The sequence below is a fragment of the Girardinichthys multiradiatus genome, chromosome 19 (genome assembly GCF_021462225.1).
Source record: "Girardinichthys multiradiatus isolate DD_20200921_A chromosome 19, DD_fGirMul_XY1, whole genome shotgun sequence".
NCBI lineage: Eukaryota > Metazoa > Chordata > Actinopteri > Cyprinodontiformes > Goodeidae > Girardinichthys > Girardinichthys multiradiatus.
The window spans coordinates 32,539,639-32,595,635 of record NC_061811.1 but is presented as its reverse complement, the minus strand read 5'-3'; the positions used below and the strand labels follow the sequence as shown (position 1 = coordinate 32,595,635).

The window sequence follows — 55,997 nt, the reverse complement described above, 5'->3', positions numbered from 1 at the left end:
AGTCCCCTGCAGAGAAGGAAACACAGATTTAAAACCAGCTGCATAGAAAAAAGCACAACTTTGCTGCTTCTTCTGACCTCAACCAAGTTGTCAGCTAAACGGCACCGTAAAGAAATCAGAAACATAACTGATTGAAACAGGCGTAATACCACGCAAAAAGTATTCACACCCTACCACATCCCTCACATTTTGTCACCACTCAACCTCAACGTACACAAAGCAGTGAATAATGATGAAAGTAAAAAAATTTAGGTATACAAATCTGAAATGTGTTTGTATTCATCCTCCCAGAGGCAATATTTTGTAGAACCACATTTTGCTTCAGTTAGAACTACTATTCTTTTTAGGTATGGCTCTCAGCTTTATACATCTAGGGACTGGAAAGTTTTCTAACTTTTTATCAATTCAAGTCAGATTGGATGGAGAGCAACTGTGAACATTATTTTTCAAGTCTCACCAGTTTCTTACTTTGCTTTACGTCTGGACTTTGATTGGGCCACTGAAATACATTTAGCTTTGATCTAAGCTACTCCATTGTAGCAAAGAATCCTAAGACTAAAAGTAACTCCTAGTGACATCATTTTAAGAAAAATCTTAGAATTACTCAAATTCTAAGATTTTTCGTAGAATTTTGCCTCGTTAAGATAAAAGTTATTCACAAAGCACCTTGGGCCTTAAGAGAGCTCCAACATTAGGAACTGTTAAGAGTAGTGAGAAGGACTTTTAGTGAGCATACGAATATCTTAAACAGAGATGATGGAGGAAAGACCGAGAGAAAGGAGAGATATTCTCCGAACAATGAACAGTGAATTGATAAATGTTACAGGCTTGATCGTGCAGGGATCCTCCCCCTATAACAATAATATAATAATTAATATAGAGATATGACCGGTGACAAAGGGCAGCCCTGCCAGAGACCAACATGCACCAGGAACAGGTTCGACTTAATGCCGGCAATGCAAACCGAACTTGTTTTTGTACCAAGATCGGATGACCCCTAATAAAGGGCCCCCGGTAGAGTGTGTTCCACTCTACTGGGGGATACAAAAATAAATTTTACCATCCCGTCTGACCAACTTTTCCTGTCCCGGAAGAAAAGCATTCTTACGGCATGATGCTGCCACCAGCTTGCACCTTGAACATAGGACGTGTAGGGTGATGTGAAGTGTCAGATTTCCACCAAGCATAAAGCACGCAGTCTAGAAAGTTCAGTTTTGGTTTCATCTGACTACAGCATCTTCTTTCACATGTTGACATGCTGTATCCAATACATGGCTATGTGACAAACTGGACTTGACAACAATGGCTTTCTTCTTGTCAACCTTCCACAAAGGTCAGATTTGTGGAGAGCCCCGCTAACAATTGTCCTGTACACAGATTCTCCCACAGCTCAGGTGGGAGATCTCTGCAGTTCCTTCTGAGTTAGCATGGACCTCTTGGTTGCTTGTGTTGCCTGGCCTGTCACTTTGGGTGGACGACCATGTTTGTTTTCAGATGATGGACTGAACAGTATTCTTATTCACTAACTGGGGGATGTCTGATGGCAATTGGGTGCGCTGGATTTTATTTACAGGTAATGGAGGAAAGAGGGCTGAAATCAAATGCACGGCACACTGTTTATATTTCTATTTGGGGAAAAAGAACACCGAAAACCATGCATCATTTTTCTTGGGATATGAATATTCATGCAATGTGCTGTGGAGGAGAGGGGTAAAGTGGCTCAATCAGAGATCTTTTATAATTTGATTAGAATTTAAGATGTTAATTTTGGGCTGTAGTTAACAGAAGGAGTCCTTAATACCCTGCCTTCATGAGTTCTCACAGTCAGTATCACTCACCCAGCTCATGGGGAAACTCCTCACAGAAGATGGCGGTGGACGTACTGAACCCTGTCAGAACGGATACGGTGAACGAAGCGCCGATGGCCAGACCGTCGATGAAGTTGTGCAAAGCATCACTCAGAGATATCATCCAGGCCACTGTCTTGATGCTGGTGATGCGCTTCCCACGCAGCCAGTGGCACATCGAATCAGACACCTGGGCGTCCTGGAGCAGTGATATGCAGGTTAAGGACATGCAGGCAATGCTTGTGTTTGGTTATGTCAAAGCAAACATATGGAATCAGTGAAAAAGCTAACATGCTAAAGTTCACTTTAACCAGTAAAATAAAGAACACAGTCAAACAATGCCTTTCAATGACCTGACCACTGCCTGTTGTTGTAGATTTTCTGCCACTATAACAAGTTAGAGGGAAAAAAAAGTGATTCCTTGAGTGGCACCTACTGATTATTCTAAACTATACAATAATGCAGAAGGCACATTTGCAACAGATCTTTTTCATTAGAAAAATAATGGCTCGAGTGTTGATTGCAGGAAGTCAGAGAATGCACAGACACAAACAGAATTTTTGGCATTTGGTTGGAGTCCCTCTGAAGGGATAATAAGGAGATTATACTAGCCATGGGCAAACAAAGGCTCTTTGTGTAAAAGTCACACAATGGTCCCCTTTACCATGACGGGGGGATTGGGTTCCTACAGTTTTTCTCCTTGATCATTTTTGTCATTAGCGCTCATGTTTATTCAGCCTTTAGATGCTTTTAGAAACCACAAACCATGTGATCACAGAGAAATCACTGTTACACATTAACCTCATCTCTATCTGCAGTTATCAGTGAGAACAGCTCAATAAATGACTCCCTCTTAGAAATGGCCCAGTTACTGTTATCAAGGTGTAACAAGGCTAAAGTTCTGCAATGTCAGGAATAAGGAGAGAATAACCACAGTTTTCACTGACCATTGAAACTCAGAGTAGCGTAATGCTGCCCCTCTCACACCTGTTTCTGACAGCTTCAACATTTTTCCCTTTTCTTACAAGACAGAAAAAGTTGGCTATCTTGCAACACAGTATGTGGATAAAAGTAATAGGTCACCCAAAAAAATCATTGAATTCAGGTGTTCTAATCACTTCCATGACCACAGCTTTATAAAATCCACCACCCAGGCATGCATAAAGCTTCTACAAACTTTTTATAAGAAAGAAAGGGTCACTGAGGAGCTCAGTGAGTTAAAGAAGTCCAGTCGTGAAATTTCCTCAAAACGAAATTGTCCAGGGTGAACTCTTAGTGATATTGTACCTAATCTGAACCAAAAGCTTCATCCAAGCCTTACATCACCAAGTAAAGTGCAAACCATTGGAAGCAGTGGTGTAATGAACAGAACTCTTTATGCTGCAGCATACCCAGACATTTTTGAGCATGGCCCCTTCCTCTTCCAACATAATTGTACACTTTTGCACCAACAAGTCGATTGAGACATGAATGAGCAAGTTTAGTGTAAAAGAACTTGAGTGGGGAGCACACAGTCCTCAGCTCAAGCCGACAGAACACGATTGGAATGAATTAGAGCAGAGACTGTGCACCAGAACTTCTTGTCTAACATCAGTGTTGGACCTCACAAATGAACTCCCCAACATCATACTAACCCCAACCCATTAATAATGGGTTATGTCTCTGAGTTCATCTGTGTGAAGGCGGATGAGCAAATATACCTTTGGCAATACGGAGCATCTCTGGTCATAACCTACATGCAGATGACATAGTAATTAATTTACATGCAAAAACCAGGCAATAGGCTGCAGAGAAGCTGCCATCAGTAATAGTGTCAGTTTGCCATTGGCTAAAAAATTCAAGTCTACATCTTTATGTTAGTAAAACAGTCTGCATGTTCTTTTTAAATTGTGCAAGTAAAGAGCACTGCTCTTTACTTGCACACTTGGCTCCGTCTTTCAGTGTTTAACCCAGGATGAGTAAATGCTGCCAGTCATTGACATGATGCAGTCTGCTGGATTTCCTTAGATGGAAAACAATTTAACCAAAATGATGAATAAAGTGAATTTAACTGCATTGTTTGATAAATAGGATCAACTGGAATGTATGCACTTGACTTGGAATGTGGATGATTTGATTAAATTGACCTTGTGAAGTGAGATGACGTGTTATGAATAGGTGCTATATAAATAAACTGAATTGAGCTGAACAAAGTGAATCATTCTTTTTAATATAACATGTTTACACTAAAGCTGACAAGCTACAAATGAGATATCTGAGTAGCTGACTGCAGCCTGGGTTCCTGGGCAGGAAGTCTGACTAATAAACAGGTCACTCACAGCTTTTTCTAATTAATCAGTATAACAAATAAATGTTGCAAATAATATCATAACTGTAAAAACTAAGACATTCTTCTGACAACACTGAAGCTAAGGAATCTGTACTTCAGAGAATTTCATGTCTGCTTATTTCCACTTAACATTTACAAATCCTGTTTGTCACCTGTGAAGCTGTTTATTATTGCTTTTTAAATAAAAATGACATGAATGTAAGATGGTACCTGAGAGGGTGTCACATTTGTATGCGGATGCTCAATGGCCGGGCTGCTCTTATCTGTAGCTACAGTGGTAATGTTGGTCAAAACGACAGAGTCCTTTTTCCCCCAAGCATCTCCATTCTGTACACGGTTTTCCTGAGGTGGGTCTGCAGGAGTGAAGTGGCTGTGGCCGTGCTTAAAAAACAGAAAAACGCATCAGATGAGACAGACTCGGTTCCAATACAAATAATTACAAGATCTGTACTCAAAACAGACAACCACGACTTCTGTCATTGATAATTCCCTAAATGACACTAAGAAAAAAACAATCATATTAGCTCAGTGTGCAAATCCAGTTAAAAACGACTACTATCTGATTGTATTCTAAATATTGATGTTATGTGGAGAATATAAAAAAGGGACCTAAAAATTTTTTTTTATCTTTTGTAGCGCAAGTGGTCAAATTGCCACTGCAGTCGCTCCTGCTCTAGTTTATATTGGTCTTTCCTGTTTATTTGGATAACACAAACAACCTAATATCAGTGATTAAATCCTGTCAGTTGTGATAGTAGAATGTCTTTGACAGCAGCTTTCTATCAGGCACGAGATACCTGCAACTAAACGAACTGTGTTTATGATCTTATCTCAGGAGTGAGCTACTCAAGAGATACTGTAGAACTGAGCACAAGACTTTTGTTTTCTAGGTTAATCTGCCATGAGCAGAAATAATTATTTAGGAGTAAAGTCCTTGTCCTTAACTTTACAACCGTCCATGCAACGCTAAGTTGCATGGACGGTTGTAAAGTTAAGGACAAGCCAGTTAGTTTGTAGGTTCTGGTCTTTAAAACAAATTAAGTGGCGAGGATTTTTCTGGGAGGTGGAAAGTTACAAATGCATCAAATAAAGAAGAAAAATAAGTCATATTTTACCAGTAAAAAAAAATGTTATCATGTACAATTACATAATGCTTTTACATGACAACATACAAAATGGTTTTTGAGCAGAAAAACATTCATACTTGAAAACATGACCAAAAATGTACCTTCTAGGTTTTAAAGTGCAACAATTTAGGCCTGGTAAGCGCTTTAAAAGATTTTGTAAAGTCCTCACTCTTGAGCAGCACCATAGACTTTATATAACAAATTAATCTAACTATTAGGCCAAAAATGAAATAACTTGTAAAGCAGTACAGGTATGAGAAAACATCCGGCTGCCAAGCAACAGGCTGCATGTTTGTTGAGTAGCTGACTGCAGTGTGGCTACCTGAGCATATAGCCCAACCAATTAACCTTCAGCTTGTTACACTTGTGTTACACAATAAAAAGAAAAAAGGAATAATATTATGTGCAACTCTGTTTTGCTAACTATTATGCACCAACATCTAGCAATTATTGTGTTATTGTAATGTGCTTTGCATTCACATGCAGTACTCACAAAAAGGATATTTGGTTTTCGGGTGGAATCTTTGGAAAACTTAAAAAATTCACACTACAGTGATATTATTTCATGAAAGTAAGTAGAAGTAGAAGCATGCAATGGTGATTTCCTCATCCCAAACAACATGTTGAAACAAAAGCCAACAACAGTGGTGGGTATACCACAACAGAAAATGTCACTGTCTTAATAAAATGTCATGTGTCCTTGATCATCAATTACAGCTTGACAATGACGTCTCATGCGGTTAACAATTGTTACAGAAAACAATTACTTGTTGTTTGCTGAGGCATGGCATCCCACTCTTCTTAAAGGGCAGCCCTCAGGTCATTGAGGTTCTGGGGTACTGGGTTATGAGCCTCTAGACGGGGACTCAGTTGATCCCATAGTTTTGCTAAGGGATTCGGGTCTGGAGAAAGTGCAGCGTACTCCATTCGACGTACCCCTGTCTCCAGCAGCAGATGAAATTAGGCCTCTGTTGTTCATGCAGGGTCACAATGACTGGATTAAATAATTAACTTAAAACTTTTTATCTTCCTTCAGAACCAGAAGTGACCATATTTGGTAAAGAAGGTGGCACTGAAGATCGGCAGCCTAACAACCATGGAAACCGATGAGCTAGCAAACAACACCAGAGTTACTGCGTCTTAACTGAGATATATATGTGTCTATTAAGCATAGGAAGCTAATATTTTAATAAAAATGTACAGAAGGCAGAGACAAATCAATGTACGAACATTATAAGTAGTTTTCATATAACTACATATAGTTTTGAGCTTGATTACAATTAGTTAGTTTGGTTTACATGCTAACATTTGCTTATTAGCACTAAAATAAAACTCATCAAAACATTCAAAGTTTTGTCAAAATATAAATTTTGCATTGAAATGTATGTATCAGTTACCAAAAAAGATGACTGAACAGATCACATTGTGACATATTAGACCTTGTCTTTAATTTTAAAATGGTTCTGTGAGTTTAGCTTTATTCTCTTTCTAAGATTCAAATCTAGCCCAAAAAATAGTGTAAAATCCTTATCCGGTAATACTATTATTATTATTTACAGAAAAGAAATAAAAAACACTACAATTCAAACATAAAACCATAACTATTAACTGTGGGACCATTTGGGAGTCTTAATAAAGAGCATTACCCCTCTGGAACAAATAAGAAGCATTTTGACCTGAAAAATTTTAATTTCTTTATAGCTTACCTCATGGTCAGTCCTGAGAAACATTTTCAGTATCTTTTCCACAAAAAATAAAAGGTAAAATCCGCCAAATATGCCAACTGCCTTTGCCACATAGTTGTCTGCTTTAGGATCAAAACCCAGAGCCTGTGAATGAAAAAAGAGCATTTTAGTAGTTAATAAACCACATGTTCCTGCCTTTATTAATGATTTGTATTCAGTTATATTACAAAGCCAGAAATATCTATTTAAATTTTGAGTTTCTTGACCTAGTAAATAAAGTACAACTCTAGATCTTAACTGACCTCTGGTATAAGCTGAAGTACAGCATTGGAGAAGAGAGTCCCAATGGCCAGGCCAATAAAGTAAGTCAGCACTTTGGGAAAATATGACTTCTTAGTGAAAGGGATCAGCAGCAGACCAAGAAGAGATGCCAAGTTGATTATGGTTACAGCCAGAAATCCATAACCCCACACTGTCACAAGAGAAAGAGCGGTTAAAAACATCAATGTGACAGAATTATTTTATTAATGTGATATATTTAGTTATGTAGTCCAGTAGTATAGGTAGTAGTTCACTGTGCTTGCAGCTAATGTTGAGTTAGTTACCATTCAGCTGTATGCATGCAATTTTCTGGTTTGTCTTTTTATCGCTTGTTACCAGTTACAAGTGGTATGTAGTTCAGTGTCTGCTCACATAAATGTTTGGATTCACCTAACTGAAAAAGTTAGGTGAACTTTGTCTGAAAACCTGTTATAGGTTAGTTTTTTAATGAGCTGCCACTGGATTTTCTTTAAATATTTGTAAGATCGACAATATTATTATGACTAAAGCTGTTATCTTGAAAATTATCTTTCATCGATTTGGTCTTGGTCCCGCCTCCCTCCAAGTTATGGTATGATCTGGTCTTGGTCTAAGGTTAGGTGATTTTGACTGCAACACAAAATTGTATAAATGCACTGAGAAAGTTACAGGGACCAAAATCAGATGGTTTTTAGCTTGATTGACCTGGCTGGACACAAACTCAGAACTATGTATTGAGAAACCCTTTTCCTCACAGCAAACGCACTATAACTACGCACCACCATGTAGCCGTTAACATCAGCCTTTTATGTGGACGTTTCTACTGAGGGAAGAAGACTCAAAGTTAACTCAGTTCAGTGTCAGTAAGTGATTTAAAATGTAGTCATAAGGACAGTTAACAAAAATCTGAGATTCATTCAGGCAGGGAGAGAGCAAGGCTTACAACAGGTAACAGGAAGGTTGAGGGAAGTACAGCAAAGTTGGTCTTTTATCCTTCTGAGCCATTGACATCTGCCTTTTCTGCTGGATTTGGAAATGTTGGGAGATTTTAGAAATTTCATAGTTAGGTAAGGGTCTACCTTCTCTACAGTGTGTGTGTGTGTGTGTGTATGTGTGAGAAACAGGCTTAACCAAACTAGAATCACATCTCAATTCAATTCAATTCAGTTTTATTTATATCTCACCTTCATCAAGCCGACAGGAAGCAGCAGAAAACCCACAATATCTCCTACATAAATGAATCATCTCAGGCTGGCAGAGTCATTTATACTCCAACTCCAACTGGGATATTAAAACACTTTAAAAACTGTTTTGAGGTACTGGTGATAGATATGTCGACCAAAATCCTGTTTTTGTTCTACTATTAAAACCAATTGTGAAAAAGGTTTAATTCAATGAATACTATTTGTTTGGAGATGGAAAATTATGCGGACTGCTAGGATCATGCAACAATCAATGACTGACTTTAATGGAGACAGGACAGTCTTAGATGACGCTAACATAAGACAGTCAACATTAAACAAAAGCAACACGATACATATGATTTTTTTAAAAAGATTAAAATATAAGTTACATAATTGAGCCTCTGACACAAAGAAACAATTATTTTAGTCACTTTCTAATTATGTTGTGTTATGCACACAGTGGGGAGAACAAGTATTTGATACAATGTTGATTTTGCAGGTTTTTCCACTTGCAAATCATATAGAAGTCTTTAATTTTCATCATAGGTACTCTTCAAATGTGAGTGACGGAATGTAAAACAAAAAATTTTATGATTTGTAAGTTATTAAATAGCATTTTATTGCATGACATAAGTATTTGATCACCTAACAACCAGTAAGAATCCCACCTCTCACAGGCCTGTTAGTTCTTCCCTCCTGTTCTCCACTCCTGTATTAACTGCACCTGTTTGAACTCGTTATCTGTATAAAAGACACCTGTCCACACACTCAATCAAACAAACAAACTCCAAACTCTCCACCATTGCCAAGACCAGAGAGCTGTGTAAGGACATCAGGGATAAGACCTGCGCAAGGCTGGGATGGTCTACAGGAAAACAGTCAAGCAGCTTGGTGAGAAGACAACAGCTGTTGGCGCAATTAGAAGAAAGTGGAAGAAGTTCAAGATGATGGTCAATCTCCCTCAGTCGGGGCTCCATGCAAGATCTCACCTTGTGGGGCATCAATGATCATGAGGAAGATGAGGGATCAGCCCAGAACTACACAACAGGACCTAGTCAATGACCTGAAGAGATCTAGGACCACAGTCTCAAAGAAGACCATTAGTAACACACTACGCCGCCATGGATTAAGATCCTGCAGTGCACGTAAGGTCCCCCTGCTCATGCCAGCGTACGTCCGGGTCCGTCTGAGGTTTGCCAATGACCATCTGGATTATCCAGAGGAGGACTGGGAGAAGGTCATGTGGTCTGATGAGACAAAAACAGAGCTTTTTGGTCTAAACTCCACTTGCTGTGTTTGGAGGAAGAAGAAGAATGAGCACAACCCCAAGAACACCATCGCTACCGTGAAGCATGGAGGTGGAAACATCATTGTTTGGGGATGCTTTTCTGCAAAGGAGACAGGACGACTGCACTCTATTGGTGGGAGGATGGATGGGGCCATGTATCAGGAGATCTTAGCCAACAACCTCCTTCCATCAACAAGGGCATTGAAGATGGGTCGTGGCTGGATCTTCCAGCATGACAACAACCCAAAGTACACAGCCAGGGCAACTAAGGAGTGGCTCTGTAAGAAGCATTTTAAGGTCCTGGAGTGACCTAGCCAGTCTCAAGACCTGAACCCAATCAAAAATCTTTGGAGAGAGCTGAAAGTCCATATTGCCCAGAGACAGCCCCAAAACCTGAAGGATCTGGAGAAGAGCTGTGTGGAGGAGTGGTCCAAAATCCCTGCTGCAGTGTGTGCAAACCTCATCAAGAACTACGGGAAACGTCTGATATCTGTAACTGGAGACAAAGGTTTCTGTACCAAATATTTATACGTTTGTTTTTCTGATGTATCAAATAATTATGTCCTGCAATAAATGTTAATGAAATACTTAAAAATCACACAACGTGATTTTCTGGATTTTTGTTTTACATTCCGTCAATCACATTTGAAGAGCACCTATGATAAAAATTAAAGACTTCTACATGCTTTGCAAGTGGGGAAACCTGCAAAATCAGCAGTGTATCAAATACTGGTTCTCCCCACTCTACACCGCCTGCTGAACCTCCACCCCACCGTCAGGTCTTTGCAACTTCTAACAGGTTTCCTTCCAGGATGGACCTGCATCTAGCCTCATTCTTCTAACCATCACCTCTAACCAGTTTTCCGGTCCCTTCGGATGAAAAGCACCCCCACAGCATGATGCTGTTGTTCCACCATGTTTCACAGCGAGGATTTGGTGCAGATTTAATTTTCCGCTGCACACAGCATTTTGCATGTAGGCTGGAAAGTTCAGCTATGGTCTTATCTGAATAAAGCACCTTCTTCCACATATTTGTGGCAAACACTACACTGGGCTTCTTATGACTCTCCTTCAACATATTCTTTCTTTTTACCACTGTTCTACACAGTTCTGCTTTAAAGTTCATGACTGTGTCCCTGATCTGTCAGCTGTGTACCCTGGTCTTCATTGTGCTTTCTGTTCACTAATGTTCTCTCCGAGACCTTCACAGGGCAGCTGTATTTGTATTGAGACTGAATTACAAATGTTGGGACTCCTGAAGACAGTAGGTTGCCCTGGATTTTTGTTTACAGGTATCATAATAAAGGGAATTGAATACAAATGCAAAGTATTTTTTTTAGATTTCTATTCGCAAAACAATTCTCCTCCAGTTTGTAATTATACACAACTCTGTGTTGCTCTATCACTTAAAATTTCAATAAAATCCACTGAAGCTTGTTGGTAGTTTCATGACAAAATGTTAAAAAGCTCTAGGGGGCATGAATACGTTTGCAAGTCAGCGTATGTTTCTGTTTTTAATCTGCTCTCACCCAGGTGGACAAAATTACAAAAGCACTAACCACAGTCTGACTGCAGGACCTGAAAAAAAAAGGCAGATTTCTAGTTTCGTAACAAATACGTAATACCTACTCATATTATTACTGACTTTGACCTATTATTAGAGCAGAGGACGAGAAGGAAGATGATGTGTTCTGCCTGATCCTCCTGTATTCATTTTTAGAATCAGGGCATATGCGCAAAAAACCTCCACAGTAACCTTTAAAAGGATCTACCACGAGTCACTCTTGATAAAAGTGTTGCCACAGCTCTAATTTAGGGCAGTAAACTGCTGCGATCTGTTAATTATTTAATCTCGTGAAGTCTTCTTGATAAAAGTCACACTGGTGCTGAAATGAAGCAACTCACCAGAGTAGTCAACAGCAGGCACAGTTATTGGACTGACGTAGGGGCAGGAGGGCAGCAGCACCTGGGTCAACACAGCGGGACAGATCCTCTCCAGATGTTCCACAGTCAGCTCAGTGACATTACTGAAGCCAAAGTGGGACAAAATCTGCTCCGCTGAGGGACACTTGGGGGGGGGGGGGGGGGGGCACAGAGATGTTATTAGACTTCATTTCTTACATGCTGTTTGGAGTGTTTCTATTTCCACCCTAATGAACACTATATCGCACCATCATGATTCATTGTTATTAGTCTCAGTGGTGGATGATAGAACAACCAAAATAAATGTGGAACAGACTATTGGACAGCAGAACACTGAGCTCAAAAACAGTCTCTTACAGATGTTTAGGTTTCAAATTAGGCTCATTCAGCTCTCCTACGTCCCTGAACATTTTCCTTCACCATAACTTTGGCTGTTTTTTGATATAAATAGCAAAAACGTTTGCCAGGTTGTGTATTTTGGGGTGATTCCATTTTTACAATCTTCAAATTCAGAAGTTTAAATACCTTTCCCTATATTTCGTAGAATGACCCTAAAACTGCATGATTTGAGTCAAACATTTTGGAGATCCTTCCACATGCTTCACAAAACAGTTTGTTGGAATTTTAGCCAATTCCTTCAGAGGGAACCGTTGTAACCGAGTCAGCTTTGTAGGTCATACACAACTTTTCTATGAGACTGAGATCACGGCTTTGTGGTAGTCACTCCAAAACAATGACTTTGTTGTCCTTAAACCACTTTGTCACTAATTTGTCCATTTGGAAGGCACATCTGTGCCTCGGCTTTAATTACCTGGCCATTGTCTTCAGATCTTGCTTCAATATTTCCACATGACGTTCTTTCCTTTTGATGCTGTCTATTTTCTTAAGTTCAACAATTTGTCCAGCTGCAAAAAAAAAAAAAAAAAAGAAAAACCCACAGCATGATGCTGCCAGCCCCGTACTTCACAGATGGGATGGTGTTCTCAGGCTTAGAAGCTGCCTTCTTGTCTTCCAAATGCAACAGTGATCAAACATTAAAATGTTTGCTTCATCAGACCACACATAAGTCCAAAAATTAAGGTCTTGGTCCCTGTGGTGTATTTGCCAAATTTTATTTGGCTTTTTGTATTCCGGCTTCTCCCTCACTGAATGACCTTCCATCTTTAGCCAGCATGCTGATGGTTCTTTTGCTTTTTGCATGTAGAACCTGTCTCCGTCCTAAACAGTATGATGGCTTATTCCTCTTTAAGTGGCCTTTCAGTCCATATCGGTGAAGGAACCGTTTCGCTGTGGATAATAAAACTCTAATCAGCTTCAGCCAGCATCTTTACAAGGTCGTTTGCTGTTGTTCTGGAACTGATATGCTTCCTGATATCTTGGCTGATTTCTATTGATTTTTCCATGTCACAAGGAGTTCTGTTCTAGGCTCTCTCAAATTGTTTCAAAGCATCGTTAGCATAAGTAATCTTTTAAATTTGAAGAAACTAAAAAAAACTCTTTAAAAAGGAGAAAAAAAAATTGATTATTCTTGTAGTTTAGCAAATAAAGAAGAGTTTTGGTAATCCGAACTGTGCTAAAACAGCTATGTGCTTCCATAGACTTTCAAAAACCTGTAATCCCTCAAAACAGCATAATTTACATGGTTAACATTTTATAATTAGATATTTATTATGTATAGTGATAACTGAAATTAATAAGAAACTGGAAACACATTAATACACAAACTTTCTATGCCAATCTTCATTGAGTATTTATTGCGTCCAAGGTGGGCTACAAACTAGAGGGAACCCCATAGGTTAAGGTTCTTTATTCCCCATTGTTGTATGTTCTGCTTCAGCAAATTATCTTTAACTTACATTAACCAGATCTACAAACGTGAAAAATGAGACGCAATGAAAAAACACGGAAAATATGAGAAATGTTCGCTGATAAACAATAAAGATAGTGTTTCATGATTTATTTCTACTATAAAAAAGGAAACAGAATGAAAAAATGACAAAGACCAGTCCATCTGATCAGGAATAATTCTTAACAAAATAAACATTTCTAAATGGAACAAAAGTGAAAAAGTAAAACATACCTCTTTGTCTTGAAGTGGATTTTCTTCAGTTACCGACTCAGATCTTCTGGTTGAGATCAACAGCAGCAGATCTTCCAGCTTCTCCGTTGTAATTGATTTATTCTCACCATAATAGTGTAAAACATTCTCTAAAAATCCCAGTCCATTCCGCTCAGTCACTTTAACGGTGTGAGTGACTGCACTGAAAGCCAGGACGCATGCAGTGAGCCATTTCACGTCAAACATCTCCACTTTTCAGAGTGTTGTATCTCCGGAGAATAAAAGCTGCTGCGGCCGCTGTGAGCGCATTTAACTCAACCCGACAGATCACTGTGTCCGTGGAGCTTGATTCATGGCAGAAACTATTGGCTTGGTTCTTTAAAGTTTATTGCTGGGATTTTTTCCCCTCCTCGTCCTGATCACTTTATGGGGGGGGGGGGGGGGGGGGGCATCCCAATGCACGTGCCCAGCGTGCAATGGCGTTTACCACGACTCGCTGCTCAGACGTCTTTAGTTGTAGCTTCGTCTGTAAACAATGACTAATAAAACTGAGAACAAACGTAAACAAGACTCTGTGGTTTCTGTCGCCCCCTTGTGGCAGCAGGTGGGTAACTGACTACATAACCAAATGCTAGAAAAGTCGGGGTCTGAACATTCCAAGCTGGTTTAAACCATTTCACTTCACGTTAAAGACGTAATCCAGCTGAAAGACGAACCTCCGTTTCATTTTTTCTCAGTATGGCCCTGCATATCTTCCCATCAACCCAGACCAGTTTCCGTGCTCCGACATCACATGTTTGACGTTTCCCCTACATGGCTTGTAACAAACTGCAAACAAAACTTGAAATGACTTTCCTGTACCAGTCTTTTAAAAAGGCCACATTTGTAGGGGTCCTCATAATGCCGTTGGTTCACAAATGTTCTCTAACAAACACCTGAGGCCTTCACAGAACAGATGGATTTATAGAGAGATTAAATTATAATCAGGTGGACACTATTTTCTAATTAAGGGATGTCTGAAAACAACTGGTTACACTGGACTTTATTTAGGAGCATGAGAGTGGAGAGGGCTGAATATATATGCTTGAGATTTTTTATAGTAAAAATAAAAATACAAATTTTCCTTCCCAAAAACATTCTACTTTGTCAATTAAAACCAATAAAATATATGGATGTTTGGTTGTAACAAGATAAGATGTGAAATAATCTCATGGGTGGAGAGTTGCAGCAAACTGTTACGGCATTCTGATTTAGAGATTAGCTGAAGTCACATATCTGTCACTCACACGCCCATTTTGAGAGTCTTCGGGTCACAATTATTTGTAACTTGTTTACCTTCCTGACCGACAATGAAGGATTTAGGTTTCAAGGTTTAAACAGCTGTGAAACTCTCAGTTGTTGCAAAAACATAAAAGTCCTCACAGGAACTGATAAAAACTGCACAGTATCGTACTGACATTAATAATTTATGAATCATTAACAGTTTAAAGTGAATGAGTGCATCATGTATGCGTCACCCTGTCCCAGATATGCCCTGATACTGGGTCACTGACAAGCAGGTTTAGGAAAAATAATAAATGGAGAGATTTTTATTGTGAAAACATCAGGAAAAAGCATCAATGCTCTCTAAATTTAAGCATCAAACGTCTGTGGCACAAAACATCCCTGATGAGAAGCATCAGAGTCTGCAATAGGATCAAATGTCCAAAAAAAAAAAGTCATTGTGCACTACTGACAAGTTCAGAGCATATGAATGCTACAGTAAAAGTTCCACATCCCTGAGATGCTCTGCTGTCCAAATTCTCTGTTTCAATAGCAGCGAATCCAGCAAACATACTGTAAAACTCATAATTTTACATTCGTTGTTTCACTGGTTTTAGGAAACAAAAACAAGATCAATTTATCAAAACACATTCAAAAGTCCCACAAGTGTGCCACATTTTAGACGAACACTTGGAAACTAAGGACAAAACTGAGCTAGAGTCCATTGGGCCATCGGTTACCTAGAAATATCCACCTCAACCGTCAGGTCTCAGATCAGTATACGTCCATTAAAGTTGTGACTGTGAGGGATCTGGACAGTTCTGCTACACTTGTGGGACACCAGGCATCAAAAGTGATGGTTGCATTTCTTGTAACCATTAGAAAGCCGTTAGAGCTAAAGCATCCAGGGATGTTTCCCAGGTCAAGCCAGACGAAAGGAGCCACGGCGGCAGAGTGAAGGGTAACTGTGAAGCCCGAATCATCCTCTTGAACCTTTGCCTGTTGAAGGACAGAAGTACCACTTGGTCAGTTTATAATTAAGACTTTTTAAAATGTCAACCCTAACAGTTTTGTTTTGGTTTTAAAATATTGAAATCGTGTTTAGCTACAAAGCTGTGTAACATCGACTGCTCTGTCACCCATGGTTTTGACGCCACCTCTAATCCTAATATTAACAATTCATGACAGAAAACACATAATGCTCCCGTATGGTTAGAAGAAGTGAATCAATGATTTAACTATCTAATACATAACCATAACTCAACTGCAAGGATTTTCCTGTATTTTCACATTTTCAGTGATATACAGAGACTGTTTCAAAAACATGAATTATTTTTGAGAAAATCTTCACAATAATAATTTAGTTAGGCCATTAAATTGTCTCTTTATGCAGAAAGCAGGAAAAAGTATTTTGTTGCCATTTAAGGCTGTTAAAGAGAAAAAGGAATCAGCAAAAATCAGGATGGGCAGAATTGCTAAATCAAACAATTTGGATTTTGTCGGCTATTAATTGCTCTGTGTTAATTCAACAAATATAGTTACAGTAATGTTTGGTCTCTGGAGCCCCTGAGCGTCTTTAGGTGAGCAGAGGAAATGGTGGTTGTTTGGACCCTCCTGGATGCCATCTTCATTTTGTAGGTGGAAGGTGAGCAGGCAGGTGAGGCGGGTGCAGCGACCACACCCTGCCAGCAGGGCGGCTACAGACTGTTTGAAAATGGCCACAGCACTGCCTCCAGACACCAGCAGCAGGTTTGATGTCAACGTGCAAACAGAATCCAGGTCGGACCAAGAGTGCACAATGACCTGAGACACACACACACACACACACACACACACACACACACAAAGACAAATAAAGCACTGACCTGGTACTGCTGATATGCAAGAGTGATGATGATCAAGACACTTAAAGCGATAACTGACTAAATTCACAATAAAATCGAGATAAAATGAATTATTTGCAAAACTTGTCTTGCTTTATTATACCTCTGTCATCACATAACTTGGTTTCAATTACCCCAATTTTGTCCGTCTGTGTTACCATTTCATACACATCTACTTAAAAATTTATAATTTATTTCTCATGGTACAAGGCACAGGCCATCAAGATATAAAAAAAAAAAAGATTTCAAAACTGCTAAAATTATATACCGTGCCACTCCTATGTTTTAAATTCCTTATAATGAGTAGTCAAAGTGCTGGAATTCTAGCTCTATGAGACACAGGGTAACAAAACACTGCTGCCTCCTCTGCTTGTTGCTGTGCACTCCTGGTCAGCTGGCTAAACGACGGCTACTACACTGTTCTCTCATTCAGGGTCAGTCACGGCACTGAATCTAAACGGGCCCCACCTCTTCGCTCTCATTGTCAAGCTGTTTTATTGTTTGAAGTGGGGCACCTGGACAGATTATGGTGATAATATAGCAGAGTTACGAGAAATACCAGGAAATACCCCCTGCCACCGCACTAAAGAGATAAATGACCTGGACAAGAACCACACCATAAAGAAGACCAACAGCTTATAGTACCCTGCCACCGTCAACCAGAGAACCACTGAGAAGGCAATGCCAGACTTCCTACCAACTCAGAGAGGGCCAGGCAAATTGCAACTTTTACTGCAAAGGATTTGCAACCGCTGGCAGCAAGTGAGAACCTGGGCTTTCATGCTACAGAGCGCTCTTTGGACGAAACATCCTAGATTGAAGATAGTTTACTGATCCAGCAATCCCCACACTCTACAACACCACCAGAACAAAGGCTTAGAATCACTAAAAGCAGATAGGAGCTCCAACATGTGAAGCTTGTAATTTGAACTTCTCCAAACGAGAGCAGAGATTGAGGGTCACGTGTGAAAATATATGCGGGCTGTAACGGCATGTAGCAAAGGAATGACAAATCGCTAAGAAGGGTTTACCTTTGGTTACTGATTCGGTCACAGATCTTGGACTCATTATTTACTTATGAATAAGGTCATCTGTTTCTGTTAGGTCCCAGAGTACAAACCAGTTTTTTCAGAGCTGGGTTTTTTATATGTATTGTTTTCTTTAATTTAGATATTCCTCTTTGGTTTTTCACCAGAGGTCTTGGGGTCTTCATTATTAGTGAAGCCCAGGAGGGAGGGAGGATGCATCACGATACGTCAAAGACCTGTTTATATTTGCATCGCCTTCTGAATCAAGCTGAGTCAGGAAGTGCCTAAAGATTCCCATGTTTGAGCCAGCCAATAAATACGAAAAGAGAAACTATGATCCCTGATCAAACCAAAATGGAGTCATACACTAAATTTCGACCGTAGAACATTACTTTAAATCATGAGCATTTACAAACTATCCCCATGGTAACTGTAGAAATGAACTATCCCTATGGTGGTAGACTGAGACAAAAAAAAGTCGGGTAGAAACCGTCCAAAACTGAAATGTAAATGGGCAAAATGACGTATTAGATGTTTGTTTTTACATTAAGGTTCAACATGAAATAAAGCTTATGCCATCTCTAATTTTCAACCCTTGATTGTACATTTTATTTTCTTTAGCTAAATCAATTGTTTAATTCAACGAAAGGGATTTTTATTTGCTCATAATAAAAAGATAAATTAAAAACGAAAAACTAATATGGCGAAGCTACAAAATACTTTTGCAGGGCAGTGTAATTATTTAAATGTAATAGAGGAATTAAATATGTAAAAGATTAGCAAATTATTGCATTGTGTTTATATCTACATAAGACACTTACTTTTTGGAATCAAGTGACGCTTTTCTGTAATCTTACCACAGCTCTGAGCTTCAGGCCACGATTCAGATCTGAGACGGCGTACACGAACAGCGTGTCGTCGTCTTCAAACGCAACAGGAAGGACGGGGGCAAAGAAGTTCTGAGCAAAATAGTGCAACATTTTCCACTTCCCACCAAACTCTGTACACAGAGAGAACAAGATCCGTGAGAATAACCTGCAACACTGCCGTCTAAATTCAAGTAATCTCCTCATAAACATGCTTCCATTCCAATGTTGGTCAGAATTCAATCAAAGCAGCAATCAGAGTACCAGCTCACGCACCAATTGATGACCACGAGGGGGCCTGCCAGATATCGTTGAGCTGCCAGTAGAGAGCGCCCATGGTGTGACCTTTGCCCTCAATGACCTCACTTTGGCTTCTCCGATAAAACTCGGTCTGAGTCTTCACACACTCGGCCTGCATGATCTGCACAATCATCATGACCAAGCTGAGATGGTGTAAACATCAGGATCTGCCAGCTCTGTGAGCTTAGATAAAGATTAACTGAGCCAATGCTCAAGGACAAAGCATTAAAATCACATATTAGACATTTCATTTATTAAAAGAAATCGAGCCACATTTTAATCAAATTTAAAGGTTATACATATTGTCCTGTGTTTTTCATAAACCTTTCTAATTTGGTTTAATCTTTTTTAATAAATAATGGAGATATGTGTTAACGACAGATGTTCGCTATTGGCCTCTTAAGATGGAAAGCATTTCTGTCCTATACCTACCAAGACAGTGAATGTGAGGCAATAAAAACACATTTTTGCCTGCCAAAATGGCTGATATAAAAATCAAATATTCACGTTTGTAATTGAGAGAGGCATTTTCATCACTAAACCTGTCCTTCCATGCAACATTGAATGCATTATAGATACAAAGTGTCTGGAGCCTGCGTGGTTTACCTGAGTGATGTACAGAGAATCTGTAAATCTCTTCAGCGGATCTGTAGAGTTTGGCAGGACAAAGTGAAGAGCAGCCTGCTGCAACATCTGCTGGTTTCCGTCTTCGTGATGCTGACGATGGGAAGTGAAATCACTGCTGTAGCTCCAGTCCTCTTGGACAGAAACCTTAAACACAGCACCAGGCAAATATACAGTCAAAATAAATATGACCTGTTAGTTCAGCTCGCTTTAATGTGTGACAGACCGGGCCGGCCTTGTCCTGAATCTCAAAATTCAGAGGGTGTGTTTTTCAACCCGTTTTTTCCGCCAGTAAGTTACTTTTTTTTTAAGGACAGATCTAATCGTTTTTATGCCTCTTTTTCACCATACGGTGAGATAGGATGACTTAGGGGTTTTACGCCTGCAGGTCCTTTTGTGAATAATCGCACCAACTTTTGATCATCTATAGACAAAAACTTGGGCTCTTTCTTTGTCAAATAATTTAAGCACAGTCAGACCGAACCCAGTGGCATGATGCTGCCACCACCGTGTTTCACAGTGAGGATGATGTGTTCAGGGTGATGTGCAGTTTGCCACACATGGCATACAAAAAAAAAAGTTTTGGTCTCATCTGAGCCGTGAACATTCTTTCACATGGTTGTGGTGTCCCTTACATTGTTTGTGGCAAACTTGATATGGGACTTCTTATGGTTTACCTTCAACGGTGGCTTTCTCCTTGCCACTCTTTCATTAAGGTCAGATTTGTGTAGTGCAGGACTGAAATAAAAACCCCAACAAATTTCAAAAATCATGTATAGTTTTCCTTCCATTCCACAACGATGTGCTGGTTTAAGGTGACCAATCACATACCTTTCACAAATCCCTGAAATCATTATTGAATTTTCAGGCTGTAACGTAATAAATGTGGAGCGAACAAGACATATGAACGTTTTTACAAGGCATTGTTATTTGGTCTTCACAGGTTATGGCTGTATACATTCAAGTACATTGAAACAGAAAAAAAACAAAAAACACTTCTTTTAAGTTACCGACTGCAAAGTGGAGAAAGACGGCCAGGACTGGAAGCCATATTCAGAGGCAAAACGTGTCCGGGGGAAAGTTTTCCAGTCCCAGCAGTCCAGGACGTAACTGTAGAAATGAACATCTCCGTAGTGAGGGTCGTACGGGTTTTCTGCCACCCAGCCTTCCTGCTCGGATTCAGCGCCGTTGGTCGGACTGGAGACAAGAAACGGACGACTCGGGTCCTCCTGAAGTAGATATGTGTTGTTAAATAGGAGTTTCTACAGGATTTAAAAGAAATATTTGAAAATCCACTTTTACTGTCCCCCTAAACCCTCAAACATCACAGCAATAGACTCTGACCTCCTGCACAATCTGCCTTATGTTATTCACATAAAGGGTCACATAATCTTTTATGTACATCGGCTTCAGGGAAGCTGGGATGCTGAACCAGTTTGCTGCCAAGGCAGCTTCATTTTCATTGTTCCCACTCCAAATGATTATAGACGGGTGCGACTTCAGGCGCTGGACCTGAAAAGTAAAAATAGTAAGCATCCCATCTGATATTTTGGAGAACACGATAAAACTCCAGTCAAAGCAACCCCAGCTGCATGCATGCTACTTCCTTTCTGAACAGACCATTCTTTGTGTTCCCATTTGCACACATCCCTGTTTACAGCTTCAAAGCCGACAGAAAACAAATAGAAATTGATGACGTCAGTAGTCTCACTCACCTGCTGGGCGACTTCTTCTCTCACTGTCTGAATAAAGTCGTCCTCAGTGGGGTACATGGCACAGGCGAACATAAAGTCCTGCCAAACCTAAAGACACATGGTTTAATGCTTTAAAGGCCAATCTGTTCAGCAATATGATGTGAACGCAATCATGTTACGCAATCTAAACAGAATGGAAATGCAGCCTTCGTTCCCAAAATTGCTGTTACTCATCGTTTTATTTGTGTCTAAACAAAGCAATACATTCTCTGGATTATATCCTGCAGCGATGCGGTGAAATTAGCTCAACCAACTGACAGAACAAACAAATAGAAAATGCTGCAAATGCACAATGAGTCTAAATTATGCAAAGACAATGTACATCTCAAAAATTAGAAAATCTTGAAAAAAATTCTATATCTTTTGCCACTTATTTCAGAGTATAAACTCATATATATATTCATTACACACAGAGTGAAATGATTGAAGCCTTTATTTCTTGTAATTTTGATGACTATGGCTTACCGATATACATTTAACATTTAAAATGTGTTTTGACACTTGACACCAAATCAGAGAGATAAGAGCAATTTTTGATCATAAGCAAAGAGTAGAAATATTTTCAAGTAATGGATTTAAAATTTTAGGTCCAATTAGATCAGGTTTTTTTTTTCTCCACGCAGACTTTACATAAGGAAATGCTGCGATTTCAGAGTAAAATGAGCAGAAAAAAAGCTACCTGAAGACAACTGAATACTTTCAATCTACTGTTGGTTTCATGTCTGAACTTAAGCCGAATCCACAGCTGTATGCTTCTTAAGATTGAATTTTCTGAAATGATCTTTTACACCCAGCCATGGTCCTGGCAAAAGCAAAATTGACCTACTTTAACACTGAATATGATCAAGTTAAGCAGTTAGTAGAAGCTACCATGATCCCCAGTTCATCACAGATGTCATAGAACAAGTCCTGTTCATACACTCCTCCTCCCCAGACCCTGAGGGCGTTCATGTTGGCGTCAGCAGTGGAGCGCAGCAAGTTTCTTAAGCTGCAGGACGCGAAGAGAGAACAGAGAAGATGAATGTATGCTGATCAGAACAAAATCCAACTCCAAGTAAGAATAAGATGCAAAAGAAGCAACACAACTGGAAATAATTTTATTAGCTCTCTGAAAAACAGCACATGGTCTTTTAAGGTTAACTGACCTCGCTGGTGTTACTTGGTCCTGGAAGGAGTGAGCTGGAATCCAATTGGACCCTTTGAGAAAAACTTGTCTGCCATTGACACGGAAATAAAAGCTCAAGCCCGGAGACCCAACAACTGGCTCCTGGACAAGTTCCACAGTGCGAAAAAACACCTGCACCAAAGATTCTTGGTATTATTGAACAACATGTTTTTATATCTTAGGGTTAAAGGGGAAATGTAGTGCAAAATCCACTTTTTTAGCCCTTAAATACATTTGTTGTGTACTTGGGAGTCTGTAGGAATTTCTCTAGGTGTTGTGGAGATAACTTTACATTCTGTTTACGACATATTTTTCAGACTGTTCAGTTTTCTCTATCATCCATTGTGATTTTTTGAACTGTTATGTCACAGTATATACTGTGGAACAGCTACATAACCAATTTCACGAATCTGCCATTTTTATTTCTCACAGTGACTTTGTAGTCCAAACTCAAGTATACCTAAGCTGCAAGTAGATAAGTCTATATGTTCGGTTGTTGGGTGTATTAACCCACACTATTCATTACACCGCCCCCAGCATCAGAACCTCTTCGAAGTGTAAACTACGCTGCTTAATATATAGTTTCTTGGTATGGATGGAGAGGGTGTAAATACAGTAATAACACACCGTTGTGAGGCATTCATTTGAAGGCAAGGTTCTGTAGGTTTGTCGTCTTCATTCCCCTTTTGCTCTGGGTCAGACTCTGGCTTGAACATGTAAGGCTGGATGGACAAGTCTTCGCTTGTTGACATCTTTTAATCAATTTGGGAATTAAAAGTTTCTTCGCCAGTAAATAATTGTACCTCTGTTATCAAACTACAAAAATGGCCGAACAGAGTGGAGTGGAACGCTCTTTGAACCCCTTCTTGAATGTGAAGTGCCAAAATGACATTTGAAGAGACCGCACCAAAACAAGGGGTGTAGGAGGGGCCCTGTGGAGCTACAATAACAATGATTTCAGACCAAAGCAGTACAGTTCCACTTTATGGAGACCACAAATGAATGATTTAAGTGTGAAAAGGAAGGATTTAAAAGCATGATATGTCCCCTTTAAAAACAAAGACATTATCAGAGAAGAGAAAAGCTAATTCTGTAAGTCTATTAACTTTTAGCAACAAGAGATCCTTAGATCTTATATAGTTCCAGCGAGAAATTTATGTAAACTTAACTTAAAAAAAATAAATAAATAAAAAATCAACCATTTTAAAAGACTCACTAGACTCACATAAAAGCTTCTTTTTTAGGGCATAATAATTATGCAACATAGTACTTTAATGGATTTTAAAAAGAAAAATTGGGTGCAAATGTCTGAATTTATTTAAAATTTGATCTACATTGGGTCAAAATTATACATACAGGGTCAACTACACATATATTCATGTAAAACTCCATAAGGGGTTCTAATAAGAGTTACACAAGATGTGGAACAAAGGAAACAAAGCTAGAAACCTATTGATGGCTACAAAGAGGGTGTGTTATCGTTTTCACAATAAATCCAAAGAAATTCTTCACGATAACGGTAAATGCCCACCTCTAGTATGAGGTGCAACTCTCTAAAGGTACCTGGAAGCAAACTAAGGTGGTGGTGTGGGAAGCATTTGTATGTTTGAGCCTTAAAGTTTAGTTTTGAACTTATATGGATGAGAGAAAATCTACATAGAAATTTAAATATGGGACAGCGTGTTTTTTGTTTTGTTTTTATGAATCAGCCAAATTTCAGTACACTGCACCACAAGTAAAATGCCTGTAAACAACAAAAATAAAGAATAAAGTCTGACCTTGGATTCTTTGCTCAGGATCAAAAACCTCCCCAGGAATCCCCTGACCGTGAGAAGGTAGAAGGGCTGATCGCCATGTCCACTGGGCCACCAGAGCTTCACCTCTCTGCTCTGGACAAAAGAAGAGGAAAAAAAAAAAAAACTTCAAAACTTTAAATACTTGGTTTAGATCTAAAAATCTAGACAGAATTGCTTTAAGCACCTGATTGATGTTTAAGGTGAAGTTGTAATTTAACCTTCCCTGGAGAAACCGCATCTGAAAAGTTTGTTTGGAGTCCAGCTCAGGTATAGAGAGCTCCACTTTACCGTCGAATGTCTGAACTACGTCAACGAGAAGCTCAGCCTGCAGCCTCCACTGAGAGCAGCTGTGATCTGGACAAGCAGAATGCAGCAATGAGTTGGCTCTTTTATTAAGAAGCCACAACAACACAAACCATCAGGAATCTGAATTTAAGCCAACTGGGAAAATTGACAGCTATTATTTGCCGAGCTAGTCCTCATTACACAACTGCTCTTATGCAGCAGATAAATATTGCAGCATCAGAAAAGTGACACCCAGAGAGTCCTTAAAGACTCAGCTATGGCTTGAAAGCATTCTCGCTTTCCCATATTTGTTGCTTTTTTATTTGTTGCTCCGACCAAGAAAGGGTTGGTGATGAAGATAAGATGGAACCTACTGTACAGAGGAAGAGAGGAAAGCTGGATAAACTGCAGGATGTCAAACGCTTCCAGTCGAACTCCTTTCCAAAGACCCACAGTAGGAAAGGAAGGTCCCCAGTCCCAACTGAAAGAGCTCTGCTCCTATGTCAAAAAAGACAGAACTCATTTTGAAAGATGCTAAAGAGTAAACTCATTATGGAAAACAGAAGACAAGTCTTTCTCGGTCATGCCTTGCAAATGTTTTGCACTTTACACGTCACCTAAAAACCACAAACTTTCATGTATTTTATAAGGATTTTATTGCATAAACAAAAAGAAATATGTATTGTTTTAAAGTGGATTGAAAATGATACAAGGTTTTCAAATGTTTATACAAATGCAAATCTAAAACAAGTGTAGGCTACATGTGTGTTCAGCCCCCTTTACTCTCATACCACTAAATTAAATTCATTGCGACCTGGACAAGGCCATCTACCTAAACTCACAGGATTGCAAAGAGAGCATTAATCGGAGAAGCAGCCAGGAGGACCATGGTAACTCTGGAGGAGCAGCATAGATCCAACACTCAGGTGGGTCGACAGGACAACTTTTTGTCAAACACTCCACCAATCTGGCATTTATAGGAGGGTAGCCAGAAGAAAAGCAATAAAACTGTTTGCAGTTTGCCATACAACAAGCATGCCGAAGATGGTCAGATGAGAACAAACTAACATTTTTGGATCACATTTAAGACCCTGTGTGTGGGGGATAGCTAACACAGCACAGCGACCTGAGCACAGCACGCATACAGTGAAATATAGTGGTGGCAGCATCATGCTGTGGGCATACTTTTCGCAGGAAGAGGGATGTTTCTAAAGGGAAAAGCTGACAGGAAGATGGATGAAGCTAAATACAGGACAATCATGAAAGAGAACCTGTTAGGGGCTGAAAAAGAGTTGAAAATGGGATAGAAATTCACCATCCAGCAGGACAACGTGTGTAAACATATTGCCAAATTAACACTGGAATATTAGATAATCAATTATACATGTGTTAGAATGACCTAGTCAAAGTCCGGACCTACATCCAATAGAGAATCTGTGTCGAGACTTGAACATTGATGTTCATAGACGCTCTCAATCCAATCAGATTGAATGGCCAACAAAGAATGGGCAGAAATGTCAGTCTATAGATGCAAAAGGTTTATAGAAACAACCCAAAAAGTACCTTATGTTTAAGATTTAAATAATATATGATCTGCATTATGAGCTCAAATGATCGTTTTCTTTTTTCTCAGATTAAAGCACCAGTTTAATTGCTAATAGGAAAGAAGTTATGTTTTTTTTTTTTGTTTTTTTTTTAAAGCCAAAGCATATTTAGTTCGTACTTTTCGAATAAAATTGACATGACATTCCCCTTTCTGGACATCTGGTGGACATTCCGGAGGGACAGTGTAGGAAGAATGAGCTTTCCACCGCTTCGAGGCATAGAGGACCGGTGAAAAGAAACTGACTTCCAGCACGTTTTCACCATCATTCAGCAGATCTCTGACTGAGAAATCCTGCACAGCAGAAACAGAGAGAGCTTTAAAGAAAGGCTAACAGGTGATGCGTCGGACTCCTTTTAAGCTCAACTCACATATCTGCGAAACATGTTATCCGTCTTCCCGAGAATAATCCCATTAAGAGAGATGGATGCAACGGTGTCCACGCCATCAAAGATAAGAAGCACCTTGTGTTTGATCCTGTTATGGCAGAAAACAAACAGGTAGACGGGTCAGATACATGCCACTAAAATCTCCCAAAAACATTACACCCAAGTATACTGGCCTAATCTGGGGAGATCCAGTAAATGTGGTCGTATATGTCCAGTTGTCAAGGGCAATCCACCGGTACAACAAATCGTTAAACCTGAAATATGGATCCTAGAATAAAGAAAAAAAGTCCAGTCTTAGTTTTAGATTACTTTGTTGTTGCCATGTTGATGCATCTCTGTCTGTAATATTCTAAGAACAAGCAACACTCAAAACTGCACTTAAACACTACACCGAAAAAGAAACTGTGTGACACTTCAGGTTGAAATGTGGTCTCACTGATTATTTTAAACAAAGGTGTTGCGGTACAAAGTACGAAGTGTTAAGAACGATCCGTTTTAACCAAATCAGCAGTGCTACTACACTCCTGGACAAAACTCAACAAAATGTTAAGATCAGTTAGAGTAAAATTGCAAGAATGTGCTTTTTGAACTATTGGATCTTAATGAGGTTCTAAGTAGAGCTTCACGATGCTAAAAGAAGAAATGGGAGCAAGAGGCAAAACATTTTGAGCAGACAATTTATTGAAAGCAACCATTTAACTGAAAAAGGATGTTCATGAGCTGATAATAAGTTTAGGACCATTGCTCAAAAAAACAACACAAAAACCCCCTCAAAACAGAAATCAATGTGTCAAAAAAGGACTCAGTAATGACTAGCTCCACCATTCTTATTGATCAATCCAGCATGCTTGATGTAAGTGTTTTCTGGAGGCTGAAATGTTGCTCCAAGTGTTGAAGATGGCTTCATGAAGAGCTTTGCTGTCTGGAACGATCAAATTTAGATCAGGGGCACATACAGGATGGTCCAAAAGAGTGATGTTGTTCTCCTGAAAGAGGTCCTTTGTCACGCAGGCATCATGAACTGCAGCATTATCCTGTTGAAAAACCCAGTTGTTACCACACAGATGAGGACCCTCCATCATGACGGAGGCCCGCTGCAACATCTCCACATGCTGTTTGATGCCCCTGAACAGCCTGAAGCTCCACTGTTCAATCGACTGAAAAAGTACCCCAATTCATGATGCACCCCCTGTCCCACGCAGAAAGCCTTTCAGGTGGGGTCTCCTTGTCATGCCAGTAGTATTGGAAGCCATCAGGACCATCAAGATTATATTTTATCTTGTCAGTGAGTAAAACTTTGTTCCACCTTTCAATGTCCCATGTTTGGTCCTCCTTTGCAAAGTCCAAAAGGGCAATTTTGTGGAGTTGAAGGAGAAGTACCCCTTAAAGATGTTTTTTGGTTTTTGAAGCCCTTCCATCGCACATGCCATCTGATGGTTATTGGGCTGCAGTCAGCACCAGAATTGGGGTCGGCAAGTGTCAGTGGGTTAAAAAAAAAACAAAAAACAACCGCCGCGGTTTTGCAACCCCGTGCGTGCAGATTCCTCCGTGACATCTGTCGGGTTTGGACGCATGGCGTACACCTGCGAGGTAAGTTAGTGGATCTGTCATATATAAACTTAAAGCACTCCCATCTTTGAATCAGCACGATTCACAGCTTGTGATATGACTTTATTTTTGTTACACTGAGATATCTCGACCGAAGTCAACGAGTAATCTGCGTACACAGATTGCAACACGGAGGGCGCAGTTTATCAAACTGTGCAGACGGTTGCAGAAACTGAGAGCAGTTTAGTAAAGCGTGAGCATGGAGTTCAACCGGCTTTTTTTTTTTTTTTACCCGCTAACACTTGCCGGGCTGCATAACGATCAGTTCCACTGCCAATACTCCATACAACAGCCCCTGGACAACAAGACAGCACTTTGTCTTCACAGATAACATCTCTCAAGGCTGGAGCATACAGTGGGAGGGATCTTTGACCATTCCTCTTTGCACAATCTCCTAAAATTGTCTATAGTCCTTGGTTGATCTTCAGCTTACCCTACAGATTTTCTATAGTCCGGGGGCTGAGATGGGCATGGAAGGTTAATCTCTATCTGGCAAACCACTTCTTTGTATATTTCATATTATGTTTTGTATTATTGTCCCGTTGAAATAGTCAGTGGCAACCCATTTACAGTTTTCCATCAGCGATTGCTACATTTTTAGCCAAAATCTCTCGGCACTTCAAAGAGTTCATGATGTCATGTACCTTGACAAGACTCAATGGAAATGTACAGGGGAGACGAGGACACCACATCACATATCCTTCCCCTTACTTAACTGTGGATATACAGGGGTTAGACAATGAAACTGAAACACCTGGTTTTAGACCACAATCATTTATTAGTATGGTGTAGGGCCTCCTTTTGCGGCCAATACAGCGTCAATTCATCTTGGGAATGACATATACAAGTCCTGCACAGTAGTCAGAGGGATTTTAAGCCATTCTTCTTGCAGGATAGTGGCCAGGTCACTACATGATACTGGTGGAGGAAAACGTTTCCTGACTCGCTCCTCCAAAACACCCAAAAGTGGCTCAATAATATTTATATCTGGTGACTGTGCAGGCCATGGGAGATGTTCAACTTCACTTTCATGTTCATCAAACCAATCTTTCACCAGTCTTGCTGTGTGTATTGGTGCATTGTCATCCTGATACACGGCACCGCCTTCAGGATACAATGTTTGAACCATTGGATGCACATGGTCCTCAAGAATGGTTCGGGAGTCCTTGGCAGTGATGCACCCATCTAGCACAAGTATTGGACCAAGGGAATGCCTTGATATGGCAGCCCAAACCATCACCGATCCACCCCCATGCTTCACTCTGGGCATGCAACAGTCTGGGTGGTACGCTTCTTTGGGGCTTCTCCACACCGTAACTCTCCTGGATGTGGGGAAAACAGTAAAGGTGGACTCATCAGAGAACAATACATGTTTCACATTGTCCACAGCCCAAGATTTGCGCTCCTTGCACCATTGAAACCGATGTTTGGCATTGGCATGAGTGACCAAAGGTTTGGCTATAGCAGCCCAGCCGTGTATATTGACCCTGTGGAGCTCCTGACGGACAGTTCTGGTGGAAACAGGAGAGTTGAGGTGCACATTTAATTCTGCCGTGATTTGGGCAGCCGTGGTTTTATGTTTTTTGGATACAATCCGGGTTAGCACCCAAACATCCCTTTCAGACAGCTTCCTCTTGCGCCCACAGTTAATCCTGTTGGATGTGGTTCGTCCTTCTTGGTGGTATGCTGACATTACCCTGGATACCGTGGCTCTTGATACATCACAAAGACTTGCTGTCTTGGTCATAGATGCGCCAGCAAGATGTGCACCAACAATTTGTCCTCTTTTGAACTCTGGTATGTCACCCATAATGTTGTGTGCATTTCAATATTTTGAGCAAAACTGTGCTCTTACCCTGCTAATTGAACCTTCACACTCTGCTCTTACTGGTGCAATGTGCAATCAATGAAGACTGGCTACCAGGCTGGTCCAATTTAGCCATGAAACCTCCCACACTAAAATGACAGGTGTTTCAGTTTCATTGTCCAACCCCTGTAAGTTGATTTACTACATTTTGAGATTTTTTTAACCTCCTCTACCATCTTACTCACTCTACTTGCAAGCTAAATATGGATCCTCATCCAAAATGACGACCAGAATTTTGCATCTCTGTCTCATCAAGGAAACAAAGTCATGGATTACTAATTAGATATTCCCAGAAACTGATTAACTTAAAAAACGTATAGCTGAAATTGAAAAGTAATCCTCCTTCACGTCTATATAGAAGGATTCAAAACCCCACTGATTCCAACTGTATCTTGCTCCTAAAGCTTAGGAATGATTCTGCATGGTGTGGGGATGCAAACATTCAAGACTTTCTATACAAGCTTTTAACTTAATACATTAAGCAAAATAGATCCTTTACATCCTACCTGGATGTATCGCTGCTGCTGCAGGGCGGAGTGAACACAGCCAGGTACCTCTGCAGGCAGAAGCAGCGACCCGTTGGAGTTTGACAGCCTCCATTTGCCGTTCAGACTCAGCTCCAGTCGCTGCTCCACTGCTGAAGAAAGAGCCGATGGAACTCCCAAAAACAGCCACAACAAACCCCAGCTTAAAGGAGTCACAACCTGCGCCATGGAGGCATCTGTGCGCACAGGCTGGTGGAATTCTGTTGTTGTATCATGGGCTCTTCCGGGTTTGTCACGTGACCCACCCGTGACAGTCAGCTGACGGTGGTGGAATTATAATGGCGCGAAAAGGTTATGTTTTAGGAAAAATGCTGTCGCACCGCGACACTGGGGTTTAGGTGTTTTACATTAAACGTTTTTCAATACTCATTCCGCACATTTTTGATCCAACGTCTTGCAAAAATGAAAAAAAATCACCAGATAGGCTGGTTAATGTACAGTCCTCTCAATTCTAAAGCTGGTGCCAAACCCTTCAAGTTTATAATTTTGAGTTGTTTTTTTTTAATGGAAGTCCTAATGACCCACAGCAACAATTACATGTCTTTAAAATCGGAAACAATGTCAAAAGTAATATATCCAATAATCTATTTTAAAAAGTCAACTATTTCAGTTATTCTATGGCGTCGGCTGCAGGACATTATTTGTCGGTCTTTAACGTCAGTGGGCGGGGCTAACAGCTACAGTCAATATAATTCGTCTGAAGATGATTTACTATGAAGCTTCACCAATCAGATGTCAGTCTTTAAGACTACTCAGTGCACCGCAGCAAACCAGCTAAACTGTGGACTACTTATTTTAACAGTGACAATTTTAATGGATTTCTCATTTATTTAAAACTTTTGGCATTCAAATAATTCCAATGATATGAATAAGACATTTGGTACTTTCAGCATTCTAGCTGTGGATGCCAAAATATGCTCATTCAGTTGTTTTCTGACAAACTGTGCTCCATGGAATGATTAAAGACTCTCACAAAAATGTATTTCATTCCACTTGTAATCAAACCCCTTTATTGCAGTTAGTTCCACAGATTTAATTATTTTACCCACAGTGTTAAGATAACATGTTTATTGATGAAAAACGACACCAAAAGAATTATGTTTGGAGAAACTTTATTGAAGGGAAAACTAAAAGGAAACAGAGCCACAAGTTGATGATCAACCTTTAGCTTTGCACCAATATTTCAGGGCTACAAGAAGACAGTGTTTGAAGTGGGCATTTAAAAAAAAACAACCTAACTGCTCATCTACTGGCTTCTAAATAACAAAAGAAATGGAAAGCATTTGTGAGTAACCAAATTTTCCCAAGTGTTCAACCTTACAATTCACTTTATTTGCAGAAACAGATATAATAGCCTATCGTTATTAACATGCATAAAATACAACACTGAAGTTCTTATATTTGCTTCCATAACATTGATATATGCTGCTCTGCTTCTCTGTACACACTTTCGATAGTGGAATAAGATACACTTATCAGATAACAGATTCCTATACTATTGATCATACTGATGTCACATCAATCCATGAGACAACCCCCAACCAGTTCCCCCACTCTCAAAACATGTCCTCTGGTACCTGATAAAATGCAGAACTCTCCAATTAGAAACTTGTATTTTTTTTTTTAGGGAACAGCAAGCTCTAAATGTCCTTAGAAACCTGGCTTCCAGGCGAGAAACGCAGCAATCCAAGACAAACCAGCCAGATGACAAATTGGAGCATCGTGGGACTGATTTTTAGCAAGTTTCAGGAGAACAGCTTGATTGGAGTTTAAGTGTGTAAATTATTACAATATGTTGACCACACTCACATGAGTGTTAAGAGCTACGATTTGTTTTACTTTAACTCAAGAAAGGAGGAGTCACAATTTGACAGAAACTGGCATGTGACCTACAGAGAAAACACTATCTTCTTATGAGCGTGCAGGTGGGTAAAAAAAAAACAAAAGAGGGGGTAAAATGATTTGATTAACCAAAAATAATACAGTGGAAAAGAAAAACTGAATCCCATCATTTTAAGTTTGAACTAGCAACGATTTCCACCTGCTCTTCAAACGATGCCATCACATTGCGTACTTCTGTGTCCATTCTTTTGCCATTTTGACGTATCTGTAAAGAGGAAGACACACAATTATTACCAACGCCATCACTGCAGATCCCTCCCGCTCGTGTCATATCGCTTTAGACTTCTTTGAGCACATGCACCTTCAGGTCAGGTCAAGAGGTCATCCTAAAGAAGCTCAAAAACAGATGCCTTATAATAACAGACTTACATTTCAGGATTATTTCAACGACAATGAAGCCTTTAGAAAAAAATTATTTTCATGCTGGAGTTAGTAAATGTTTCCACATGCAGACACCCTGTTCCAACTTGTTAGCTTATGAAACCATTGAGGTCCACTGTCCAAAAGAAAAAGTACATAAAATACAAATCTTTAAAATAAAGACCCTAACCATTTGATTTTAGAATTTCAATATTGTCAAAACATTTTTCATCCATATAAAAAAAGGTGAAAAAGTTATATTTTGTTTCACAGAAAAAGAATTAGAGATGCACTGAGGACTCAGAATTCAAGAATTTTCATACTGGATCAGCCCCGACTGGCGACCAGCTGGTTGGAAGCTCAAAACAGTTTTTCCCCAATCACTGAATGCATCCTAATCAAGCGCTACCAGGTCATGCTGATGCACAATGCTCTGGTATGATGCTGTTAAATAAAGAATACCACATTCTGCACACAGCAAAGCTTGTCTGTTTTTATCTGCAACTTCTAACTTCTTTATTACAGGACATGTAGGATAGGATAAAGGAATGTTAGCCTTTTGAAAAACTTACAAGTTATGGATATCAATTCTCAACAAAACAAAAAACTGTCATTTGTTGCACCAATCACTATTAGAAGATGCTAAAGACAGTTTAGAAATATTATTTTGCCTTTGCTTTAAAATATAAGTAGAACCCTGTTTTACACTGATTGCTCTCAGACAGGAAATAGAACAGTGCCTGTAGCCTTTACACAACTGCTCAGAGACAAAATGATAAAAAAAAAAAAAAATCTATTTTGAATGCTATCCCTATATTGTCAAGATAACCCATAATCGGCCGATATCAGTATGTCAAACCTCAACACAAAAAAAATGAGGTTGGAAAATTAGCCCTAATAAAATCTGATTGGTGCATCTCTGCAAAAAAAAAAAAAGAAAAAAAAAAAAAGAAAATTGACAGGATTGAACAATTTAATTTTGCACAGAGTGGCATTGTCTGTAGAGCAGTGTCAAAACAAAAAGATAAATACATGTGAGGGAAAAGATGAAATATCAAAACATAAATCAAAATCTCAAACCAAGACCAACCAATAGGTTCCCCTTTAGGAAACGACCAAACAATCTGACCGTTACAGATCTTTTTTAAACACAGATGCAAGCCCCTGGTTAGGCCAGTGAGATCAGAGCATCACAGCACATCCAGTCTCATAACAGTAGCCAAGATGCAGCACTAGCCCTTCACCTTACCCTAAAGCATGGCATACTTTGTTGTCCACTCCTGAGCTAGCTTATTGTACCTAACAAAGTGAAACCAGATTACATAACAGATCCCCCGTCATATTAAACTTACCAGTATAAAAAAAAAAAAAAAAACAACAGTAAAATATTGTTTCCACAGAAACAAACAGTTTAAATGGCTGCTACATTGATACACAACTGGTTCATTTTCAGGTTTAGGTAAGAGTTTCATCCTACACATGTACTTACTTCTGACTATCTGTTTTGTAGATTCGTGCAATCTCTGGCACTAGTGGGTCATCAGGGTTTGGGTCACATAGGAGTGAGCAAATGGAGAGAAGAACTGCAAGAAAAGCATTAAATAAGAAACTTTATAAAGAACACAGTCTTAGATATTGTTAAATTGTTTTATTTCCTATATTTTGACTTGAATGCTATCACCCTTTCCACCAATGCCTTTTGTATAAATTTAAACCACCAATTTAAACCAGATTAACATGCCTCAGGGAGGCATATTAATCTGACCACTGACCATACAGAACATTAACAAGCTGGTCAAAAAAAGTTAAAACATTTAGCTTGTACGCACAACAAACCCCTCAAAATTCACAGGCTGACTGTCTCAAATGAATATTTTTACCTTTAGAAATTGTAAGTGCAGGAGACCACTGTGATCTGAGAATATCCAGACAGATACTGCCGTTACTGTTAATATTTGGGTGGTAAATTCGTGTTGTGAATGCAACCTGAAGGGAGAGGAAGAAAAAAATAAAAAGGTATGATGTCAGATAAGGAAATACCAGGTGTTTTGTTACATAATTTAAATTACTTTTTACATAGCAGTGGCTGACAGGTGTTGAAAGGACAGGTAATGCGTCACAGGTTTCAAAGTCAACAAAAAAAGCATGGCATACCAAGTTGGCAGCTTTATTTACAAGAACCATGTTTTTAAGAAAAAACAAAACAAAAACCAAGACATTAAGTTTCTAAAGATTAAGACTTTTACTGAACTTTTACTTTTACTGATTTTTTAAGACTTTTTTACCAGGTGTTCTACCTCTTGAGTAAAATTCTGGTTCAGCCATTTTTTATCATGTGACTTACCTTGGGGGGTTTGAAGGGGTAGTCTGTTGGAAAATGAATCGTCAAGAAGAAAACTCCTCCTTGATATGGACTGTCACTCTGAAACAAAAACATGTACATATTTATGTTTTCTTTTAGAAGGGATTCACCTACACCACCTGACCACAGTTCACCATTATCAAGTCAAATTATTACCTTTATCTCATGAGCATATTCAAAGGCAACACCATTCCATTTTATGTTCAAGTGCAATTATTATGCCATAAAATACTTACAGGTCCCATGATTGTGGCTTGCCAGTGAAACACTGCAGAGAACAGGAAGTAAATGTTAGAAAATGATGAAAGGTCAGAGGTATGTGATCTGACGGGAAGTATACATTTAAAGTGTCCTCACAGCTTCCCAGCAGCAATCATTTGTTCCCTCTCTATGTTTAGAGCCTGGATAGCAGTACTGAAAAATCCAGTTTGATTTAAATCTCCAGCAGTAAAGGCATTATTGAAGTTTTAGTTTTGGGATAGCAGCTGAACAATAATATATATCAGAGATGCAAAAATCAATCTGCCAGCGATTGGAATCAGCTGATTTTCCTTTGATTGGCCAGTAAGAGGCTGATTTTTTTTCTTCTTTACTTCAAAATCAGGTGTATTAAAAATGAGAACTCGCGCCATATTCGATCTACAATGGCAGCATCTGATAGCCATGTCCTCTAATGCACTTTGTTTTGAATTTAATAAAAAAAAGTGTATTGTCAGGCTTTGACACATAAAAGGGGAATAAGCTTGCAATTCTTCATTCTCCAGCAGATTTAGAACAAGTAATGTGTCGCACATGGTTTAAATTCATTAGTTAGGATGCAAGAGGAGCAAAGAAATGCCAGGGATCAGAACTAGATCTGGTATGCTAGAACAGCCAGACCTGTGCATCTTTGCAAAATGCAGTACTAAATTACATTGGTAAATGAGTAAGTTCCCAAAAAAATTTAAATAAAATTTATCAAGGTAAAAACTTACTGTCATCACCCACTGGGCCAGCTGAGCACTGTGCTGGAGGGTCACGGGCCAGGTCATTAAGTTCCTGTAATAAAGTTTAAAACAACCAATTAGCCAACAGTAATGTTAAGACAACAATAAGCAAATATCATTTGAAATTAATGTAAAGAATTGTGCTCTGAACTTCTGGGTTTAAGTGTCAAAATACTGTTTTCCCCCACTGTTGACCCCATTTCTTCCCTCCATGGACCACCCACATGTCAACTCTACAGCAGACTGACAAATTAGCCCGATGGACACACAGTATAAACGATTTTTTATGGGTATACAACTATTTTGGAGTGAAGTGCAAGCATTGCCCCACCCTGGCCTTCAGACACTTTCACAAACAAGTTTAGGGATTTCCTTGAAGGAATATTCTAGAATGAAGAAATAACCCATCCTGTCAACACTTTGGTGTTGTTTTATATCCCACCCCCCCAAAAGATCACATACTCAGAAATGTGAATGAACGCGAAAGGGTATGATCACAATCCAAGGGAGTATTTCGTACACCCGGCTTTGAGTACAAAGAGATTCAGAAAGTAAAATGAGTCATACAGTCTGGTAAATGAGTATCGCAACCAGATATTTTCGGTACTGCGAAACTCCAGCAATAGCTTTGAGCCATCAGGTGGCCTGATCGCGGGTATGTGTGAAGGTATGAAGAACCGGGACGACTATGCGACATCTTGTTGTCAACCCGTCTCGATGAACAAAGTTAGCCTGCAACTGAACTGCTAACAATAGCCACTGAGGCGTTGGATGTTAACTAAACTTCAACCAGCGCCTGTCAGTGCTAGCCGGTAATAACGAAGTCTGTAAGAAATACATAAACCGCCACCTCACTCAACTCCAAATTCATCAAATGGTCGTACGTGAAGAACGGTGAAGTTGAGGCTTCCTCGAACACGCATCACCGCCTGGTTTTACAGGATACAGCTGCATTGTGGGTGGCTAGCCTGGCTAATGCTACTAGCTAACATTTTAACGACGCTATCTTACCTTGTGGATCCTTTTCAGAGCCATCCTCTCTCGGTGTTCTCGTCTTTAAGGTGATAGTTTTGCAGTCCAGCAAATAAAGATCAGCTGTAATCTGCCAGGGCGATTCGTTCTGTTGAATTAGACGTTGGGTCAACTCGACGGCCTTTCTTCTTCAGCTAGCGCAATTAGCTGGCTAGCTAGCGTGCTAAAACTACGTATTCGCGGAGTTCAAACACCAGACGTTACACTCTCTTTCAATAAACTGGGTTTTTTTTCGTAGCGGCAACTACCTATGTTAGACCCTTCCTATCCACGTTTGACGCGAAATAAGTGCCTAGATCGGTCAAAAGAATCCTTGGTCGACAGAACTCTCGTTTTGGTTTCGGTCGACGCTGTTAGGTAACTAGCGGCTGTCTACATATATGTGAAGCTTTATGACGGTGGAGGCGGTACTTGCTGCGCAGTGACGCGGCGGATGTGATGGCAGATTGGGTGCCAGCCGACGATAAGACAAAACTTGTTTTACAGCCATGACATGTAATCCTTAATCAAGGCGAAAAACAGAAAATGACTTTTCGTCGGAATGAGATGTTTTTCTTTTTTATTTGTGCTTCTTGCTTGGGATTTCAAACCCGCCTTTAGTAAAAAAGCAACATGACATCTAAAACACAACGCGATTGTGTGGCTAAAATGACAAATTTAAGTCAACGATATTTTTATACACTTTAAACGTATTTCGGATACCGGAATAGATACCGTATCAAAGCAAATCAGTTCAGAATTAAGAAGGTTGTTTTTTCCTAATCTAATATTTACAGCCCCTTTTAATTTGATGCCCCTAAACAAAATTTAGTGCAATTAGTAGAGTCCACCTGCATATAAATTAATGTCAGTATAAATCCAGATGTTCTGCGAAGGTCTCAGAAGACCAGGGACCATAGAAAGGTCAGGAATAAAGTGCTGGAGAAGTTTAAAGCAGAGTTAGTTAGCAAAACAATATCCCAAACTTAAAACATCTCAAAGGGTGCTGTTCAATCCACCATCCAGAAATAATAGGAAGGAAGGAAGAAATAATAGAGGAGCCAAGAGGCCAATGGTAACTCTGGAGGATCTGTAGAAACCCACAGCTCAGGTGGGAGAATCTGTTAACAGGTCTACCATTAAACTCCTTTTTAAGTTTGCTACAAGAGATTCCCTGTTATGAAACATGGTGCTGACAGCATCATGCTGTGGAGATGCTTTTCTCCAACAGGTACATGAAAGCTGGCCAGACTTGATTGAGAAGAAATGGATGGAAGTAAATGCAGAGCATTCCTGGAAGAAAATAATCAGTTAGATTTTGAAAGAGCGGAGGTTCCCCTTCCAGCTGGACTATGACCCATAACATAGTCAGAACAACGCATTGAACTTGAACTATTTTACCAAATAGAATGAGCAGAACATTTTGGCTCTAGCTGTTAGAAACAGGTTGAGACATACCCCACCAAATTTTGAAGATTTGAAGCTTTGGTTGCAGTAAAAAGGGATTTTACAAAGGCCAAATATAAATGCACACCACAAAAAAAACAAAAACTGGAGCCTATGTCACAATCTCTGTTCATTCAAAATTCATGCACTACTCTGTATTTTTCTATTACATAAAATCCCATTAAAATTAATTGAACTACATGGATGTAACAAAACCAAAATTAGGAAAAAGCTAAATGGGCAAATTTCAAATTTTCAGCTGCTAAAATAAAGACATTAAATGAATCAGTCTGTATCTCATGACATAGTTTTACTTTTTTAATTACTAAATACATTTGCAATCAGATTTTAATTTATTGAGATGTACCTGTGCTAAATATACCTAATTGTTTAAAAAGTTGGTCAAAATCAGTTTCTAAAGAAACTCCTTCATTTTCAGTTTAATGCCAGTATTTCTTACAACGGTAGGAAGGCTAAAAAGTTTGTTACCTGACAAAAAAAAAACAAATAAAAAAACAAAAACCCACAAAAGAACCAAAGACATTTAAAATTGTGGCGGTGATGGCAATGTTTAAACTAAATCTACCTCATTGTAAACGCTGCTTTCTATTACACTAGAAAAAAAAAAGTTCAATTAACACTGAAAAACTCTAGATGATGAAAGCAGAATGAATAGTAAAGACAAAATATTGATTCAAGAAGATTTTATGGTTCATTATAGTTACTGTAATCATTTTTTGCTTTACAATTGTACAGTAAAGTCTACACAAATAGGTCCAATACTCAGACATATTTTTGCTGAAAAACATTCAATACAATGCCTGATGAGAGATGAGTTTATTCCTACATCAACAGATGTGTTTAATGATCATTCCCCTTTAGGAAAAAAGTCATTGGATATTAAACCCATCAAGGCACAGATGGAGCGCAGTCAGTTCATGTTGTTTGGGAATCTGTGGTACTTGAGGACGATGCCTGGAGGATCTGTGGGACAGGCTGACCCTTGCTGAGCCTGTCCAAGTCCAAATATGTGCAGAGACCATGATGACTGTTCACAGAGTCAGCAGAGTTTGAGTTTTGATTACATGATTCAAGAGATGTTAGGGTGCCAGCAATAGTTGCACCACCTGAGAAAAGCTTTTGATTTTCATCACTATTGTTTCCCTCATGTGAAGGAAGGCTGCACCCTGATTTAGATGTCCTATCATGATTAGGATGGAGTCCTGTTAATTCAGAGGCTGACTGGTTCTCACTCACATCTCCACGATTTGACCACAAAGACGAGTCTGTGCCATTCACCTCACACTGGCTGCGACATTTAGGAGAAGTTCTGCCCAGTTGGTTATGGGAACTGGAGGGTCCCCCTGAAGAGCCCGGGAGGACAAATCTAACATCCGATTCCTCACTGGACCTGAAACGAAGATCTTGGATGGCTTCACTGTTGGGATCAGATTGCTGATCTTTACTCTTGCTCCCCTTCTGCTGCTGGGAAAGATCGCGATTTCCCTCGATGCGCTGTGTTTCAGTTGCTGTTCTGTTCTCCGGATTCTGTTCTCCTTCCTGTGCAACCAGATCGGGCCCTGCGTCCCTCTGAGGCGGAGCTGCGGGACCATCACCTGGAGCCTGGCTCTGACCTGGTGGCGTCTGTCGGACTGTTTGGTGGCACATTGGACATGTTTCCTGGACGTACAGCCACTTGCGGAGACAGTTGCCATGGAAAAAATGTCCACAGTATGTGACAACAGCAGAGCTCATTTCCTGCAGACAGAGACAAATCTGGTTTTACACGTGACCCAGCTTGTGGTTGCCTACTCTAACGAGCACTTTATAGAAACTTGTCTGTTTAATGATCATATTACAGTGTTGTTATTATTGCTATTATTGAAAAACAGTTGAATAAGTAATCAAATCTATTGGCACTATATTTTCACTGCATAGTATAAACATACTATGATCATAATTTTACAATTTTTTACTTTAGTTCTCCAACTCGTATTTAGCAAATTATGCATTTAAATTTTCATCTGTATTTTTACTGTTTTAAATGCGCAAACGAATAAAATATATATTCAGAGTGTGAACAAGAGGAGGTGAAGTCAAAATGGAAAAACAGGAATACGACGTCCACACAATATGAAGTATTTTCTATTAACAGTTGGCTGTCGTTTTTTTTACTACGGTGGCCCAGACAGTTCAACAAAACAGCACAACTCAGCATTGTTTGCACTTAGTCCAACAGCCAAAGCAGGCCCCTTTTAACCTCTAAATTATTTCCCAAAGTTTAACATCACTTAATCGCAATAAACTGGAAAATCGGAACTGAAAAGATACATTACAGTTTTTACTACACGTGAACTAAGAAATTGAAAGCTTAAATTGTTTCAATAAATATCCCTTATCAGGTAAGGATATTTCTGTAGATAACCGTTTGGAAACAACACCTCCACCCCAACTATGTAGAACATAACAGCAAACCTTACAGGGATAGTTTGTGAACTCAGGTTATGTGATGTTCTCATCAGTAATAGTTCTGTTAACGGCAGTAGAATTAAGTCATACTGCAGCGAGTTTGTAGAAAAGCAGACAAATCCTGATTGGTGGAAAACAGCTAGTCGGATAGACTCCACATTTTTTCACTTTTAACTATAATTTTAGTTGTTTGTCACAATCAGTTATGGGTCCTGATGTAAATGCAGCAGACATGTTTTCTCTGAAGTGGAAAAGATGATCTAATAGTTGATCTTAATGATTCATGTTACGAACATAATCAGAATTAGTAAAGTAAAGAAGTAAAGAAAAAAACAAAAGCATATTTTTCCATTCACAGATGATCATGCTTAATAATTGCCATCTTATCACTGACAAATAAGTACAAATTTGAACAAAAAGCTCTATACTTTGACTACATAAATGATCTAATTTTTTATTACATGATGAACCTGCTCTACTTTTTCCCTGGAAGTTAAAGCCTTTTAAAGAAAAACCTCTAAGCTATTTGGTTATGTTGGAAACCATTGCAAGGAGATTCAGAGAGAACAGTGTTTCTGGTATTTATTGGTATCTAAAGACGATGTTATGCTCTTTAGAGCGGCCACTAAATCAATGTTAGCTCTTAAATATTACCAGATGTTTTTCCCTTGAGCGGTATAAACTAAAATGCACAAGAAAGAAATTGTTGTGCCCACAAGATCATGCCTCCAATTTATTCGTCTGTCTTTGCTCAGACTAACTATGATCTTCAAAATAAGCAGCCACAGTAAACAAGGATTCCAATACAGGTCCTTCTCAAAATATTAGCATATTGTGATAAAGTTCATTATTTTCCATAATGTAATGATGAAAATTTAACATTCATATATTTTAGATTCATTGCACACTAACTGAAATATTTCAGGTCTTTTATTGTCTTAATACGGATGATTTTGGCATACAGCTCATGAAAACCCAAAATTCCTATCTCACAATATTAGCATATTTCATCCGACCAATAAAAGAAAAGTGTTTTAATACAAAAAACGTCAACCTTCAAATAATCATGTACAGTTATGCACTCAATACTTGGTCGGGAATCCTTTGGCAGAAATGACTGCTTCAATGCGGCGTGGCATGGAGGCAATCAGCCTGTGGCACTGCTGAGGTCTTATGGAGGCCCAGGATGCTTCGATAGCGGCCTTTAGCTCATCCAGAGTGTTGGGTCTTGAGTCTCTCAACATTCTCTTCACAATATCCCACAGATTCTCTATGGGGCTCAGGTCAGGAGAGTTGGCAGGCCAATTGAGCACAGTGATACCATGGTCAGTAAACCATTTACCAGTGGTTTTGGCACTGTGAACAGGTGCCAGGTCGTGCTGAAAAATGAAATCTTCATTTCCATAAAGCTTTTCAGCAGATGGAAGCATGAAGTGCTCCAAAATCTCCTGATAGCTAGCTGCATTGACCCTGCCCTTGATAAAACACAGTGGACCAACACCAGCAGCTGACACGGCACCCCAGACCATCACTGACTGTGGGTACTTGACACTGGACTTCTGGCATTTTGGCATTTCCTTCTCCCCAGTCTTCCTCCAGACTCTGGCACCTTGATTTCCGAATGACATGCAGAATTTGCTTTCATCCGAAAAAAGTACTTTGGACCACTGAGCAACAGTCCAGTGCTGCTTCTCTGTAGCCCAGGTCAGGCGCTTCTGCCGTTGTTTCTGGTTCAAAAGTGGCTTGACCTGGGGAATGTGGCACCTGTAGCCCATTTCCTGCACACGCCTGTGCACGGTGGCTCTGGATGTTTCTACTCCAGACTCAGTCCACTGCTTCCGCAGGTCCCCCAAGGTCTGGAATCGGCCCTTCTCCACAATCTTCCTCAGGGTCCGGTCACCTCTTCTCGTTGTGCAGCGTTTTCTGCCACACTTTTTCCTTCCCACAGACTTCCCACTGAGGTGCCTTGATACAGCACTCTGGGAACAGCCTATTCGTTCCGAAATTTCTTTCTGTGTCTTACCCTCTTGCTTGAGGGTGTCAATAGTGGCCTTCTGGACAGCAGTCAGGTCGGCAGTCTTACCCATGATTGGGGTTTTGAGTGATGAACCAGGCTGGGAGTTTTAAAGGCCTCAGGAATCTTTTGCAGGTGTTTAGAGTTAACTCGTTGATTTAGATGATTAGGTTCATAGCTCATTTAGAGACCCTTTTAATGATATGCTAATTTTGTGAGATAGGAATTTTGGGTTTTCATGAGCTGTATGCCAAAATCATTCGTATTAAGACAATAAAAGACCTGAAATATTTCAGTTAGTGTGCAATGAATCTAAAATATATGAATGTTAAATTTTCATCATGACATTATGGAAAATAATGAACTTTATCACAATATGCTAATATTTTGAGAAGGACCTGTATATTGTGTGGTTGCTTTTAAATCCCATTTTCTTAGCATTGCAGTGATCTACTACTACTACTACTGAAATGACTGACTCACCTGGAAGCAGATGGAGCAGACATCATTGTGTTGTTCCAGCTGCTCTGCTGTGGCTCTGGGAAGGGAGTTGATCTTCTTAGCTGCTTCCCGTCTGAGCAGGAAACTCTTCCAGCCGGACTGAGCTCGGAGCCAAACGTTGAAATATGAGTGGATGATGATGACAGAAGCGCCCATCCAGCTCCACTCTCCGAAAAGGGACTCCCAGGTGCCGTAAGCCACCACACAGAGCGCCACCAGAAACTCCAGCACCCTGCTGATGGCGTTCACCCAGTAGATCACTTCGTCCAAGCTCTCGATTGGGTCGCTGCGAAACAGCTCCACCATGAAGAGACAGTAGATCAGCATTGTGCCTGTTACCTACACAAGAACCATCATCATTGTTCCTGGGAACTCGGATGTAAGTAACCTTTATTTATCTTAAATATTTGTTTTGCTTTCCAGGTTTGCGAGCATGAGCGTTGTGCATCTGCTGTAAATGTTTGTGTGTTCAAAGTGTGTATTTGCATATTAGTAACTGGCACCAGTTAAATGAGAATTCTCTTTACAAATAATCAAAGTTGGTAACACACTTGTTCTAAAAAGGGCTCTTAGTACTACGTAAATCCAAATTCCATTTCGCTCTACTTTTTCCAGGTTCACTAGGGGCCAGGGAGGTCAGCGGTAACGTCGGGCTGACACTGAACGCGGTGCAGCCAAAAATCTCTGGCAAAATGTCAGTGACCTGACCACTGTTGTTGTTTGTGAACATAAAGTTTCTCAAGTGAGAAAATGCATTTTTTTACCTAGTTTTTTTTCCACTGTTAAAGTATTCTGTCAGTACAACTGATGCCTGCGGCTCAGATTTATAATTAAATTAATAACTTCTCTATCTAAACACCCTTTGCCATGTTTATTGACAATAATTAACTGCAGACTTTTTTTGTGTCTGAGCCAAATGAAGGTGAGAGCATTTGAGTGCAGTGGCTGTTTGCACATCAGAATTTTGACTTGCATTCCCACAGCCACATTTGTAACACCGCCTGTCCTTAAAATAATATTTTGACTTTATTACTGAAAGTGTAGTAAAATTCTCACCAGTAAAACGTGTACTGGTTATGTGTAAAAAAGTGAGAATTGTATAACCAGCTCATGAATGTAAAGTATACTATTCTGGTGACGCAGTTGTGGGGAGAAAGGAGTTAGTTACCTACTGTCTTGTGAACAACATTGCGTCTGACTTCCTACTCATTGGATTTATTGCAACGTAAATGTCTACCATTTGAACCGAAACTGAAGCCGGACCCTTTGCTATCACTACTTCTGTCCTGCAGGACATTGCGCGTTCAGTGTCACGTAGATAACATTACTCTGCAGCTGCAATCTCGGTTTAGTGTCACCTCCTTTTTTTTTTCCTCTTACGCTTTTTATTTTATTTAACTATTAGCTGTAAGCCTAAACACCATTTAACAAGATAAAGATATGAGATACGCCCTTTAATTTCTTGCCGGCAGGCATTTTGGAGTTGTCAAAAGGGGAGTGGTAGGTTTGTGATGTTGGGCTGCTGCCAAAGAAAGCAAAACAAACAAGGTAAGAGGGAAACACTTGAGCACAACCTATTCATAGTATAACATTATTAACTAGAGAGACGCAGAGTTTATCGAGACTCCATGCTAGCTGTAGCTTAATAAAGATCATATAAAGGTGCTGAGGGGCTAAGTGCGGCAAAAACATATTATAGTTTACCACTAATCTGACAGAGACTACATTTAAAATAAAAATAAACTACAGGGCAAAATAAGGGAAGAAAGACTAAACTCACCAAATATCCTATATTTTACAGTGTGAAAACCTTTGTGCTGCAGTTTAAATATTTTCAATTTTACCTTTAAATAACAATATTACACATGATTTAGAGAAATGCTTTATCATTACTGTTAAATTAAATAACTGGCAAATACCCTGCCCTGACCTGAAGGGAGGTTAGCATGCAGCTGGACACCAGTATAAGAAGCCAGAAGTCCATGTGGAAGAACTGGGAGATTTTATAAGCCATAAACACTGGGAAAACCAGCAGAAGCAGACACATGCTGAGGCCACGAAAGTGTTTCCACAAACTCCTAAAAGCGAAGGACAAACACAACAAAACTCTTAGGGTTGAAATGACATTGACAGCTTTCTCAGCTTTGATTCAAACAATGTGGTGCTGGTACCTGTTGCGTGATGCGCCCAAGGCTAGAATGATCGGATCTGTTATTTCAATCATTGACTGTAAGGTTGAAGTCAACACAATGAAGAGGATGATGCTGAGGAGGAAGGTGCGCTGCAGTGCCTGCATGTCTAACAGGCCAGTCTGAAGGGCAAGCAGGAGCAGAGTGACGCCCTCTGTTACACCTCTGACAAAAACGAGCAAAAGGAGAAGTTAAGGAAACATCCACTCATGGTTAACAAACTGTAGTACTTTGAACTAGAACAATTTTGGAGAAACAGACCTTTCTGACATTTTGTCCTGTTACAAACCTCAATGTGTTTTATTGATGTTTTAAGTGATAGACCAACACAAAGTACGGCATTAAGTTGACGAAAAATCTGTTTTTTTGTTTTTTATGTTACAAAGTAAAAAAGTGTGGAGGGAATTTGTGTCCTGCCTCCCTGGGCAGTAAATAATAGAACCATCTTTTTTCTGCAATTATAGCTGCAAGTCCTTCGAAGTGTGTGTTTTCCAGTTTAGCACACCTACACACCTAAATATTCGCCCATTCTTTGCAAAATTGCTTAATCTACCAAAATGGATGGAAAAACTCTTGGAATTTAAATTTTCAAGTAAAACTTGCAGCTGATTTAGGCCTGGACTGTGACTGGACCATTCTAACACATTCATATGTTTTGATGCAAAGGATTTCACTGTAGCTCTGGCTGTATGTAGAGGGCAGGTGTTCTGGTTAAAGGTGACTCTCTGCCCCCAGTCTTCAGTTCTTTGAGTCAAATAGGATTGCTCTATATTGAACTCCATCTTCCCATCAGCCCTGACCAGTTCCTGCAGAATAGTCCCCACAGCATTATGCTGCCACTACATTACAATGCCTCTTCCGCACATGCTCTGCTATTGTTTCATTTAACAGCACTGAGATATGTCTACATAAGTAATAGAGCAAACATGTTGGGTGTTTTTCCCCATAGCGTGGGCTACACATGTTGCAATGTTTGCACACAGGGGCACATTTATCCACCACTTTCTCGCAGGGTGGACAAATCGAAAAAGAACAGACCAAAGCAATGCTGCAACTTTGACCCAAAGACTTTTGGCCAACACATCCAGATGAATGCTTCATTTTTAAAACAATTTGCTCCCTCATGTGATACGGTTTTATGTTTACTTGCATGTTGAGCCAACGACAGCAATCTAATCACTCCGGATGGATTTTAATCTCATGTGAGCAGGACTGCTAACCTGATGTTAGGAAGGGGAGTTGTGCCCGGGTGAAATAAAAGTGGAGCTTGTTCTTGAGTTGGAAACTGCTACTTACTGCAAGTTGAGTTAAACACAAACAGAATAAAGTGGGCTGACTGCTCAAAGGCCATAAGCGCATGGAAAAGTGGTCATATTAGTTGATCCCATTAGACACTTTTATATTTTACATGCCAATATGAACTGTCATAATAACATAAATTAAAAGTGCTACACCTCAGTTAATACATGGTCCAGTCTCTCTGCAGTTTATTGTCAACTGAAATATAAACAGTAAAACATAAGCTAGCTGGTGACCTCATCTCACCTGTGCATGACATTCTCATTCTGAAGAGCTGCGTAACCTCCCAGGTAAAACTTGCACAGGTTGAGGAGTCCGAGAGCCAAATAGGACACCACAAAGGTGAGACCCAGAAGAGAGTACGGCGTGGCACAACATTCTGACACACTGCAGGGATCCGCAAACACAGAAAAAGAAAATGGTTCGAAACGCAATAAAAATGCAAAGGAGAATATATGCAAATCAAAGAATTATGTCACACCTAGTGAGCAACAAGAACATGATTCCCTGATAGGTTGCAGAGGCGCTGGCTGACATGACGTCTGAGCACAGCTGGACGGCGTACAGAACAAACCAGAAGACACTGAAGAGAGCGGGAACAGCGAACTGATTCCACAAGGAGATTCCCAAAGCCAGGAGTCTGTACAGCTCTATCACCTAAGGGACAGGAGACCTGATGTGATGAGGGGTGTAAAAAGGTTTAAAAAGCTGTTCTGTGAATTTAGACTCTACTACACACAGCTATCAGTAAGAGCAGGTGTTATCATCATAAACAATTTAAGGGGAAAACTCAATCATGAGAAAATTGTTCTTGAGCTAAAAACATTTCTTGTAAATTAAATTTGTAAACAACAGTAAATGGCCAAAGTAATCATTTTCCCTTTTAGCATTTTGTCACGTTGCAACCACAAACTTTAATGTATTTGTTTGGAATTTTATGTGATAGACAAACACAAAGTAGCAAATCATTTTGAAATGGAAGGAAAAGGGCACACTGATTTTTCACAAATACAAATCTGATCATTTGTATTGATGACTTTTGTGTTGGTCTCATAAAATGCCCTAAAAATACATTGAGGCTTATAGTGGTAATGTGACAAAGTCTTAAAGATTTCAACAGGTATAAATGCAAGGCACCGTATACAAAAAGCACTGAGATAACCTTTCACACCAAGGTTTTTATATTTCACCAGGTCCGGGGCATGAATACCTCAAGATGAAGAAGCTCTGAATAGGCAGCCCTCGCAAGGCGATATGGCACAAACAGGTTGGCGAGAAGGAACAGGGCGATCCCTGCAACAGTTAGGCCCATGGAGAACGTGTTGACTGTCAGTAGCGTGGAGTTAGGAGCAGCGCAGAGTCGGGCCAGCAGGGGGAGCATGTGAGTAGAGAATATCCACACCTTTCTGGTCTTCATCAGGAAGGCACAGAGTGTGCCAAGAATGATCTGACCTGGAGTCGGAAAAGAAATATAGAAAGATAAGCTGAACTACTCTTATCCTAGTTTGAACTGGTTTACTTTGTGCTCTTTGTTGTTGTTTTTAAGTTGCTGTATTGACATATTTTCCTCTTCAGGTTCATTAATTCATCCATCAAATAAGGTACAATCACCCCTTTCAGGCAACTTGTGTTCAACTCTATTTACTTCCTTTCAATGAAGAATAACAAAATTAACTTTCAGTTTCTTATAACATCCAAGAGTCATAAAAAAAGAAGCTTTCTTAGATTTATTATACAGAAAAGAGGATTAAGTAGAAACAAAAGACAGAATGTGGTTCCTGCTGCAGTAAAATGTGGCAAGAGATTGTCTTTTCTGACAGTTCCCCTTTATTAAGGATCGGGTTTGCTTTTCTCTCATATTGAATTACTATTAATAAACAGCAATTCTTAACAATTCTACAAATTGCAATGCATTTTTTTTTTACATATAAAAAATATAAGAAAAAACACAAGTTGTATTTTAAACAGTGGGACACGGAGAAGATAATAAACTAAAGCTCTGAAAGCATTGTGTGAGAGGTATGGGTCAGTTGAGCCACTTTTCCACACAGACCACCTATCTGTGACGCCCTAAGACTCAGTTACGATACAGGTACGATAGAGAAAGATAAATCATGAAATGCGGCTTGATTCGCATGAATATTGTCGACAATTCTGTATGGTTTACAAGAATCTATACTGCACTAACGTCAGGAATCGGATAACAATATGTCAAAGGCATCAAAGACTCGGGTACAATTCAATCTGAATTCGTTACTATTTTTACTATTTGCGGAATTGCCCATCAAGGTATAATAAAAAAAAGATGAGGGACTAGCACGAGTGAATGTTATTTGCATGATGACCGTTGACATTAAGTTAAAATGTTTTAAGTTAAGTGGTTGTTTCTGCCAAGAAAATGTGAAAACTAAAGTGCTTGTTTTTGGACATTAAATGTAATATGAAACTAAAAAAAATTTGAATATTACTTTGCTTTCTATTTCATATTTTAAAATCTTTTTATTACTTTGGTTTTATCTTTTAGTTTTTTTAGTTTTTATTTATTAAATATGTTCCTTAGAATGAATTTTGGGCAGTTTTAGGGGGTTTAATGGCCCTGAGGGGTCAAGACGGTGCTTCACGAATCCCTGATTGAGTTAAGAATACACAGGAATGCCTACGGGACTTTCAGCACCAACATTTTAAACAGCTTAAAACTTTTGCCAGATGGCTCAAGAATTGCAAGAACTGACTAAGAATAAAATACAAATCATTTACGAATTCAGGAACTTAAGATGACTCAACTACCAATCCTAAAATTCAGTAATGCTTAATAATTTGTACTATTGGTGTGCTGTATGGAATGGTGGCATTACCAGTTTCAAGATATTTTAAGGTTTAAAGTATCTAATATTTTTCATCATACTGATCTTACGGTTTTAAAACCCTTTGAAGAGATTCCAGAGAAAAGGGCCAGAGTGACCAGAGCTTTTGCTTATAAGAAAAACAAAACATTCCTGCTCCCAAAGAAATACAGACGGTCATGTTGTGAAAACTAAAAGGAGTACCAGCCGTTCTTTTTAATGTAACTGTTTTAAAACTACACTGGACAAGTTCAACAAGAGCATCTACAAAAGCATATAGTCAAGCTAAATTACAAGGTAATGTTAGCTTGTACCCCATTACTGTAACTGTTAATAACAGCTCGTTCAGTTTTCTGCTGGTGCTGTCGATCTGTGTAGATCGACTCCGAATTGGCTCTGGTAAAAAAAAAAAAAAAAACTGCTAAATTCAACTCGGGTTGAATTTAGCTGGATGGCCGCGCAAATTCCACCGCCCTGTGGAGGCAGGGTAACGCTCTCATTTACTATAAATGAGAGCTATGAAAACAACTTCAGATCTTTATCTTCAAGGAGTATGAACAATTTTGGGCTTAGCTGTTGCTAATGCTACAGAAAGAACCTGCAAGAAAATTATGATTGTGATGCTAAATACATGCAATGATTGGAACTTAGATCACAAACATGACACGTCTGTCTAAAGCCACGGTTTCACCTTTGTGTAGCAGCTCAACGGCCTCTTGGCTTTCATACGTTTACTTGAGGCGCAGTTGAGGCGTTACAGTTCCTACTGTGAACAATAGAAGGTGCTGCAAATAAAATCTCCCTTTATTCATCACCTAGTAGCAGCAGAAGAGCCTAGAGAGAAAGTACATTCCTAATACAACTGTAACCACATATCTGGCCTCATCTCATACGGGTACGCTTTGAGCCGTTTGTTGTAACAACGGCTAAATATTCAACCTTGCATAGGCTTGTAAAAATGAAAGGGCTTTCAGACTCTACCTTGCTGCTTCTCCTGTTAAATGAGAGCCACTCACTCAAAATAGGGATGTGCACAACCAGCCGAAACAACAGGACACGCCCCCTTACCCCCACCCAATTAAAACAGTGCGTGGATGTTTGCTTCTGTTGAAGCAGTGAGTTGCTGTGAGTTGTCAAGTGCTAGTCTTTGTTAACCATTTCATACCGACGCAGTTTTGGTTAGTTGAAACTGGCATGAAATCTGGTCCTCTGTGAAGCGAATCTTTTAGCATTTAGAATGAATTTGGCTAAGATACTCACTGGTCATGGCAGACACAAATCTATTAAAGGCCAAAGAATTCAGATAGACTGCTCCTTCATATCCAAGATGCACCTCCTCACGAACATAATCCCTAGAAAAGAAAACAGGAAATTTGCTTTTTATCCACCGTGCTGTTTATTCCTCACAGTGATTTGGAAATAACAAGATTCTATTTCAGGATATTCCCCTCGTGTGAACATTAGGTTTCGGACAGAACAGTTTCACAAGTCAAGCCCATTCAAGATTTTTATCATGCTATATCAATGTCTGCTTTGAGCCTTTGTTAAACATCAAAACTGCACCATCTTTTTTCCTAAACCTACCATTCTGAACTAAGTCTGTATTAATATTAAAGCAAAAACTTAAGGCAGAGCGATTAAGGTGTAAAAACATCTTCACCAGGCAAGTAACAAAATGAGCATGACTACAACAAGATTAGTGCAGTTATGGCTTACTCAGGGTACAACCCTATTCACGTCAGGGTGAACACTGCTATCTAAGGTCTGCACTGATTAACAATGAAGAGCTATACAGATAAACAAGTTCTGTATGAGGTTTCTTTTATTTTGGTAGTGAAAGTGGATCCTGCCCTCCTGGTGTTTCAGAGATAATAAAACTCACTTGGAAATCTGATGCCCCATGTACAGAAGGAGAGCAACCAGGATATGAAGGTAGAGTGTAACAATGTGTCTCAGTGGCAGGATCAATACAACCAGGTTTATCAGGTGAGCTGGAAAACAAAACACAATGATGTCAAGTTTTGTTAGATTCACCAAAATCATGACGACGTTACAACCTCAAGCTTCAATCCCTTTTATTAGGATTGTTTTTAACAGACTAACACATAATGCATAAATATGAAGTGAAAGGAATTTGATCAAATTTGAATTTGATTAAAACATCTGTATTTATCCCCCTGCATTGTGATTCCCCTAAGGTGGCCCATAGTAAATTTGGAGGAGCTGCAGAGGTTCACAATTATTAATGTTCTCCCAAAATCTGGTCTTTAGCCATAGGAAGTCTTGTTTAAAGTTTGCTATAAGCCATATAGAATTGAAACTATATACACTACTCAAAAAAAATAAAGGGAACACTTAAACAACACAATATAACTCCAAGTAAATCTAACTTCTGTGAAATCAAACTGTCCACTTAGGAAGCAACACTGATTGACAATCAATTTCACAAGATGTTGTTCAAATGAAATAGACAACAGGGGTGAAATCTTTGGCGATTAGCAAGACACTCAATAAAGGAGTGGTTCTGCAGGTGGGGACCACAGACCACTTCTCAGTACCTATGCTTTCTAGCTGATGTGTTGGTCACTTTTGAATGTTGGTGGTGCTTTCACACTCGTGGTAGCATGAGACGGACTCTACAACTCACACAAGTGGCTCAGGTAGTGCAGCTCATCCAGGATGGCACATCAATGCGAGCTGTGGCAAGAAGGTTTGCTGTGTCTGTCAGCGTAATGTCCAGAGCTTGGAGGCGCTACCAGGAGACAGGCCAGTACACCAGGAGACGTGGAGGAGGCCGTAGGAGGACAACAACCCAGCAGCAGGACCGCTACCTCCGCCTTTGTGCAAGGAGGAACAGGAGGAGCACTGCCAGAGCCCTGCAAAATGACCTCCAACAGGCCACAAATGTACATGTGTCTGCACAAACGGTTAGAAACCGACTCCATGAGGATGGTATGAGGGCCCGACGTCCACAAATGGGGGTTGTGCTCACAGCCCAACACCGTGCAGGACGCTTGGCATTTGCCAGAGAACACCAGGATTGGCAAATTCGCCACTGGCGCCCTGCGGTCTTCACAGATGAAAGCAGGTTCACACTGAGCACATGTGACAGACATGACAGAGTCTGGAGACACCGTGGAGAGCGATCTGCTGCCTGCAACATCCTTCAGCATGACTGGTTTGGCAGTGGGTCAGTAATGGTGTGGGTTGGCATTTCTTTGGAGGGCCACATGGCTCTCCATGTGCTCGCCAGAGGTAGCCTGACTACCATTAGGTACCGAGATGAGATCCTCAGACCCCTTGTGAGACCATATGCTGGTGCGGTTGGCCCTGGGTTCCTCCTAATGCAGGACAATGCTAGACCTCATGTGGCTGGAGTGTGTCAGCAGTTCCTGCAAGATGAAGACATTGAAGCTATGGACTGGCCCGCCCGTTCCCCAGACCTGAATCTTATTGAGCACATCTGGGACATCATGTCTCGCTCCATCCACCAACGTCACGTTGCACCACAGACTGTTCAGGAGTTGGTGGATGCTTTAGTCCAGGTCTGGGAGGAGATCCCTCAGGAGACCATCCTCCGTCTCATCAGGAGCATGTCCAGGCGTTGTAGGGAGGTCATACAGGCACGTGGAGGCCACACACAATACTGAGCCTCATTTTGACTTATTTTAAGGACATTACATCAAAGTTGGATCAGCCTCTAGTGTGTTTTTCCACTTTAATTTTGTGTGTAACTCCAAATCCAGGCCTCCATTGGTTAATAAATTTGATTTCCATTGATGATTTTTGTGTGATTTTGTTGTCAACACATTCAACTTTGTACAGAACAAAGTATTCAATGAGAATATTTCATTCATTCAGATCTAGGATGTTATTTCAGTGTTCCCTTTATTTTTATTGAGCAGCGTATTTATATGCACTGTATAAAAAGACGCATAACCATGTTTTTTCTCAGTGTCTGACATATTTAAGGGTAAACATTTCCTGTATTAGGTCAGTTAGGATTACTAAAATTATTTTTTATTTGCTAAATGCTACAAATATGAGACAATAAGATTTGTTTGTTTTTTCATATTTTTTTTTTTTAAGTGCACCAGTCCCTCCTGCAGCAAAACCCACACATGCACACGGAGAACATGCAAACTCCATGCTGAAGAACCTTTTTGCTACAGAGAGTTGAGTTAAATAAAAAATGGGAATGTGTCTTTTTATACAGTGTGTGAAAAGTCTAGTTTTAACTGAATGGCTTAGGATATACATGTTGAAGAAGATGTGAAGACCAAAATTAAACTTTTGGGCCTAGATGCCAAACGCCATGTGCGGAAAAAAACTAACCCTGCAGATGAACATCAGGTAAACATGGTGGTGGCAGCACAATGCTGCAGGAATGGTTTCGTGCATTAGGGAGCTAAATACAGGGCCTCTAAAGACGTGACACGGAGGTTGAGGGTTACCTTTCAGAAAGACAACAAAACTAAACATCTAGGCAGAGCTGCAACAAACTGGTTTAGATCGAAGTGTATTTACGTGGTAGAATGGACCAGTCAAGTCCCAGACCAAAAACTGCAGCTCAGACACTCTCCATCCAATCTGACTGAGCTTGAGCTATCTTGCAAAGATGAAAGTTGTAAGCTAGCAGAAACATCAGCCGAAAGAAGTGCATTTTTAATTTCAGCAAATGGTGATTCTGCAAAGTGTGGGTGAATAATGTGCATCGTTTACCCTCCACTCCACAGTTATGCATTAATTTTTAGTGCTCTATCACATAAAAAGCCCCAGAACACACTGACGTTTGAGGTAGGCTCCATATCTGAACTGATCAGCATGCATACTTACCAAGATAAAACATGTTCCAGATAACATATTTGTATTTGAAGAGCATGTCCTCATTTTTAGCCTTGAGATTTTCGGTCAGACCCTCAATGTCACATTTATACAGCAGATCCAGAACCAGAATGCTGGGCACCCTGAGGGCAATATTTGCCAGTTCATCCAGACGAGGCATTTTGGCTGCAACCAAGTCTCTGGTCACACTGGAGCCCGTTTGTCACATGCTTGTCTGAGGAAGGCTCAGGTTTCTCGCTGCTTCAATACACTTTTCCTTGTCTTATCTAAAAAGTAAAACAGAATTTATGCTAGGGAGGAAGGACCCAGAGTCTACAATTCCGGGCATTAACTCTAACAAATTAAAGGCAACGTCTTGCTTTGTTGTAATACAGTTATACAGTATGAGCGGCTGGGTACGTGATAAAGCGGATAGATGTGGTAAAGCAGCTAAAAATAGCTGTAGTTCACTTACTTCTCGAGGTGGTAGACATCCCAGCCGAGCAGCCATTTGCTAACCAAAGCTAACTCCAAAGGGTCAGGTTTCACAGCGACCATATTTTCACAGCCCTGCACATGTTTATCCCCTAACTTCGGCCTCTCAAGCACTATAGCTGTATCTGTCACTGAAACCGAGAAATTACGCTGTAAACCCCGGGCGACGTGTGGTTGAGCAAAGGGGCTTCATCTGTAGTGTGTTATGATTCGGTGCGCCTGCGTGGCCACTTCGGAAGTGTACACGTCAGATGAAAAAAGAACCAATCAGGTTGCGGTATTTTACATTTCAAAATAAAAAAGTGTGCCTTGGGCCACCTCTGCTTCGTCAAGAAGACTTGAATACAGCACTTTTTACAGTCGTTCTTGTCTAGTTTAAAGAGTAAAAAGAGTAAAATGATGGTACAATGGATGATATTGTTAAAATAAAAAGTTTAAGTAAAACATATTTATATATACGGTTTGAACTTTTTCCAATATACAACCACAAACTTCCAGATTTTCCTTTGAGGCTTTATCCACAGGTCCAACACAAAGTATTACATAATTGTAAAGTGAAATGGACGTGGGACGTGCTT

The 55,997-nt window shown here is 39.8% G+C and overlaps 4 protein-coding genes across 5 annotated transcripts in view; all 4 read right to left on the bottom strand.

Annotated features, from left to right (window-relative positions):
* Positions 1-14,171, bottom strand: part of slc39a8 (solute carrier family 39 member 8) — a 15,435-nt gene extending 1,264 nt beyond the window's left edge. The window contains exons 1-7 of the mRNA XM_047345057.1: positions 13,764-14,171; positions 11,666-11,828; positions 7,291-7,460; positions 7,010-7,132; positions 4,387-4,557; positions 1,839-2,046; positions 1-6 (exon numbers count right to left, since the gene is read on the bottom strand). The exon at positions 1-6 is cut by the window's left edge and continues 179 nt beyond it. Coding sequence (XP_047201013.1) covers positions 1-6; positions 1,839-2,046; positions 4,387-4,557; positions 7,010-7,132; positions 7,291-7,460; positions 11,666-11,828; positions 13,764-13,988 — 1,066 coding nt within the window. The 5' untranslated portion in view covers positions 13,989-14,171. The remainder of the gene's footprint in view (positions 7-1,838; positions 2,047-4,386; positions 4,558-7,009; positions 7,133-7,290; positions 7,461-11,665; positions 11,829-13,763) is intronic.
* Positions 14,172-15,316: 1,145 nt separating this feature from the next.
* manba (mannosidase, beta A, lysosomal) lies at positions 15,317-30,962 on the bottom strand. Its single transcript, XM_047345056.1, has 17 exons — positions 30,680-30,962; positions 26,872-26,966; positions 26,681-26,786; positions 26,430-26,603; positions 25,081-25,204; positions 24,606-24,775; positions 24,404-24,514; positions 22,606-22,757; positions 22,331-22,448; positions 21,422-21,508; positions 21,051-21,218; positions 20,717-20,935; positions 19,689-19,853; positions 19,059-19,203; positions 18,774-18,916; positions 16,548-16,808; positions 15,317-16,004 (listed from the first exon to the last, which is right to left on the bottom strand). The coding sequence occupies exons 1-17, from the start codon at positions 30,884-30,886 to the stop codon at positions 15,780-15,782; spliced, it is 2,670 nt and encodes an 889-aa protein (XP_047201012.1). The 5' UTR covers positions 30,887-30,962; the 3' UTR covers positions 15,317-15,779.
* An 851-nt stretch (positions 30,963-31,813) lies between these two features.
* LOC124855193 (ubiquitin-conjugating enzyme E2 D2-like) lies at positions 31,814-37,747 on the bottom strand. 2 transcript variants are annotated; one of them, XM_047344844.1, is made up of 8 exons: positions 37,340-37,747; positions 36,317-36,380; positions 35,579-35,610; positions 35,325-35,402; positions 34,861-34,966; positions 34,470-34,563; positions 34,230-34,279; positions 31,814-32,825 (listed from the first exon to the last, which is right to left on the bottom strand). In XM_047344844.1, the coding sequence occupies exons 1-7, from the start codon at positions 37,361-37,363 to the stop codon at positions 34,231-34,233; spliced, it is 447 nt and encodes a 148-aa protein (XP_047200800.1). In that variant the 5' UTR covers positions 37,364-37,747; the 3' UTR covers positions 31,814-32,825; position 34,230. The 2 variants fall into 2 exon arrangements, with proteins under 2 accessions (XP_047200800.1, XP_047200801.1); XM_047344845.1 differs by lacking the exon at positions 34,230-34,279 and having other exon boundaries at positions 37,340-37,746.
* Positions 37,748-39,474: 1,727 nt separating this feature from the next.
* zmp:0000000662 (RING finger protein 145) lies at positions 39,475-55,648 on the bottom strand. The gene is made up of 11 exons (XM_047344843.1): positions 55,400-55,648; positions 54,937-55,211; positions 51,983-52,091; positions 51,361-51,452; positions 48,468-48,709; positions 47,739-47,914; positions 47,504-47,644; positions 45,941-46,123; positions 45,700-45,847; positions 43,752-44,108; positions 39,475-40,543 (listed from the first exon to the last, which is right to left on the bottom strand). Exons 2-11 carry the CDS (start codon positions 55,103-55,105, stop codon positions 39,722-39,724), a joined length of 2,439 nt encoding a protein of 812 aa, XP_047200799.1. The 5' UTR covers positions 55,106-55,211; positions 55,400-55,648; the 3' UTR covers positions 39,475-39,721.
* Between the last annotated feature and the right edge of the window lie 349 nt (positions 55,649-55,997).

Excerpts from the sequence above, each read along its gene's own strand:
- manba (XM_047345056.1), bottom strand. The coding sequence starts at position 30,886 with ATGGCGCAGGTTGTGACTCCTTTAAGCTGGGGTTTGTTGTGGCTGTTT. Across the intron at positions 21,219-21,421 it reads GAGAAGAAGTCGCCCAGCAG|GTCCAGCGCCTGAAGTCGCA; the intron begins GTGAGTGAGACT and ends TTTACTTTTCAG. Across the intron at positions 16,005-16,547 it reads TCCAGAGACCAAACATTACT|GCAAAGGTTCAAGAGGATGA; the intron begins GTAACTATATTT and ends GTCCTTCAACAG.
- LOC124855193 (XM_047344844.1), bottom strand. The coding sequence starts at position 37,363 with ATGGCTCTGAAAAGGATCCACAAG. Across the intron at positions 36,381-37,339 it reads CTCTGAAAAGGATCCACAAG|GAACTTAATGACCTGGCCCG; the intron begins GTAAGATAGCGT and ends ACTTTATTACAG. Across the intron at positions 35,403-35,578 it reads AAGCCACAATCATGGGACCT|AGTGACAGTCCATATCAAGG; the intron begins GTAAGTATTTTA and ends TTTTTGTTTCAG.
- zmp:0000000662 (XM_047344843.1), bottom strand. The coding sequence starts at position 55,105 with ATGCCTCGTCTGGATGAACTGGCAAATATTGCCCTCAGGGTGCCCAGC. Across the intron at positions 52,092-54,936 it reads CTGGAACATGTTTTATCTTG|CTCACCTGATAAACCTGGTT; the intron begins GTAAGTATGCAT and ends TTTGTTTTCCAG. Across the intron at positions 46,124-47,503 it reads AATGAGAATGTCATGCACAG|AGGTGTAACAGAGGGCGTCA; the intron begins GTGAGATGAGGT and ends CGTTTTTGTCAG.